The sequence below is a fragment of the Chinchilla lanigera genome, unplaced genomic scaffold (assembly GCF_000276665.1).
Source record: "Chinchilla lanigera isolate Chin_1 unplaced genomic scaffold, ChiLan1.0 scaffold00012, whole genome shotgun sequence".
Classification (NCBI taxonomy): domain Eukaryota; kingdom Metazoa; phylum Chordata; class Mammalia; order Rodentia; family Chinchillidae; genus Chinchilla; species Chinchilla lanigera.
This window is the reverse complement of record NW_004955413.1, coordinates 1,795,909-1,861,698: the sequence shown is the minus strand read 5'-3', so window position 1 is coordinate 1,861,698 and position 65,790 is coordinate 1,795,909. Positions and strand designations below refer to the sequence as shown.

The 65,790-nt window shown below is 46.2% G+C and overlaps 1 long non-coding RNA gene across 1 annotated transcript; it reads right to left on the bottom strand.

Annotated features, from left to right (window-relative positions):
* Positions 1–6,375: 6,375 nt before the first annotated feature.
* Positions 6,376–23,536, bottom strand: LOC102028285. The gene is made up of 3 exons (XR_260048.2): positions 22,892–23,536; positions 7,539–7,610; positions 6,376–6,413 (listed from the first exon to the last, which is right to left on the bottom strand). It is a non-coding gene; the product is annotated as an uncharacterized LOC102028285 (long non-coding RNA).
* Positions 23,537–65,790: the final 42,254 nt, after the last annotated feature.

The following is a 65,790-nucleotide window of genomic DNA, read 5'->3' as shown; positions in this document are numbered from 1 at the left end:
CTGTGGAGAAATAGGAACCCTTCTCCACTGTTGGCGGGAATGCAGACTGGTGAAACCACTGTGGAAATCAGTTTGGAGATTCCTCAGAAAACTAGGACTAGAGGTTCCATTCAACCCAGCTATTCCCCTTCTGGGTATTTTCCCAGAAGATCTAAAAACATCATGTCACAGTGACATATGTGCACCTATGTTCATAGCAGCACAATTTGTAATTGCTAAATTGTGAAATCAACCCAAATGTCCATCCACCGAGGATTGGATAAGAAAATTGTGGTACTTTTATATAATGGCATATTACTCAGCTATAAAGAAAGATAAACTCAAGGGCTTTATAGGTAAATGGTCAGAACTAGAGACCATCCTCATAAGTGAACTAAATCAGACCTGCATGTGCAAGCACCGCATTGTTTCACTAGTGTAAAACCTGAAGGAGTTAATTTAAACTAGGAGATATGATAGACATTGTGAAATGATAGGAAAACACTCAAGGGTAAAGGGCAACTGGGCTGTGGGAAAAGAGAAGGGAAAGAAGGGTCAATTTTGTATGTAGGTATATGCAGAATAGTTAACATAGCTGTTCTACTGTCTTCTATTTCTTTGCTGAAAGAAACTGTCAATGAATCCCTGATTGATCAACATTGTATGTCTCTATTTGTTTTCATGAGAAACCACCTTGAAGATATCAGTATGTAATACAACAAGCGTTGTTAATTTCCTACCACTTTGTTTGTAACTCTGTATCATCTGTACCGTTCTTTTGCTATTTTGTAAAAGGTTGTCTGCGTGTTAATGTTTTCTTCCTTTTATTTTTAAAATAAAAAAATAAGAAATAAATGGCTTGTGGTTAGGGAACACATGCAGGTGGCTTCTTCTTGTCAGAAACATTGGGCTGTGAGCAGAAAGAGATAAAGAAAGGCAATCATGACAAGGTACTTAGCGTTGTCCAGGGTAAAGGCTTTGAGCATTCAGAAGCACCATTCTCCTGGTAGAATGTACCACACACTCAAGTTGGGGTTATTTCCATAGCTTCCTTCCTGGTGTATCTGGGTGATTTCTACAGTGTTCACTGCACCACTACCTCCCTCCTCCCTAGTATAGCCTTGGCTTTCATGTACTGTCCAATGAACTTGAACTACTCCCTCACGCATCTCTCTCCCTCATAGGCTTAGGATAAGCATGATGCAGGAAGTAGTTCTAGAAGTTATCTCCTTTCTGCCCTGCCTCCATGCAGTTGCCACAAACAATCAATGAAAAGACCAGTCCTTCTGTCTTTCCTTTCCACCCCTTGGTGGGAAACCTCTGGTGGCTAGTGAAGAGCTGATACCCCACCCTGTTTCCTTCTTTGATATGAAACATTGGCCACCACCCTCGATTCCTGGTCTTTTATTTGTATTTTCTGAGGCAGTGGATAACTATGCTCATACCAGCCCTGTTCCATTCTTTTCTCTGGCCTCCCTCTTTGAGTCAAATCTCTCCAAGTTATTTCCCAGGCTCTTCATCTGTGGGCCCTCAAAGGAGGATCGATAACAGAGTTCAAGAAAGCCGAAAGCCAGGAGCATTCCCCATGCCAGGCTGAGGAAAGCTTGAAGCACACCAGGCACAAACCCTTCAGCTCCTTGTCAGCAGCCTTTGATCTGTGTGGCAGCTAACACGAAAGTAGAATTTGGCCCTCCAACTGTACAGGACGAGACTTGACAAGGAAATCAGTTTCTCTGACAATTTCAAAAGCCCCGACACTTTCGTCACTTGGCACTTGGCCACAGGGAATGGTGCTGTGGACACATATACACCCCCAGAGAAACCATTTTCCCAGGAAGGCCTGACAGCTCAAGTGCAGACAAGTCTACCAGGAATGAAGGACAAGCTTTTCCCTGCCCTTCCTTAAGGACAGGTGTTTCAGGAACCAGGACTTTGACTAGGTAGCTGGAGGAGCTTCCTACCTGTCTTGAAAGGCACTAGGCAGGCTGGCTGGGGGATCCAAAGAAAGATTCCTGAAGTCTAAAGAATAGGCACGCCTGCTACTGATTGGAAGATTTAAGCCAAAGATGCTATAGTTGTCCTTTGCAGGATCTCGTTCTTCTTGCACAGCTTCCTGTGATTTGCCTGGTTCAGCTTACCTAGCTTGTTCTTAAATAAACAGACCAAAATAAATTATGTTTGCCCTTTTATTACAGTTCCATCTTACCATGAAGCTTCCTGAGTGCTCTTGTGTGTTGATTTAACCTCTATAAGCTGCCTTTCACTGGCTTTGGGATCATAAAGGTACCAAAGGTGCTGGGCATTGGTGGATTCAAGACTGCTACTTAGCAACAACATGGGGTGGCATCTGAAGTACTGCTCATTAAAAAGTGTGACCATCTTTCTGGGATGCCCACAGAGATTCTTGCTAGTCTGAAAAGCTGCACTAAATGACCCCAGAACCTTACTGAGAGCCAAGTCTACAACATTCTTCTTTGGTGAGTGATTCAGAAAATCATTATGTTCAAAAGTGTTCTAGAAGTCTGACCAGACAGGCAGCACTATCACCCTGATAATGTCTAAGTCTAAAGTACGCTAGGAAGAGGAGAAAATGTGACATATTTCTCTCCCCCTGCAAAATCTCAGTGGGAAGTGGGTTGAGAGACAGTTAAGAGATGCAGGCAGCACACATATATCTACCAAGACATGAAATGAATTCTAAAGGAGGTGTGGGGCTCTGGACATTATGTCACAGTGGCCACACACTGAACAAAGAGTAAGAATGGATGTGAGAGGGGACCAAGGGTGAAACTTAGTGACAGAATGTTTGCCTAGCATGTGGGAGCCCTGGGTTCCATACCTAGCACTGCAAAAAAGAAAAAGACAAGAAAAAAGTAGAACCTGAGGACCTTCTGGCCAGTAGATCTATGGTGAGAATGCTGGAGTCCAACACAGAAGCACCCTGGATTATTCAAAGGGAGACTAACTGTGGTAGTCAGGTTTCACAGGAAGCGGACTATGAGAAGAAGATGAGGGTAAAGGAGCTCTGCTGGAAAGTGCTCTTGCCATCCACACCTCTGGGATGGGGAAGACAGCAGGAATAACCTAGGGGTAAGCCAGGCTGCACTGGAGGCTGGGCCAATCCCACTCATCTCAGCTATTGTCCCCTATCTCCTTCTCATCTCCTTGGATCAGTACAGGCAGCCTCAGGCAGGGAAGGGGCATGTCCATAGATGAAAATCTCTGTGTTCTAGAGAGGGCTGACAGCCAAGAGCTGTCATTGGCCAAGGGGAACACATTATCCAGTCCCAAATGTTGATCTGGAGAGCATGACATGACACCTACGAGCCCCGCTGCCTGGCCTGCTGCTTAGTTGGGGTGCAGGTGGGGGTCTAGTCTCCAGGGCAGCCTCAGGAAAACTAGGACAGCTTACGTTTTCGAGCATGTCCCTCACATCTTATCCATTTCTGGCACTCTTTCTATGCCATTCTCCCTGCTAGGACCCTAGAGCTGCAACATCTCAGTTTTGCATCCATACTGAGGGTTCAGAATTCGTTGTGCTGTGGCAGACAATGAGCTCTCGTAGACTGGAAGGGCCATCTGAAAGGTGGTCCTCCTAGGAGTGACATGCCTAATTGAAAAGAAAAGTCCATTAATGGTGCAACTTCAACTGGTGTTGGAAGGAGTCTCCACCCAGGTCTAAGAAAAACCAGATTAAAGAAAAACCAAAACCAGAATCCTGGCATTTGGAGGCAGGATGTAGCTCCATGATCAAGCACATGCTTTACATGTACAGAGTACTGGATTCTATCCCCAGCACCCCCCCAAAAAACAAAATAAAACAGAATCCTTCCCCTCAAAGGTATGTTGTTTGGGGGGTTTTCTTTCCCCAGAAGACATGTTCCCTGAACTCTGAGCGGGATCCAAATCTGGTGAAAGTTTCCCCTCCCGGGTAAATTTCCAAAGAGAGTAATGACAGACTTGATGGTTGGCAGACGTGGAGTTTGGGCCGCCCAAGGGTGTAGATTGGTGCTTCTGAACTCCCTTGAACACCACATACATAATCATCCTTCTTAGCAGCCGCAGCAGCAATGTTCCCTCCATTACCACTACCACCACAGCACTAGCCAAAGGAGGTCTCCCGTAATTAGAGCACCTATCTTTCCCTTTCATCAGTGCAATTAGAATTTAATGAACCCAGGCTATTTCTTTTAAGGCTTTGAAATTATAGCCAGTTTCAACATTCACGTGCTGGGAAGGTCAGAAAAAGACAACATCCATTCTGAAAGACAGAGAGATGGTGGAACTATACAGGAATGAAAGAAATGAGGTTGTTCCAGAAGGTACGGTGGCCACTGGAGAGTGATCAGATGAAAAAGTGAGCTCTCTATGTTCAGAAGCCTAAGAGAATACGCAAACTTCTCCCCTCACCAGTATAGGGATGGGAGCCACATTAATTAATTAGTAAATTAACAAGCATTTTACTTATGCATGCATCCTTGCAGAAAGTCCTGGGTTAGATCTATGGAGGACTTGACAGAGGGGAGACAGAGCTCCTGATCAAGGAGTGCACAGTCTACTTCACACTACACTCAAGTGCGCATGCTGGAAAGGACCTCCCATTGGGCAAGAAAGCTGATATTCTACAAAGGAAATCACCAAGTGCCCAAAAGCCACCTTGGTTTGCAGGATGCAAAATCCAAGGAAGGTGAGGGCCTTCCAAGAGAGAAAAATGGCAGAGTGTAGGCAAGAAAAGAACCTGACCTGTTCTGGCATACATGAAGAATAATAATAAGTAGGTAACTGGGCCAGCGCTGTGTGAGAAATTTAAGCCATTAGATGCTTATGACAACCTTACAAAGTGGTTCAATTTACTATCCTCCCTAGTGCACACTAGGGAAATTGAGGCACATGAGAATGAATGGGCACAGCCAAGGTTACACCCAGAATACACAGCAGAGCTGGGCTTCAGACCTAGGTGAGTTGACTCCTGGTCAGTGCTGTCCAATAGAAACACAATCAGGAGTGTAAATGCTAGGAATAATATTTTAAGTAGGCACATTAAGAATGAAAAGTACAAAGGAGGTGAAATGAAGTGTTAGAGTTTTATTCAACTCAGTATTTCCAAGATCTGATCATTTCAACAGTTCATCAATAAAAAGTAATTAATGTGTTATTTTATTTTTTAATACAAAGAATTCTCTTCTTTGAAATCTGGTGTACTTCATACTTATGGTACATAACTATATTTCCAGTGCTCAAGAAGCCCAAGGGCTGCTGGCTACTCCATTGGACAGCATGGCGCTATGCTGAACAGCACGGGGTAGGCGACACAGCTTTCACTGTAGGTGGCCTGACCACACATGGCCAGAGAGTGGCAGGACTGGGAAGGAAAGCTGGCAACAATGGGGGAAAAGATTTTAAGGTTACATGAAGGAACACATGCCTCCTTTTCGACCTGGTATACTAAATGCAGTGCCTTATATATGAAGGTTCAAGCCTACACACCTTTTGTGTGATCACTTACTGGCACAAGCCTGCACACCTTTTGTGTGATCACTTACTGGCAAAAAAATAAAATACTGTGGTTTGTAGCTTTAAGGGAAGAAAACATGGCGTAACAGAATAACCTTAATGCTGGAGTCTTAGGGACCAGGGGATATTGGCCCCACCTGCACCATATACCAACTGTGTAACTGGAGCAAGTTATTTAATCTTGTTAAGCCTTGGATTCTGCATTTACTGCGATAGTATGGGAATCATACTGATGTCACAGTGCGACCGTGGGGATTAGAACAGATAATGAACATAAAGCTTTCAATCCTGTGCCCAATTCATTGTAAATGCTCCAGTAATGTTGGTGCTCAGCAGCACCAGCATTATCATCGTCATCAGGAGCCCCAAGTTTTGTGGGTTTGTTTAGTCTTTCTGAGACAGGGTCTCACTATACAGTTCAGGCTGGCCTTGAGCTCACTTTGTAGCCCAAGCTGGTCTTGAACTTGCAACAATTCTCCTGCCTCAGATTCATGAGGCAGCACACCTGGCTAGGAGTCCCAAGTTGTACAATTACCAAATTCTAAATGAGTTTAGTGAGCCAGGCCATGAAACACCACCCAAGGCCCTGCCCATGGCATTTCCAGTTCTGGTTCTTTCCATGGTACCCAGTGGAGGCCAAGTCATAATGGGGGGTAAACTGGTGTAATCCCCACAGTGGAGGAGAGGGTGGTGGAGGACTGTGAGGATCCATTCAAGATGCCAGCCCTGGGGAAAAATCATCCAAAAGATGAACTGGAATGGATGCCTGAATATGGATTTTCATCTAGCCAAGAATAGCTACTCAAGTTGCTTGACCAGCTGGATGTGATGATGCATATCTGTGGTCGCAGCACTCTGAGAGGCTGAAGCAGGAGAATCACAAGTTCAAGCTTGGCCTGAGTTACTCAGTGAGACCATGTCTGAAAATGAAATGAAATGTAAGGGAAAAAGAAAAAAATATGCAAAATAGTTAAGGTAGTTATACAGCTAGCTTCTCTCAGTTCATTGAAAAGAAAGGTTTGTGCTGATATTGTTTGGACAAGATACCATGCCTATATCTTGTACTCTGAATAATTACTATGAAGACAACAATATGCAAAGTATTAATTATTGTAACTCTCCTACTAACCTGTTTTAAAACTGTTTTATTGTTATTTTTATTTTTTCTCTTTAAATTAAAAAAGAAATGAAATGAAATAAAGTAAAATAAAATAAAATGAGCTGGGAATATAGCTTAGTGGAGAGGTTCTGGGTTCAACCACCAGTACCACATGCACACACAAAAGACCCTTGACCAATACAACTGGGAGGAGACTTAGAGATCACATAGCGTAGATCAACTCTCCTCATTTTACAAATGTAGAGGCTGAAATTCAGTGAGGAGGGGTAGTTGCCAGGGTCAGATAGCTACTAGTACTTAGGGGAGAGCCAATATTAGAAGCTAGGAATCTCAATTCCTTGTCTAGTGGTCCACACTTAATGAATCTTGCTTGAAACTATCTTGTTCTTACAACAACCCTGCTATATGTCAGAATTATCAAGAAAGCTTTTAAAATCTGCAAATGTTGTATTCTTCCATAGAGGATTGTTATGGACTTGTCACTTTCCATTAACCACTTCAGGGGCTCTCTCTCTCTGTTCCCAAACTCCATTTCACTCCCTTCAAAAGTGGGTTCTCTCATATCTCTTCTCTGAGACTTTCTCAGATAACAGCAACAGAAGCAGCAATGTTAATAATAGCAATAGCGATATTATAAGGGCATCTCGGTACTGAGAACTTTACATCAATCATCTCGTTTAACCTCACAAGAGTTATACCATCTTTTAAAGCTCTATTTATTATACGTGACAGGGCTAGGAAACCCAGATTTAGTGGTAGGGATTTTACCTGAACTCAAATTGTTATAAGTGGTAGAGTTGGAATTTGAAGTTCCCATCATGTCCAACTCCACAGCCCAAACTATTGACCATGATTCTATGTAAAAACATTAATTTGAACTCACCAGGGTTTGCTTCACATATCTTTCTCTCACATATCTACCTACCCCATTTCAACTACATTGAAGGCTTGCCCTCTGTAGTGACAATTTCTTCTTCCTTCGGTCTCTGCTCTTTATCTAAAGAATGAGACAAAAAGTGACTAAGAAATAGGGTTATGTAGCCACACTGGGGATAGCTGGGGAAACCCAATTTTTATCCACTGAACACTTTGAAACACAGAAGATAAATAGAAAGTTTTTATAATAATAGATTTAGGATGGACAATGGAAGTCTAGCTCTGCCCCTACTTTATAGATGGGGAAACTGGGGTCTTTGAATATTATTTGACCTCTTGAAAGTCACACAGACTACAAGATAAGACAAGACTCTGTGAAATAAACATAAAATTATCATTAGCATGTATTATCTTCTAAAATGTACTATAGTTGTTAAACAAAGTACCTTTAGTCCATGTAATGATTGGTTAGGAAATTGAGGCACTGACAGTTAACTCAACCTGGCTCAGACAGCTAGGGAGTAACAGAGCCACACTTGAACCTACACATATCTCAACACCAGATCTCCTGTCTCTTGTCACATAATATTTCTAGAATTCATTGGGAACTGACTGCATGGTAGTATTTGACATGGATTTCAACAACCACCATGGCAGTTCTCTATGGTAAATAGCTTATCCACATTTTTTAAACAAAGGAATTTAGAGAATGTGTTACTTTCCTCAGGCTTGTTTAGCTGTTAATGGTGGGTCTGAAATTCAAACGTAGGTCTGATTGACTTTAGGTCTGAAACTCAGCTACCGGGACACACTGTGGTGCATGTCCTTGACTCTAAGTTGACGAGGCTTAGGGTCACTGATAGATCCCACAAACATACCACACTTACTTAGGTTTCTGATCACAATGCAAGAAGACTTTGCGAAGCCCTTCCTCACAGCCGGCAGCCTTTTCTACCATCACATCCCAGGGTGGACTGTAGCACCACTGAGAGAGATGAATAAACACTTCCTCACATCTCGTGCAAGTCTGACAATAGGTGAAGCAGGATGACACACTTTTCGAGGACAAACTTCTTGGCACAGCAGCCAGCTACAGACAGTTTAGACCCAATTAGGTCTACTTATTAGTTTGTTTTTTGTGATGCTGGGGATGGAACGCAGGGCCTTGTTGCTGATAGTCAGATGGTCGACCTCTAAGCCACATGCCCAGCCTTCCAGGTAGGTCATTGTAACTTAAGTTACAAGCCTATAAACAAGCAGTCAGCAATGTTTGGGAAGCAGTCTTCTCACAGTGCCCTAGGGGCCATTCCCATCAGTGCTGTCTGCACCCCTAGGTCCTTTACCCTGTGGAGCAGTAAACTCTTCTCCTGTATGACCTCACCGACTGTCCCAACAACTCCTTGATGTTCCAAGGACAGAAAAGGCAACTGAGCAGAAGGAAATGGTTCTCAGGGTCAGAGTGGAAAGTTGGCAAGGATGGTTAGATCTGCCCTGAATGAGGTGCACACGTCTCTGAGCGGTGAGCAGCCCTTCTCTTCCATCACTGAAGACTCTCTTTTCACTAGGAAAAATATGCATGCATACATTGAAAGAAGCATTAATAAAGACCAGAGAAAGAAAACAAAGACATTCTATATCTGTTTTTTTTCTTTCTTAAAACTCCTGCCCTTTTTTATCCCATTTATTGTTTTGGAATAGTTTTCTTTTTCTGCATTTTTCCTCTCATGCTCTTTTTTGTCATCTGTTTCTCAATACAGATCATTTGAGCCATCTCTCCTTTTTCTCTCTATCCACTGAACTCCATCTCCCATCTCTTCAGGATCCCTTTGTCTGCTCTGTGTGGGAGCCTCACCACACGTCTCCTCTCTCTCACTGGAGTGGTTTCTTCAAGCTGTGCGAAAGCTCACCCCTTGCTTTGCTCCCCTCTCCCTCTCAGCTGCTCTCCTGAATTGCCGCTACTGCTCTGATTCTGCTTCCCAGCCACAATTGGTGCAGCTGGGATGGTAAAGGAGCAACTGAAAAGGAAATGCTAATCAGACCTTTTACAGAGTGTAGTAAAGCACATGCACGCACATGAGGAAGGACTCTGCAGGACAGTTTCCTTTCTCAGTGCCCCACATAAGGATGGCTGAGCTCCTCCAGCAAACCCCACAGGGCTGGGAAGGAGTCACAGTGTGCTGTCTGCCCTAGGTCTCCTCCCACATGGTACAGTTTCAGACCTAGTCAAACACCAGCAGGGAAAGCGCACAGGGCCTTGAAGGCACATTTGTGTGTGTGTGTGTGTGTGTGTGTGTGTGTGTGTGTGTGTCTGGGAGGTCATCCCTGGAAGAAGAAGAGGTTGTGTAGAAAGCCCCTGAGTGTGGCCTGGGGCTGCAGAGCTCTGCTGTTCAGGGTAGACAAACTTTCCAGAGAGAGCTCAGGCACACCTTCATCCTGGATCACAGTTTTCTTTCTTTCTTTCTTTCTTTCTTTCTTTCTTTCTTTCTTTCTTTCTTTCTTTCTTTCTTTCTTTCTTTCTTTCTTTCTTTTTCTTTCTTTCTTTCTTTCTTTCTTTTTTTCTTTCTTTCTTTCTTTCTTTCTTTCTTTCTTTCTTTCTTCTTTCTTTCTTTCTTTCTTTCTTTCTTTCTTTCTTTCTTTCTTTTTGTTTTTATCTTTTTGAGACAGGGTCTAGCTATGCAGTTCAGGCTGGCCTTCAACTCACTTTGTAGACAAGACTGGTCTTGAACTCAAAGCAATCCTCCTGCATCAGCCTTTCAAGTGCTAGGATTAGAGGTGTGCACCACCACACCCAGCTTCTGGACCACATTTTCTGTAGGGTTGGTTATTGTATTTTCTACCACAGGGACAAAAAGAGCAAGCCATGACTGATGCTCAATAGTCCTCTGTGGCCTCAGATCAAAGGTATTTTATTGGATTTCCTTCAAGGATCTTATCCAAGCCTAGCTGAGGAACCTATCAGGGGAGGGAGTAAGGCCAGCAGAAGACTCATGGAAAACTAAACAAGAAAAGTGGGCAATGGGCTGTGGTGATGCACACCTGTAATCCCAGCACTCTGGGAGGCTATGGCAAGAGCATCACAAGTTTGAAGCTAACCTGGGCAACTTAGTGAGCCCATCTGAACATAAAAATGAAAAGGGCTAAGGGCGTGCCCATGGTAAAGTGTCCCTAGACTTGATCTCCTGTAGTACAAAAACATACATATATTGTACGTATATAGTATATATTGTATATATTTGTATATAATATATACGTACATATATTTATTATGCCAGACAATTTGGCACATACCTACAATCCCAGCACTCAGGAGCCTGAGGCAGGGGGATTAGGAGTTTGACACCAGCCTGGGCTGTACTGGGAGACTCTGTTTCAAAAACACAACAAAAAAGAGGAAACCTAAGAAAGCTGGCTAGACAGGAAAGAACCCTGGAGCCGCAGTCAGGATGATAGCTTTCTCCTAAGACGGGAAACGCATCATTTACCCTCTAGCAAGTAGCATCCTCTACAGTGGAAAAGGTTTTCAACTGATTAACAGCAAAGTGAGTTTGCAGCTCTAAGTTGTTGAACAGTAGAAATCAAATCCTTTCCTCTTTGTTTATTTTGTTATTGAGTAATACAAAATGATCATAAAGTGGAATTTATTTTGGCCACTCTCTTCACCAATCCCCCCGACCAAATTGTCTTTGTAATCTGAGCTACTCATGAGGCTGAGGCAGGCAGATCACAAGTTCAAGTTCAGTCTGGGCAATTTAGCCAGGCTATGTCTCAAAATAAAAGTGTGAAATGAAGGCCTGGGGTGTATCTCAGTGGTAGAGGTCTTGCCCAGTGTATATAAGGTCCTCAGCATAAATATAAATAAATAAATAAATAACTCATTCACTCAACATCAAAATAAGTCCTCATCACTGTCCACACAGTCCTGCACAGGGCTCTTTAAGGCTGAGTGTTTGTGCAAGGCCCAGGCGAATTCACAGGAGGCTGCTCTCTCTACCTCTGGCCAGGCCAGGGGTGGGGGTGGGGCAGGGCAGGGGGAGAGGAGATGGGGATTTTCTAATGATCTTCCTTGGTGAATAGGCACAAGTTGTTAGCCTGATCTGCGAAGACCTCTTTCCCTGAGTGCCAATTCCACCCCCTCCTTTTTGTAATGGGTTTAGTTCCCACAGCTAATGCACTGCGTAATGAGGCCCGAGGGAAGTGGAATGCTCCGGAGTAATGATAGCAAGCCCCCTGGCCTGACAAAGGACAGAGAGAGCCCGGCTGGATGGGCTCAATGACGGGGCCCAGGCTCCTTTCAGCCCCGCTGAGTTGAAGCCTCCTGCCAGGGCCCGTGCTAAGCACAGCACTGCAGTCCAGGTCCTGGCATGAAACCTGAAGGAGTCCAGGGCAAGACAAACCCCTCCAGGCCAAGTTTGTTTCTTTTTCTAATCCCTGATCCAACCTCCCCCCACACACACCCCCGTTCCTTCTGGTTATCCAGCCGTCGGTGCACAGGCCTCTGACTTTCAGGATGGGGTACGCTTTCCTGGACAGCCCATTCCCACAATGTCAAAAAGCAGCCCCCCACACACTCTGCATGGACTGGACCTTGGACTGGGCCAGAAGTGCACCTGTGTGGATAGGCATACATCTGGTGGACAAACAGCCACTTTGGAAAGTGATCCTCGGCCTTTTGGTCATTTCTGAGTGCTGTACCTCACATCCCACAGAGCTTCATACAGGTACTGGTAGAATGTCACCTAGCTCACCCTACACAGTGTCACCATCATGTGTGCATCCTCCATTTTTTGACCTGTGTTCTTTGTCCTCCTGTCACTCTCTGCCATCCTGAGTTATAACGCCCAGCAAAGCCTGGAAACTCCACTCCATGTACTAAGTTTAAATGATTGGAATGTTGGAGAAATGGGGTTCCAAAGTCAGAGAAAGATTAGTAAACACTAAGATATCAGAATCAAAATGAAAAATATTAGTCTTTGGACAAATCCAACATTCAGTTGTCCATAGAGAACGAGAGCAGAACTTAACAGTCACAAAAGCTCAGCAAGAGGCAATGCGAGGAGTCAGGAGGAAGCTGGTATGAGAGTCCTCAGGATGATGAGGACACCACTAATGTGCACTTTACACTTAAGAAATTCACCTTCTTCCCCTCATGACAGAGCCTTGGGCAATGCAGGAATGTCACCTGCCACGCTCAAGTGAGTGGCCTGGCTCCTGCCGGACACATTACAAATTAGCAAAAGGAGTAAATGTCAGAAACCATGACCCAGCCTGCAATTCTTACCTTACCGTAGGTCTGCAGGAATTCAGCAGACATGGCTGCAAAGAGGGACCAGACAAGTTTAGAAAGCCAGAAAACCAGAGAGATGAAAAGGGACTCATTTGTTGCTTCCACAAACCTATCACCTATAGGGCAGCTCTGGAAGCTTGAATGAGATGAAATGTCAAACAAAAGACAGGACTTTTATGAGGTAGACAGTGGATTTGTGCTGATTGGATAGCAAACCCTCTTCAGGGCCTATGGTGTCTTGGTTCTATGCTGAGTACTTATTTCCCAAAGGAGATTTATGAATGAGACATAGTCACTGCCTCATGGGTCTACTTATAGACAGCACTGTTGGGAAATACAAATATCCTTAAAGGTAATCAGAAAATGTATATCTGAGGATCTCAAGTGAGTTAGTGAGGAAGAGTGGGAGTGGAGGATAGTTCCTGAGCCTGCAGCTAACCCTGGTGTCACAACTGGGCACCTGGAGATGACAGAGTCCTGGACTGATCCAAAGTCATGTGGCTTGGGTCCAACTCAGGTGCCATCTCTTGCACCTCCTTGTGCCAGACCACTAGTTGTCTTTAAGGTCTCTTCCAGTTTTTGGTGCCCTCAGTCTACGTCTTCATTGTTCACTTTGTCCTGAGAAGGAGGTCTCGGGCCTGGTGTGAAGCTTTCTAAGAAAGAACCTCTTCACATCCAGTTTTCATTTTTCTGCATTCAGGAGGAAATGGAACCCATCCTCTCCAGCAAACATCACATTCCAGACACAGGATCTCCCACTCCACCTGAGTGCTCCTTACAGCCACCTCCCTCCCCACCTCAAGTTGTCACATAGCCATCTCGTCTTCCACTCAGGTCTCTACACAAGGGCCCCTCCTCTTAGAGCCATTTCTCTTATCGAAAACAGCTGTCCTTCCAATCTCTCTGTTCCTTTGCTCTGTATTTTTTGCGTCTTATCACTATCCACAATATCTATTTCCTTGTTTGTTTATTGCCTCCACTAGAAGGTAATTTCCACTGAAGGAAATAATCTTGTTTTTATTGATCCTTATATTTCCACTTCCTAAGAAAGTGGCCCTCACATGGCAGACCCTTCACTGTGCTTTGTCCAATGAATGAATAAAGACCTCAGGCAGTACCCACCCTTCAGATCATTTGCTGTGAAAACCAAACGCAGCCAAAGGGCAGGTTCCAGAAGGTCTTTTCCTTTTATCTTCCCTCTTTTCATGCACTGTCTCTAGAGATATAGGGTTAACACTTTAATATGATGGTTGCTATTACAACCACCATTATTATTTATTTATTAGTATAACAGTTCATATTTTTACAATTATTCATAAGGATAATATGATCTTAGCAATTAGCCGATTGCCTATAATGTAATATAAGTGAGTCTGGCACACAGCAATCACCTGCTTAATATTTATTCATTCACTCTCATAACACTATAGTCTCTGTGAGCCAAGTTCATGCTAATCATGACGGAAGGGATACGACTAACCATCAGCACTGGCTACGCACTGTGCCAACTTTAGGGCTGGAAGCTCTCTTGTTTTCAGGAGCCCCACAAGATAGATATTCTTTTTGTGTGTGTGTGGTCCTGGGGTTTGAATCCAGGAACCTTGCATGGAGCTACATTCCCAGTCTTATTTTTTAAGAAGTGTTAAGACAGGGTCTCACTAAGTCACTAAGTTGTCCAGGCTGACTGCAGACTTCTGATATTCCTGCCTCAGCCTCCCAGGGTGCTAGGATTACAGATCTGTGACTGGGTCAAGGTAGGTATTCTTGACCTCCAGGGTCACAGCCAGTAACTTGAGCCTGATGCTGACTTGAGTCTCTTTGACTTCAGTCACTACATTTTCTTCCCAGACCACATTTGCTGCACTGGAACAAGTATAACCTCAATCACTCCTAGGTCAAGCGCTGGCTCACTCACTTGTGACATGACCAACCAGCCTGAGAGAACTGCAAAGTACTTTGTAGATCTGTGTTACAATTCTCCTCCTCCTTCACATGAGCGATTTATCCCCAGGTTCACATGGTGAACTATGCCACCTGCCGTTACTTCTACAAGTTCAAATTTCTTTAAAAATGTACAGATAACAATACCCTGACTCCTCCGTCTATGCCCCTTGCCACTGGCAGTACACTTCTTTTCTGAGCAGGACACAGGTCAGCCCTGTCTTCTGACAAGAAGGCTCCCCAGGCCTGCTCCTCTGACATGCACCCCCTCGTCAGAAACCAGTGACGCTGTTTGGTGCTTGGTCCTGTCATGTTCTTCCTGGTTTCGCCCAGAGCTGCTGCCAGGGCCAGAGCTGCTGCCAAGACGTCCCACCTTGCCTGGCTGGCAAACATAATGCTTTTATGTTGGGGCTTGGTTATCGAGATGGAATGGGACACTATTCCGCTGACACCATGGGACAGCATTCCACTGACATCCGTCAGTCAGGGCCAGGAAGCTGGGCAGCTTCTTTATCAGTTATCTGAGAAAGGACTCAACCAATCTCCTGAATGCACCAGAAATCCCTAGTAATGCTTCCACTGGGTTTGGAGAAGAGGTTCTGGTATTCTAAGTTGCAAGCACTGAATCACTTTGGGGACGCACTGGTTAGAACAGAGGGGGTTTACAATCCACTTAAAATATTTGTGTAAGGAACACAGGGATCCGCCACCTGTTTCCCCTTCCACTGAGGGTTATGACAGCTGAGGAATCTTAACCCTTCACCAGAGCCTTGGCTCTGTGCCCAAACTTTCTAGTCTTTTCTTCCCATTGAGAGAAACATTTTCATAGAAAAGTATAAATCCTGCCTTGTCATGAGAAAAAGAGTTCTCCAATTCCGGTCAGGGTGAGGAGCATTTTTTGACGGGTCTGGACAGCTCAGTCCAATCTCTGGCATATCACACAAGGTGGAGCTGTGCTGACTGTGCTGGACCCCTCCAGGGCAAGACTGGGGTGGGAGGTGGTGTGGTACACAGTGGGCCTTCCTCAGGACACTGCTTCACACTCCTCAAGTGCCAGTTCTTCTCTCAGAAAGAGGTTGGATGGGATGAATCTACCCACTTGTACATGCATGCACTTTGGTCCCCACCCCACTTCCCTTGCTTTAAAGACCAGATCCTGCTGGGTACTCTATAGAGACACTACAGGCAAGGGTTCCCTCTCCTAGGAAGCTGATGGGAAGGATCACTCCAGAAGTAGTAAACTATAAAGCTAGAGGTGCCCTTCAAGGCTATCCGGTCCAAAGGTCCTCACTGTATAAACATGGAAACTGGGGCCACAAGGCTACATGGTGGTAGGCAAGGACTACAGCACATCTTCTAGCATCCAGTCTCATGTGCCTTTCATTATGTCACCAGAATATGTCATTAGAATGAGATGTCACGCACAACACGTTCAACACAGTGCAGGTTGCTTGCCCAAAGCCTAGGTGAGAAGGAGGGACTGACTATAGTAATGCAGACAGCACTACTGAGAAAGAACACTGCAGCATCTGCACACATTGAGCCAAGGCAGAAACTACACAAACCATGCCCTCCCTTCCCAGGGAGGTTCTCGGTGGTGGGACAAAGAGATGAAGAGTTCTGTGAATCATGACAGAAACTGGAAGCTGGGTGAGTGTGGTTTGCCGGGGGTGGGGGTTTCTGAGAGAAACTGGATTGGACAACAGTCTTAGCATACACTCCAAGATCAGGCATTCACTCTAAAGGATGTATGTGAAAAGCACATAAAACAAAGCCGGGTATGGTGGCGCACTCCTGTAATCCCAGCACTCAGGAGGCTGAGGCAGGAGGATCGTTGCAAGTTTGAGACCAGCCTGGGCTACAAAGTGAGCTCAAGGCCAGACTGAACTGCAGAGCAAGACACTGTCTCACAAGAAAAAAAAAAATACATAAAACATTGGGCAAGAAGCCTTGGGTGACCTAGGATGACTGCCAGCCATGCGAGGAATATCCTGAGGTGAGTTCATTTATCCTTGAAATAAGGCTGACCCCATTCATACCTGTAAGCCTTCAAAAACACTCATCTATACTTCCTTACAATCTGGAGAGAACTCTGCTCCCTTCCAGGTGATACTTTCCAATGCTGCCCAAATTCTCAGAGTTAGGAGTTTAACCTCATCTTCCTCCATATAGCTGCTTCCATTTTGCTGGGAAGTCCTGGAAGCAGAAATGCAGCTACTTCATGTGGCTCCTAGAAAAGCCCTCTGCTGAGCTGGACCACCCTACTCCTATTCATCTTACAGATTATGAAACACTGAGGCCTGGGGTGTAGCTCAGTGGTAGAGCACTTACCTATCATGTGCAAGGCCCTGGGTTCAATCCCGAGAACCATAAGGAAAAAGAATCTTTTTAGAGTCCTGTAGCTTTCCGAATTTCATGGTCCTCCCTACAGCCCTCCTGCTACCTTCACATTCTAACGAGCCCAGAAGCTTGTACTCTACTCTTGCGACACACTTGGGTCCATGGCTTTTTCAATGGTCTCCTGGTGAGTGCAGTGAATTGGCCAACCTATCCACTCCTTTTGAGATTAAGCCACTACTGTAATCAAGTCACCCACTCATTTCATAGAATGTCTGTTTCTCCGGGGTCCCCTGTACTATGTAGGGGTTATACTACTGCTATATTACACTGGAAGCCAGACTGATTGTGTCCATAAAATTTTAGCCGAAATTTCTGCTCCTATCCTTCTGTTATCTTAGCTGCATCCCCTGTGTTTGGTTCACTGACACCCACTGAAGCACCAGTGAGCTTCTCCCTCTAGATCTATGGTCAACTCTCAAAGACCACCATGTAGAATCACTAGGTTTTGGGTTTTTATTTGCTGGTGGTTGTTGTGTGGCATGACCTTGCAGAGAACAGGTCATTCTGTACCAACTATGATGAGGAAAGCTGACTTTTATACAATGAAAAGCTCCATCTAGAAACCTAGAGTAGCCCAGCTCTGCACAGTGCTAACCCCAGAGGCCAGGTGATGTGTGGAAGCTCACTTGGTCTTCCAAGACAGCTTGGTTTTGGAGCTGCCCCCACCCCTGCTCAGCAGGACACTGCAAAGCTTGCTGATGGACAAGCATCATCAGCTAATCCATCTGCAGGCTCTAAACACCCACCAGAGATTTGAATTCCACACCACTGAAGCAGCAGCAGAGGCAGCAGCTGTCGGTCCACACCTGCCATGGGGAAATTGGCTTGATTTCCTAGGGGTTCCTCTGAGGCTGAAGATGGCAGGGAGCAGGGATTCCAAGAGGATCAGGGTGTGACAGCTGGGGTGGCAGGAGAAGGTGCAGAGAGGAGCTCTAGGGGAAAAGAACAAGAAAGCATCTGTAGAAGGTAAGCCATCATCAAGGCAGAAAGGAAGGAAGAGGACCACTGGGAACCAGGTAACGCCAAGCTATGCCAGAGATCACTAAGGGGAGTTCTGACAGGAAGTCTCAGCATGCCTTTCTCAAAGACACCTTCCTGCTGCAATTTTGGCCACCAGAGGGCTCCTGTATTCCAAAAATATTATGGAAAAGTGACAAATGTCTCCAATATTTTCCACTGTAAGCCTACACATATGAAATTAGCAATTTTTATTTATGTGCACCAGTAATTGTCCCTGAGACGTGCCAGTGCAGTCTGATTTGGATACAGTGTCCCTGATCATGGAAACAAACCATCATCCTCTGTGCTGTTTCATCCAGATGCCCGATCTTGTTACCAGACAGCTACAGTCGGGTGGGGGAGAAGGAGAGGGAGCAAAAGGGCTCTAACAAAGAAGACTAAAGACTGCAGAGACAGGTACCATCTCCGCTCAAGATTCACATTTAGTTAAGGATGACAAGGCCTGTATCTTGGTTTCTGGTACTGCCCCTACGTTGGTAACAGCCAAAGAAAAAACAATGCATATGTGCAGGCCAGGTTAATGTGTTAGTTCTGTCATGTCTCTCTGTAACCTTCACCCAAATCCTTATCTGCATGAGTTTTCATTTTCTCCTCTATAAAATGTAAAGTATTCTTAGCTCACTGGTTTGGCACACGGTAAAGTCTCATTGTTCATTCATTCACTGAAATGTGGCATTCCAGTGAGACTGATATTACAAGAGTGCCAACACAGTTGCCAAACTGGCACTGAGGAAAAGAAGACTAAGAATGACATTATAACTATCTCCAAATATTTGAGGAACTATTATATGGAAGAGAGATTACAACTTTTCTCTACTAGTTCAAGAAGTAGATATGGGCACCCAGGAATTAATCACTGGGGAATCAGATCAAGCTTGATAATTATATGAACTGCTTAAGAAATAGAACTTTCCAAAAGTGGGGTGAGGAGATACAAGTTAGCTCCCAACACCTCGAGGTATTCAAGGAGATGTTGGCTAAAGAATGTTAAGAGATGCTCTAAAACAGTTTCCTTCATCAGAGGAGAGGCTGGGCTCAATGACCCACAAGAGCCTTACTGACTCAGAGAACCTTAGGGTTCCTTCTTCTAAGCAAAAGTAAAGTAAGAGAGAATTGTTTTGTCTAGTAGGGGTTCACCTTGATCAAAAGGATGATCCATCAGCCTGACAGCTGCGGATGTGTACACTTCTTCCACATCCCACATCATACCTTCCCCAAAGCCAGCTTGATCTTGTCCCTGGCCAGAGAGTGGCTGATCTTGTTCTGGAGAGTGGTGTTAGTCATAGCAAAGGTGGCCTTTGATCCTTCTTCAAAATTTGTGGAATGACTGATTGGCTTTTTTGACACTAGAATGGATGTCCAAAGACAGGGAAGGATGAAAGGCAATGCTATAAATAAGGAACAAAGAAATAATGGACAAAATGGTATGGGATGGACAAAATGAAGACTATGACTGGCTCTTTAAATATGGAGCTGCTGGGCACTGTCTTTCTTTCTTCCAGTCTTCTATTGAGAATAGCCCTTTCCCTCACAGCCAGGGACATCTGTCAAGAGGCAATCGCCTGACCCAATGTCATTTGGAACTTCTTCTCCTATAAGTCCCAGTGCAAACCTAAATTTCATTTAGATCTTCTTTCTAAAGAAGTACATAGCTCTTCATGATTTTTTGTAAAACTGAACGGAAAGACAAAAGGAAGGTGCTCTGAGTGCTCATGCAAAGCAGCTGCTGAAGGAAATCAGGGGAAATGATATATCTCTGAGGTCAAAGCGTATGATTAAAATGTAAAGAAATGGTTTTGAAATGAATTATTAACTAGATAAGCAACTATGGGCAATAGCCAAGCCTCATTCTCTTTATCCATAAAAGAAAAATAATAATCTCTTTTGGACTTTTCTGCATCTATAAAGTGCCTAGTACAGGGCTTGGCATATAATGGTATTCACATCATGGTAAATATTTCTTTCCATTATGGGTTATGAATCAGCCAGGACTAAAAGAACTGGAAAAACCCCAGCTTAGATAGGAAGGATATGCACATTTATGGTGTCCAAAGAGCGGTGTGGGTATGTTTGCCCTAAGGCATAACCCAGAGGCCGTGCATCTGGTTATGTAAACTGAACTGGGCTCTGTACCATATGCATGGGGTTGGGTGTGGGCAACAGGAGGACAGGAGTGTGTACAGTATAGAATCAAATGTGTACAGCGCCTGGCACCTTAAGAACAAAGCAGACTGGATCATGCTCTATTACAGCCAAGGAGCGAAATCCTCTATTTGACTGGACTCAGGGAAATAAATGGGCCTCTGCAGAATTTTGTTTGTTTGTTTGTTTTTCTCCGGTACCAGGAACTGAACTCATGACCTTGCGCTTGCCAGGCAGGCGCTTTTGCCGCTGAGCTAAATCCCCAGCCCCGCCTCTGCAGAATTTTAAGCTGTCTGGAAAGAAGTAAATGTAGGTTCATAGAGATGGGTTTAAAGTAGGTTTCTCCAAGGCCAACATTAGAGATGTGCTATGATTGCAGCAGAAAGGGACCATGTTATCCCCAAGAGGCTGCCCTATACTCAGTCTATTAAGACTCGGGCATTACCAACCATGGGAAGTTATGAAATAGCTGTCTTCAGGGCTTTAAATATAGGGGTATTACTCATGCATGAGGGATGGCACCTCCCATCTTCACCAAGCCCACGGCTAGATACCAGTCACTGGCTGCACTAATCCAAAATGCTGTAATAATTGCATAATATTTCATTGGAAGAATGGAAAACTACTATGATACTTAACTCACAAGGTCATGGTTTGTGTGGGTCTAGGACAGAGTGGAAAGAACGAAGCTCCAATTATTGGTCCAGAGTCTGCACACTGTTAGGCCAATGAAGCAGGAGACTTCAATAGTCTCCTCCATTCCTCTGTAGAGAAAACACAATCACCTTTCCTCTGTGCAGGAGATCTTGGAAAAGATCAGTAGGCTGATCTCTCAAAAGTTAAGCAATTTCCCTTGAAGAACTTCAAGTGGAAGGGAATGCACCTATCCCATTTGCAGAAACTTCCTGTGCCCTCCTCAGCCCAACCTCCACCACCCAGCCTGAAGATTCTGCAGACCCAGTGGATTTCAGACTTCTTTGACCACGACACATAGAAACAAGTACACTTTATACCACAAGCCAGAAGAGGACATAAACACACACATACACACACACACACACTTCATGAAACAGTGCTGCATGCAGGTATGTTGACATTATTTATTCCACTCTATATTTATCTATTTCATTTCATTTTTATATATCAATCATGACCTGAATTTCATCGTATCACCTGCAGCTGGAAAAACAATGTTCTTCATTACTGATCTCTTCCACCTATTCAAGGGCTTGTGTTTGCTGTTTTCTACAAAATAAAGCCCAAAGTCCTCAACATGACAGATAAGAGCATTTATAACCCTGCTTCCAGCTTCCATTCTGCCTTCCTCACACCTGGTGACCAACCGTTCCTAGGAGCCCCAACCCTGCCATTCTCATGTTTCTCTGCCTCACCCACCACCTTCCCTCAAGCTACACACTCTTCTCACTGCAACAAACACATCTCCCTGCTTGGGAAGTATCCTGGATACTACTTCCTCTGAGAGGCAAATTCTCCATGAGGTTCCCAGTCTTTAGGAATTCTCCTTTTTACATAATGTATTATGACATGCCTGAGCCTTCTTGTGGCTTTGACATCTTTCAGTTTCAAAATTGATAGAAGTATCTTTTTTTTTTTAATCCTTTTTCTAGCTCACACATGTATCCCCAGCACCCAGGAGACTGAGGCAGGAGGATTCCAAGTTAGAGCCCAGCCTGGACAATTTAAAAAGACCCTGTCTCAAAAAGCCTTTTATGACTGGCTTCTGCCCTCTTCTTTGTCTACCTTCAACCTCCTCCTCCTGCACTATCTCTGTAATGTTGAGAGCTCCCAAAAGATTGAGAAGATCTGAGTAGCAGAAAGGCGGATGGTCAAAATTGGTTGTGGGAAAACCAATCTGGTTGTAGTTTCTCTTTCCCCAGACTTGCAGTCCTGTATCCAGAAGCTCTAAGTTTGGCAAAGGCAAAATACAATCCTCTGAGTCACAAGGGGTTGGAAAAGCAGACTGAGGTGGAGAAACCAAGGCAGGCAGTGCCCAGCAAGGGGTGCAAAACCAGGGAGGTAGTCGGCTGAGGCGCTGAATGAATAATCCTGATTCACAAGCCACAATGAAACCCTGTCCCCGAACAAATGCGCTGCAGTCTCACAGGGCCGGCTGTAGATGGCCTGATTTACAACCAGTCACAGAGCTTAACGAACTCCAGGGCCACCTTTATCTATATAAAAACAACAACAAAAAGACCCCCAGCGCTCTGCAGTTTTCAGAGCAATTACTCACACATTACTCCATTTAATCATGGAGTGTCAGAGCCGGAGGGGAGTTGAAGAGGTCAATTAGTTTTTTCTCTCCTCCTGCAGCAGATGACAAGGAGCCAGAGCAGGCAAGTGACTTGCACAAGGTCACACCGAGTCATTGGCAGCCTGCGCTGCTTTTTTCTTTTCGTTTTAAACCAAATCGTGCTGTTCATACACAAACATAGGCAGTGTTCCTGTGTCCCTGACTCCTGCCTGTGAAGATGCCTCTCGGGTCAGCTCTTCAACTTGTTGCCTCAGGGGCTGATCTGGCCGGCTCAGTGTAGCGTCCCTATGACTAGGCCTGCTTAAGCTGTGAACTCACCAGGGGCAGGGGAGTAACTCACCTTCTGCAGATGTCCATTTAAAAACTGCACACACTCCCCTCCAGTCCTTGCTTATTTCCTTAGGCCTCTCAGCCCTTTTGGTCATTGCCCCCCTCCCTACCCTGGGTGCGATCAGCTGGGTATCCTGGGAAGGAAGGAAGCATCTGCACAGCGGGGCTGCCGGCCAGCTCAGGGCCAGGTTACCCCAAGCCCTCTGACCCGGGAGAGGCCACCTGATGTCCCGGCACTCTGCTAGACCAACTCCCTCCTCTCACAGGTGAGGAAACTGAGGTGGGGTGGGGGCGGTCCAGCTAGGACAGCACTTCGAGTGCCCACCCACAATGTCTGCCTTTTACGCTGCCACCGAGGAAACGCAGCTTAGAAAGGTGGCAAGATGACCTGCGAAGCACAAGGCCACTAAACGCCCGCTAGCAGCCGGAGCGCGGGCCCAGGCCTGCGGGAGCGGGTGCTGCCCTCGGCACGAGGGTGCCCGGCCAGAGCCCGATCCGGAGGACAGCCGCGTCCCGACACCCAGGCCAGCCCGGGGCGCCAGGGAGCGGGCCGAGCCTCTTCGGAGGGCCGGGGACAGGTTCCGAGTGCCTCTCCCTATTCAGTAGGATTATCCCTTCTGAATTGTTAAAAAAAAAAAAAAAAAAAAAAAAAAAGGCTCGCCTCGAGCTGCCTGACAACCCCGCAGGAATTTTCCCAGGCACCGCCGAGCTGACTCACAGCGCCCCGCCCTCCGGCCCCGCCCCCAGCCCAAGCGCGCGCCCGCGGGCGCCCATTGGAGCGCGCGCAGCCAATCGCCGCGCCCGCCGCCGGGTTGCTAGGGGTTGGCTATGCGAGTGGGCAGGTGAGGCTCCTAGAGACCCAGTGAGGGGGCGGGGTAGCCGGCAAGAGCTCCGGGTCTGCACCTCTGGGCTGCCACTCTGGACTTAGGGGTCTGGCGTGAGACTCTGCACCCTCCACGTGCTAGGTTCTCCAAATCCCAGACACTGCAGTAGTTCCAGTTTACTCCACCAGCACCCCATACCGTTGTAGAGGGACAAGGGGCACGGATTCCTCCCTCCACAGGGCGGTTATCCTGGTGGTATCCAAATTCTGTGCGATCCTGGTCAACACACTCATACTTCCTTTGTGTTATTGTTTCTCTTCTCTAGTCTTTGGAGGAATTCTTTCGATGGTGCGGTGGACCTGCCATGCAAGCGCTCTCTCAGCCCTCCTCTCACTTTCAGTGCCAGCTGTGGGCCTGATTATCTTAGAATCCTTAGTTTTAGATTGTACTTCTTATCCTGGAGAAGATTCCAGTTTTCAGCCTGAGTGTTCCTAACGTCCGTGTCATCGTGTTGCTCCCTCTTTGAGCGACCGTCCCTCTTCCCATCCAACCTGATTTCTGTTTCCTGGAATGTTTGAAGTTCCTGCTCTTTCCCCAGCCCACCCACTACCACCACCACCTGTGCCTCCTCTTTGGGGAACTCTTACCTCACCCTTGGTTAGCCCTTGGTTAATCCGTAGGTCCCACTGCTGTGTCTCCAGCACACAGGTAACCCAAACTGTAACCCTGTAAGTGTATTTGCTCCATGTCTCTCCCACTGCCTGGAACAGAGGCTACTTTTGTTTTGTACCGTATCCTCAGTGCCTGACATCAAAAGTTAGGTTGAATTTATTTAAAAAATCATTCTCAGACAAGTCAGAAATTACTGTACCTGTTTAGTAGACCAGGCTGTGGAAGCTCAGACAGATTAGGCAACTTACCTATGTTCTAATAGCCAAAAGGTGTTAGAACCTGTCTCTAGTCTTCTGCCTGTTAGGAAATTGTATCATAAATAATAAGCCTCCCAAGAGATCACAAATAAATTCTAGAACAAATGCCTGTAGCGCTTTGGGTGCTCTGGTTTTGCCCCTGGCCTCCAGGACTCTTTCCACATCTGTAAAATCTCCATTCATTTATTCATTCAGCAAATATACGTGGAGAACCTAATATGTGCCAGGTAGCACAAGGGTAACCAGGAGATGTCCCTTCTCCAGCATCCACTGGAGAACAAGAACCTAAAGAATGCAAGCTATACAGCCTGCCCACCACAGGGCAGTGTACCATGTGTCCGTTTCATAAGAAAGTGTTATGCTAACATTTTATCTTGGTGTCTGTTCAGATACATCATAAGCTTAATCTATATTTGTTAGACTAAAAGATGTATTCCCCAGCCTGGCCCCCAAAAATCTATATGTGTATATTTTAAAAAGATGTATGTTGTTGTTTTTGGGGATTAGCAATGAGGAGTGGGAGCCAGCCATGGTTATTTGTAAAGAAGGTTGCTAAACAAAGGAAACTTTCTGAACATGGAAAGAGAGGTTTTTGGATATTATCTGCTTACCTATAATCCAGAAGCCGGCCACCCCCTTGCCCCATCCCTGGTACCACCAGCACTGCCACTATCACCATCACCCGGTGACTGAGTCAAAACTGACAGAGAGGAGGGTAAAGAGGAGGTAACCAAGGGCTGGGGACTTAGCTCAGCGGCACAGCACCTGCCTGGCAAGAGCAAGGTCGTAAGTTCGATTGCTGGTACCAGAGGCCCCACCACCACCAAAAAAAAAAGAGGAGGTAACCACCTTGATGGGTGGACAGGGTGGGGACATGCTCCTGGTGTCACCTGCCTAAATGTTCCTATAGTGAAGAAGCTGGGAAACAAAGAACTGACTTGATGACTCTACTTCATTTACTGAGCAACCACTTAAGAGCCATCTGCCATCCATGCAACACCCTGCCAGCACTGGAGTAGCAACAGCCATGGTCCCGGTCCTCAGAAAACTTACAGCCCAACTTGGGACAGACTGGTGTAACCATTCATCACTGTAGTTAAACAGTCCCTAGTCAATTGCACACATGGACAATCGCCTTGTGCTAGAGGGTGACCCCTCCTCCCGGACCATTTGTGGCAGAGAGTTCTGGCACACCAAAGAGTGCGGAGAAGGGCAGTGCGCGGAGAAGGGCTGTGGGAAGGACAGCCAGGGTCCCTCTGAGCTCTGTGGGACATGTTAAGGACTTCAGCCGTCCTAAGAGCAATGAGGAGCCATCCAGGGGATTGAAGATGGGGACCATATGGTTGGCTTTTTATGTTTAAATGGTTGCGGGTTCAAGTGTGGGCTGTGAAAGCAGTGAGATAACGAAAGGAAAGCAGAGCACAGGGAGGACACAATAGGAGGGGAGCGACGGCAGGGATTTGGGTTGTGGTGATGACAGTGCTGACAGTTGTGCCCTGGAGAGTTCTCCCACCCTAAGGGGTCTCCACAGCCCCTTGGCTCATCTCCGAGACCTACACATTCTCTAGTACAAAGTGCACCCCGGGTCAGGACATACAGGGCTTTCAGTGTCTGCACCACCTAGTAGTGTGACCCATGTTTGCTGTGCTCCTTCCGAGGCTCTGGAACACCTACGGTGGACCCACCAGGTCCTGCACAGAGGTCTGAGGTTCTGGCGCTCTCCCTACTCTTGAGACTCCTGGAGTCTCGAGTCCTGACCTCCTTGGCCACTTTGGGAGGCTGCCTTGGCCTTGCCCTCGGGCTGAGTCTCAGGTAGGGGTGGCTCCTGGGCACTTGGACTCCCTTGTGGTTTCATACTGGAGTTTCAGGGCTGCAGTGCGGATTCTGTGGGCCACGCCAGTGCAGAGAATGAGGCCAGCAGGCCATTTTTTGCTGCCTGTGAGGCCTTTCCTGTACAGCCCGATTTTCAGACATTCTGCCAACTGTGCTGGGAGGCCTGGGCCGATTGTGCTCCCTCTTAGTTCCACAAGAGCCCTAGAAATGTGCCTGGCCTGTTTCACTTTCGGTTTCCCAAGTGGGCGCGCGCGCACACACGCGGCTGCTGTGGGCTATGGTATTTCCACCGAAGAGGAACACGTCCCCTGCTCCGGGGTTCACCCCACCCCACGCAGCATCAGCCTTACATCCTGGGAAAGCACGCACTTGTCGGTACTGTGCAAAGACACCACCTCCGCGCAAGGCCAAGGCTTGTCGCCAGACCCTGCCCCGACCTCTAGGGCGGAGCTTCGGGAGTGAAGCACCTCTGCGCTGTCTGGGGCGGTCAGTTAGCTCCACCCACGGGAAAAGTCCAGCTCCCCCAGCTCTTGGTTCTAGGAAAGCAGAGGAGAGAAGATGTATTTGAACTGTTCCAGATGCCTCCTCCACCCCTTCACTCTTGAGATACATGTCGGCGACGGCAGAGCAGGGGCTTCCCTTTTCCTGTAATAGGCAGCTTTTGCTCAGGGTACTGAGGTCCAGATAGCAGCCACTTTCCAGGCTCCACATAGTCAGCGTGCGTGGAGGAGTGAGGGCAGGGTATCTGAGCGGTGTATCTCTGCACTATCTACCATTTCATAAAGCAATTAACAGGAGGGCAATGAGCATGTGGCCCTTCCCACAGTTTCCATTCATTCTTTCTTTTATTCATTCACCGACGGAGGAGTTGCACAAGGGCAGGGATCAGGGATCAGGTTTTATTCTTCTGTGTATTCCCGGTGCTCAGCACTGGGCCTGGCCCCAGGGACTCCAGTGAATGAACTCATTCACCAAACACCGTACATGACCCTGACGACACAGAGCAAGGGTGGCACAATTCTCCCTGCCTCCCAGGAACCTCCAGTCTAAGTAGGAGATGGAGAGTGGTGCTGCAGCAGTTGATATGTGCTGCCAGGCTGCAGCAGGGAACTGTTGAGACCTGAGAAGTGAACTAAAACCGAGCACCCCACCCCTCCAAAATAAGCTCCTGGGGTTGAATATTTTTTCGATCACCACTCAAAGGCTTGGGGCCTCCTCCTCAGCACTGGCTTGTTGGCTTGGAACTGTGGTCAATCCTTCGCCTCTTCGGGGTCCCTTGTGCCATCTTAGTTCATGGTAGCTCAGACCATCCCTAGGAATGGCAGATAAGGTGACACAGTACTTTTCCTTGCCCCCTCCTGTCTAACCGTGCATGTGTTATTGTGCCATCCACAAAGCCTGCCCTCCACCAGGCCGAATTTGTGCTTATCCAGTCCTCCCAGCAGCCAGTCTATTCTATGTTACAGGTAAAGGAGTGGAGTGCCTTGAAAGAAGGCAATTCATCTGCACTGGTGAGAGTAAGATTGAAATCCGGGGAAGCAGCCCTCAGCGGGGCTCCTTGGCCCCTCTTTTCAAGCCCTTGTGCCCTCCTTTCAAGCCCTTGTTCCTAGGCCACCAGCTCCCAAGCAAGCACCGCACCTCCCTTCTTCCTGACACCGCTGACTCCTCCTCCAGGCCTTGACCTCCAGCCCAAGCCCAGGACCCCCACCCTGCCGCTCACAGAACCGTCCCCAGCTCAGCCTCTTCGGTGCCGATGGGAGCCTCAGGTCAGCGGTCAGCGGTCAGGTCCTCTGACCCCTCCTCTCAGCACTGCCCTGTCTAGTCCTGCCCCTCCTTGTCTTTCAGCCACAGTCGCCCCCGCGGTTCTCTCCTCCCCAGCCCTCTCACTCGGCTTCCTTCCCTCTTTCATCCCTGCCCCCACTGGGCTCCCACATCCTGCCCTGGGGCCCTCGGCTGGCCCCAAGAAGTCTGTCTCCGTATTGTTCTCCACTTCCAGCATTAGCATTCTCAAAACCCACATTTGCATTTTGATGGCTCCTGTCCCAGCTACACAGGGGTACACTTTGATGCACATATATTTTGGAGAGGGGAGCTTTCTCCTGTGCAACATCTGATTTTCCAGTTTCATTCAAGTGTATTCTTTGGTTCTGGCCTGTTTTACTCTGGGCCAACACAGACTTCAGCCAGCACCTTGAGGCTATGCTGAGGCGAAAAGATAACGGGAAGGCTGGAAAGGCTTTGCCTCGTGGGGGTTCCAGGGAACAGACGTCGCACTTCCCACGCCTCCCTTCCTGCTCGGAACATCAAAGCTTCTCACAAGCTCCATCTGCAACCAGGGCGCCCCCCTCCCGGCTCCAGGGCCTTGGTCTCTGGTGTTCCCCAGCACAACTGCAAAGGCCAGAGGTCGGGGTTCCCTATGGTCACCCCTAGTTGGGACACTGACCTAGCTGATGGACAACCTCAAACCCTGATTCCAGGATCGACCACCAGAAGTGGGGCCAGGGGGGAGCAAAAAGGCTCCTGGGAAACCTAGCGCCCCTCTGTGTCCCTTTTTACAATCTGAGGAGCCACATGGATTCCCCTCTGATTTGGGGTGGAGGGACCAGAGGCCAGGTAGCACCCTCACCTAGAATGCGGACTTTGGGACTTTGTTTCTATACCTCTGGGTTGTTGGGGTTCAGCCAGAATCAGAATCCCCTGCCAGGGTTCCAGGGGTTTCAGGCCATTTTTTACAGAGCTTTAGAGCACTGTGATTTGCATGGCATAGCTTCCTGGGGCCTCATACCAACTTCTAAGGGATTTACAATGGCTGTTGCATTGAGAACTATCAGCACTCACTTTCACCTACAGCAGAATTTTCCTGCAGTGACCCTAAACAACATCTACTTGTGGCCTGGGGTGGATGGAGATACTCTCAGGTGGGGAAACAGGCAGATAATAGAAAAGGGTTGGGGTGGAGATGCAGGAGGCTGTGCTTCCATGGAGAAGGGAGACAAGACAGCATTCTGATGCTTCCAGTGTAGTCCACACGTGGCAGCTTGCTTGAAAGACTTCATGTTCCTGCTGCTCTTACAGGATATGATACAGGAGATGGAATATGAAAATATTATGTCTCCCGACCTGCTAGATGCCTGATACGCTAAGTTTGTGTTCTCTAAAAATTGAAGAATGAATTTTAGGAGCAACAAAGGTTAAGAGTAGGAAACATCTATTGAGAGGGAGAGCTATACCTCCTGGCAGGCAGGAGGAGGCCCCAGTGGGTTGCCGAGGACACCACTTTATAGGGAAATTTTACAGAGCAGTTCCCTCATAGGTATGACATGGGTTACAGCTATGATTAACCAATAAGGGTACAAGTACAGTCACTTATAGTAATCTAATGGAGAAACAAGTCCTGTAACAAGGGTGCATGGAAGGAACAGAGGCTTTTTCTAAGAAATAGTGGGTCTGGAGGTCTTGGTCACCCACTGGGTGACTGATGTCTATCTAGGTTTCATTAGGCCTGGTGTTTGTCCTTTGAAGAAGTATAATGGCCTGGTCATTTCATCTTTATCTCAAAGCCTGGTCTCCCACATGTGTCTCCAGTCACAGTTGAGATGTATTTCACCTTTGTCCTGACTCTCTCAAGGGCCTACCCCTGTCTGACTGCTTGTAATATTTCTACCTAGCATAGCTGTCTATAATATTGCCACACTGGGCACTGGGGTTCATGCAGAAATAAACAAGCTGGTGAGCCTGCATCTCAAGGCGTGTGTGTCCTGGTGGGCAGTAAATGCACATCATAATATTAATAATCGCTGCCTAGTAATCGCTCATGTGGGGGAGTTTCTACATGTATTACTCCTGTCATTTTGTGGTACTGAGGACTGAGTTCATGACACACTGAGCTACATCCCTCTCCCTTTTTGTTATTTTGAGACAGGGTCTTACCCACAAGATGCTTTGGGATAAAGGTGAGTTGCCCTGGGGTACAGGATCAGAGGAGATGGGAGGTTTGGTCTGCACCAAAGAAACCTGATTCTACAGATATCAGAAGACCACTCAAGGGCTGGGGATATAGCTCAGTGGCATAAGCGCCTGCCTGGCAAGCACAAGGTCATGAGTTTGATCCCCGGTACTGCCAAAAAAAAAAAAAAAAAAGTAAAAAAAAAAAAAAACAAAAAAAAAAAAAAAAAAAAAGACCACTCAAAATTTCATTTCAAATGGTCATGTGGGAAAAGACACGTTGAAAAGAAACAAGGAGTCCTGGAATGGGAAGAGAATAAAATGACAGGATTCAGGCTACTAAAAAACTTCTTCTTTTGGTCCTGCCCTGATGTTTTTGTTTCTGTTAGTGTTTTATTGCTGGTAACTATCCCTCAAGTAAAAAAAAAAACAAAACAAAAAATGGAGCTTCAAAGTCAAAAGCAGAGACCTTTGCACATTTGAATATCAGTCTTTTCTACTGCTTCAGTTGCTCTGGGCAGAATATCAACCTACAGCTCCATTTAACAGTGGACAAAGACCTGTGGTCAAAGGAGTAGCCCAGTCATGGGGTGGATTCCAGTCAGCTTCAGGGAAGGGGACTATGCCTGTGAGCTGGATTCGCTCACTGTGGAGGGATGGATTTGTGTTCTAGACTCCTCCAAGTCAGTGAGGGATGGTGGCGAGTGTGCAGTAAGGGCAGGCATGGCCCCACGCCTACCCATGTCTTAGGGCAGGACCCAGGCCTTAGTATGGCATTGTTCCACCTTCAGTCTGCATCTGAGGTGCCTTTTTCTCAGCCTTGAGCACATTCCATGGTCCTTACTTCCAGGACCTTTCCCTCAGCAAATCTTGGCGTGTCCTTGCAGAAGCTCACTCATGCACCCTTGGCCTGACTAGCCATCTATTAAAATCTCTCCGCAAATGATGATTATTTTATGATTTTATTTTTTAGTACTGTTTGGGTGAGGGGTAGGAGGGGAGGCGGCAATGTGAAGGGCACAGGAATGTTTGAAAGCCCAGCCTCCTTCCTGTCTCGACTGCGCCAGGCTTTTGATAATGCCAGAGGCTGAGATATCTCCTGAACTATCAGGCCTGCCTCTCCCTGAGCCAGCAACTTGCCTTTCATCTGTTTGTGGCCAAGGACAGGGATCTGGGGGCCAGCTCCCTCTGGCTAATGAGTAATGGGGAGCCTCATCTATGTGTGGTTGCAGCCGGTCAGTGCAGAGGGAAACCTTGAGGTGGCTGGGAGAGGTTTCATCCGTTCTGAAACCTGATATGAGGCCTGGGGCCAAAGCCACAGGTCCATTTTCTTCCTCACCTCTGTCATTACCCCCAGGGAAGCCAGCAACTGGGCCCCCACCCACCTTCACTTAAATGCCCTGCTTTCACTGACTTGTGAAATTGGTGCAAAGGCTTTCTTCTGCCTTGCTTCCAAAGAGGCCCCTGATAGTTCCTGGATCTGGTTTTCCATTATCTCCCAAGCTGTTCTCTTTCTGGTTGCCTCCCTCTTCCCCCAGGCCAAGGTGTCTAGATGTCCCCCTGGAGCAGTGATGAAAACTGCCTTTGGGGGATCAGGAGCACACCTTTGTGAATGGTTACATCTTCTTGATCTTTCTTCCTTAGATCAGATAACTTTCATTGCTTCCCTAAAAGGCCTTGAACGCTTGTCCTATGAGCAATGGGCAAAGTCTGCGCTCTTGGAGAGGCCAGCACCAGGTTTTCCCTGCAGAGGGCTTGGACTCCTTCTCTTCTTGCTACAACACACAGCTCGCATGCTTGCTCTGTGTGAGGATCTGTCCCGGTGTGTTGGCCTTGGTTTGCAGCTGGGGTCTCTCGTGCAGGGACCTTGAAGTCTCCTCTGAGCGCAGGGGCCTCCAACACCACCTTCTGGGGTTCTAAGCAAAATGCTGCAAGTTGAAGGCGACCGAGGCAGAAAGAAGCAGGGGCACCTGTCTCTCTGCTTCCTCTGGTGGGAGCCCCATTCTACCACCAGAGTGAACTCAGCAGCATGAAATACTTAGAAGACTTTCTCCAAATGAATGAACGAATAAATGAATAAATACATTGTTAATGACAGCAAATGTACGTGGGCATATGTCTTCTGAGACTAAATCGTTTAATGATTATGGAATTTTGCAGTGTCCTCTGGCGTCAAACCAGGCACCTGCAAACCATGTTTTGAAACCAGTGGTATTGGGCTTAAAGCTGTGTCAAGGCATTTTTCTTTTATGTTTTGTTACAGTTTGTCCAGAGAGTAATATTTGGAAATAAGCAGTGCTGTTTGGTACAGAGCTTGCCCGGCACATGGGAGGTCCTTGCATTGGAGAAGCAGTGGCCTCCAGGATTGGGGGAGGGGTATTTAGGAGCATCTGTGTTATGTTCATGTTTGAGAAATTTCTATGAAATGAAAAAAAAAAATGACTGAATCATTAGGAAAAATTAACCATCAAGAAAATAATGCTCATTTGAGCTTCTTAGGGTTCAGATACCTTTCAGGGAACACTGAAGCAGCTTTCTGGGTGGTCTTCACTGGTCTCTTACCTTCTCTGTTTCTACCCCCTCCACTTCCACTCTGAGCCACAGGCAACATAATCCTGCCTGTGTCCTCTTACAAGAGTGCCACAACATGACCAGGGACACAGGCCTTCTGGCCAGCTCCAGTGCTAGTCCCCCACGAGCATGATCACACATCGTTCCAGGCCCTTACAGTCAGCGGAGGGAGGGAGGGGAAAAGGAGAGGAGGGAGAAGAAACATGAACTGCCCAAGTCACCCTGGGCAGTGCGGCCCAAGAAAGTGCCTTCATATCCACTTCTGCCACGCTTCATTGCTTCATTACTGCCGTCTCCAGGACAGGGTCCTTTCTCCTCTACTACACAGCTATGCTGTCTCAGTTGGGGAGGTGGGTGCTAGAGACATGAGGAAGAAGTGGGCAAAATATTAGTTGATTAACGTGTGAAGCAGCCCCCACCCCCAACACTTGAAAGCAGAAATCCATTCAGGAAAATCGGACAGGCTGCTGGGGATCCATGGCTTTGGCTGTGGGTGACAGGAGCCTGCGCTGGTTCAGCCTAAGGGTGTCATTCCTCAGTTGGGAACCAGAACTGAGAGCTAGATCCTGCAAAGAGTTACAAAAGACCTGGCTCTGGAGCTCAAAAGAGCCACTCATTCTTCCTGGAGGCTATGACATGTATGACAGCTCAAGTCTCAGTGAGGAAATAAGCGGCCATGGTCCAGGTGTGGCTCTTCTCACCTCTGCCTTGTGCCTTCTTGGGTTACAAAGGAGACCAAGAAAGTGGACTCAAAACTTCCAAATACCTGTTTTGGTGGTAGTGGCACCTGTTGCAATGTCTGGGAGTGGGGTGCACACAGTCTCAGTCATTGTGAGCCCAGTGTCAGTGCTGGAGGGAAGGGAAGTATAGAAATGAAAGCAACTGGAAGATGTTTCCCTGAGTGGGACTCACGCCGATGCTTGTGCTTGCCCAGTTTCTGGTTACTTGTCTTGTCTTGTTTGCAAACTCCATGAAAATACAGCCATCCCTCTATATCTCCAGGGGTCTGTTCTGAGGCCACTGTGGATACCAAAATCTGCAGTTGCCAAGGCTCTCACGTGAATCACTGTGGTGTTTGCATATAATCTGCACACATCTTTCAGTCTTCTCTCAATGTAGTGGATTGACAACTGGTGGTCAACTCGTAACAACACCCAGCTGAACTGAACCTGCAGTGCTGGGTGTGGGAGGCTCACTTGAGGACTGTTCCCAGCAGAAGAGGCAGAACTAGAGAAGGAGAGGCTATTGGGAGCTGGTAGAAGCTGCTGGGTGCTGTTAAAGCTGTAAGGAGCTGTTGGTTCTCTTGGAGGAGCTTGTCATGCTGGCTTTCCTGATGAACTTGGCTGTTCTCATCGTCCCAGGAGCTCGGAACCTTGTTGTTGCTGGAAATGGCTTTGGTTCACTTTGGGGGAGCTCTGGTCCTCACTCTGAGCATCACTTCCTGGATCCAGAGGGGAAGATGGTGTACTGCTCAGTCTCCTGGAGAAGCTTGTCACATTGTCTTTCCTGATGGGAACTCAGCTTTCCTCATCTTTGGAGGAGCTCAGGACCTCACTGTTGCTGAGGATGGCTGTGGTACTTTTGGGGGAGCTCTGGTTCTTACTTTGAGCATTGCTTTCTAACTCCAGGGCAGATACCTCAGCCTGCTAGCACAGATTCTTCATCCGGCTGGCATACACTTTCTAGCTTCCACTACTGACCTTTGGGCCTTCCCAGTGCAGATCCATGAAACAGGCCTGCATGAGACATTGTCATGGGCTCTAGGCCTCCACTGGACTCATGGGAGGCATAGTTATGGGCTTTAGGTCTTCAGCTGAACTCATGCAGGACATTACCGTGGGATCCAGGCCCTCAGCTGGATACTTTGGTCTTTAGTATGTGGACAAATTTCCTGCACTCTTTATGGATGATTGTTTGGGTGACTATTATAAATCTTATAAACTATGTGTCCTGTATTATACTGTTTCTCCTTGAAAAACCCCCAAACCACGAACTCAGTCATGTGTGGACTGCTTATATCTCATACCATGTAAAAATGTGTGAGTAGTTGTTCTATCATACTGGTTAGGGAATAATGACAAGGGACAAAGTCTTTAGCCAGACATGGTGGTGCTCTAATCCCAGCACTCAGGGAGACTGAAGCAGAAAGATCTCAAGTTCAAGCTCACTTTAAGCAATTTAGGGAATTAGCAAAGTCTTTATCTAAAAAAAAAAAAAAAAAAAAAAAAAAAAACAAATTTTAAAAGGCTAGGAATACAGCTCAGTGCAAAGGCCCTGGGTTTAATCCTCAGTACCCCCCCCCCACACACATCTGCCATTGGTGGGCTCTGTGGGTACCCAAATCCCAGATCAGAAAGCTGATTGCACTAGTGTAGATGCAGGTGCCTTCCCCAGATCCTTTTTTTGGGCTTCTAAAAGGCAACCTGGAAAGTGAGTAGACCCACCGGCTCTAGAATTAGAACTTTGCAAATTTTTAAACCTCTGTGAAGGAGGATAACAATAGAAACTACCTCATAGAATAGGGAGGCTTATAGAAATTAACAGTTAGGTTGGGGCTGTAACTCAGTATAGAGCATTTTTATGTGCGGTTCTGGGTTCAATCCCAGCACTTTTTTTTTTTAAGACCTGTGTAAGGGTCTTAGAATAGTGTCTGCCATTGCTTAGTGTTTTATGATGAAAAAATCAAAGTCTGGGGTTCACAAGCCACAGTCTTACCATCCAAAGCAGCTAAGGTGTTGGTTCTCCACAGCCCATGTTGATTTGCTTGTCACTTTTTCTGGCTCTTTAGTGTAGGCAAAATGCACTGGAAATCTACCACTATCACCATTGTTAACCTCTGAACTTTATCTTTAGTGACCCTTGGCTCAGTGAGGGCCAAAACAGATAGATAGGTTCAGAGAAAAGACTGACTGCATTCAGCAAAGATGAGCCTGGAAGCCGGTCAGCCTAGACAAACGCCTGACTTCCGATGAGAAGAGGTGATAGGGTTGCGCAGTCTTGAACAGCTCTCTGTGTGTTGACAACCATCTGTTCTGCTCATTGCCTCAAGCCACCTACCAGCCACCCAAAGCTTCCCAGAAGAGTCCCCACAATTTCTACCTTGGCCAGATTCTAGGAGTCTTGGTGCACAAATAGTCAAGTTCAGTCATGTTCCTGGTGTGTGAAATGCCTTCCTGCATAAGAACAGGTCAAGGCCTGGGGTGGGTGAGTCCCTGCACAGTCAGAGCCACAATCAGAACTCTTGTTAAAAAGTATATTGCTTAGGGCTAAGGACACAGAGCTGTCTATGCCAGGCCCTGAACTCCATCCCCAGCACTACACACACACACACACACACACACACACAGAGTACACTTACAAACGACTTTAAATGGAAACTAGGCCAGAGAGGCACAGTACAAGAAAATTTAGCACTCTGGACATGTGCTTGGCTTTTCTGCATACCCCGCTTCAACTCTGTGAGGTGTGTTTGAGGAAACTGAGGCTTAGACAGGTAGGTGATATGCCTATTATCATCACACATCTTATGAATAAAAGAGTTTTCAGTCCAGATCTCCTGATGTTTGGTCCAGGGCTCAGTCTGCTACTCATATATGTTCATCCCGGAAGGGAGCCTGGTGGTCCCCTTGCCCAGCCTCTGAACCATCAGCTTTGCAGAACATTAACTCAAAGAGATACCCCCTCCCCAGAAAAGGGTTCTGTGGAGCCCACTGGAGATTCATGATGCACATTAAAGGCTCTAAGTTGTCTGCTCCCTTTGTGCTGAGAGTGCTGGGGACTGCACCCAGAGCCGCGTGCATGCCAGGCAAGGCTCTGGCGCCGGTGTACATTCCTAGCCTTTACCTATACATTTAACCCAGTGTTTCTGAAATGTTTTAAATCACAGAGTTCTTTTTTGTAACAGGATTCACTTCCCAATGACCTGTCCTTTAGAAAGCAATGTCTTTATCTTGTGTATTCAATTATTGATGAAGAAACTGAAGCACAAAATCACAAATTGACTTGTTTGAGGGCAGCTAGTGAGTTAGTGGAACTAGATCCAGGGTTCCTGATGTTTGGCCAGAATTATTCTTCTACAGTTTTCTGACAATGTTTATTAACTTTATACAGACCCAATGGGGGCCAACTCAGAGTGAAAAGAAGACATAAATTGTACCTGTGGAGAAGATTGGACACAGGTCTGAAAAACATGTATAGTCAGTATATCAGCAAAGGTATATTTTAAAGGACAACTGGGCTTGGAGTTTCTTTTTTTTTTTTTTTTTTTTTTTTCTCCGGTACCGGGAACCGAACTCACGACCTTGCGCTTGCCAGGCAGGCGCTTTTGCCGCTGAGCTAAATCCCCAGCCCCGGGTTTGGAGTTTCTGAAGTGAGGTCATAGAATAGGCTGGATAGTTCTAGGAAGGGTTTTTGAAGATGTAAGTGTGGAGGCAGAGTAAGGACTCAATCACCTAGAAAGGAAAAATATTTAAATATGTGAGTTAAGGAGGATGATATTAACTGGAGGGCAATATTACAAAATATTTAAGTATGTCAGTTAAGGATGCCATGTTAAAGGAAGGGCCATGAGACAGAATGTCAAAGGGAATACTTACTTCATTCATTTGGGAAGATGATTTTGATCCCCAGCTTGACATCAGAATACTGGACACATAAGGAATAGGGAACTCTCCCGGGGCCTTTATTTTTTTCCCCCAGATATACCCATGAAGCATTTTGTGGACTTCCATGGCCCCCCATGGCTTCACTTGTTCTAATATGAGGCATCAAGAATTCAGGGGCTGCAGCAGTACACTCGGAATAAGAACAATCCATATTCAAGACTTAGCTCTGTGATTTTGGTACTTTGTTTATCTTTCTGGGTCTTTGTTTTATCAACTGGAAAAGAGAAATTAGATGCAAAGGTGGGTCCACTATCATCAGAATTACCTGCCCAAAATAATTCTAGCCACAGAAACAGAATTTCTAGGTACCTATGATCCAACAAGCGCACTCTGCATTTCTGGTGTAGAGTCAGTCTTAGGAACCACTGGATGAGGTTATTTCTGAGACTTTCCACATTCTCAAAATTAAGTTGTTTATGTTTACCGAATGTCCAAATCCTGTCATAGAATGGAGAGATTAGCGTTATGTTCTAGTACATACAAAGATGATATTCTTTCAACATACAGAGGACTTTGTAATCCCCACAATCACCACAAATGCCAAATACTAATATTCTGATAAAGAAACAATTTTGGTGTTTAAAAAATTGATTTTATCAGGAAAATATAAGACGTCTGCACCCTTGTTGCAATTTTTCTACATAATACTATATAAACCCTTAACATTGAGCTACTCCCAAGAACAACTGCAAAATATACAAAGCTTGTACTTTGTAATATTTTTAACCTTTCCAAACTTTTGAACTCCTTTAAGCTTCCCCTACTTTTCTAGGTTACCCAAGGAAAAACTGCTGATGTGGTTTACACAAATGCATTTTCTCAAGTGTGTCCTGTAGAGTATTGACAGGTCTTAGGGGAAGGCTGGAGGTTTCTAGATCAAATACATTTGGGAAATGTTGGGCTCACCAGATATTATTAAGAGTTCTTACAGCTTTGCTTTGTTTTGGTTTTGTACTGGGGACTGAAAGCTGGGTCTTTTCACTGAGCTACATTAGCAGCCATTTTTTAAAAATTTTTGAGATGGGGCCTCGCTAAGTCACTAACTTGCCCAGGATAGACTCAAACTTGTGGTTCTCCTGCCTCAGCCCCCCAGAGTGCTGGGATTATAGTTGTATATTACCATGCCTTTCTGTATAAGAGTATTTTACTACTGCTAATGTGAACTATAGATCTGCAAAAAGGCTAAAAGTGCAATTAACATTACTAGCATATTTGACCAGAGAACCCTTCTACTGAAAGCCATCTCAGACCTAGGGGAGGTTTACATCAAGGTTCCAGTCACTTTGCCGCATGTTCCTTGTAGGTGTCCATCCTTTTCATTTTAGGACAGTAGGATAGGGTCAAGTTAAATCAAAGATTGTCAGCTCTGGCTGTGCATTACCTGGGAAGCTTTTAACAAATACGAATCCCTGGATTCCACCCCAGGGCTACTGACTCAGTGTGTTTGATGCAACCAGCCGAGATCATCTTTGGACCTGTGACTGGGAACCTTCCAAGGGGTGAATCACTTCAGACATCTAAGTGGGAGGAAGTCTCTTGACCTATGGTGTAGGCAGGAAGGAAGGGTAGTCTTCCATCATTCCTTAAATTGTTCTAGGATCAAGGAATAAACTATCTCTTTTGAGGCTAGACCTATCCCAAAGAGGAGGGGTTTCTGTTTTGTTTTTGAGACAGGGTCTCACTATGCAGTTCAGGCTGGCCTTGAGCTCACTTTGTAGCCAGGCTGGCCTCGAACTTGCAATGATCCTCCTGCCTCAGCCTCCCAAGTGCTGGGATTACAGGCGTGCACCAACATGCCTGGCGAGGAGGGGTTTCTAAACTCCCTTAACCACACCTGCTCAGTGGGATTCTGTGGGCTTTGGAATCTGGCAGTATGGACAGTGTTTTGCTGTGGTAACCTGAGCTTCACTTTTCTACTTACAAATTGGTAGTGCTTCTGTAGGCCTTGGGCTCCATATGGAAACATGGCAAAAACCAATGGCGCAACAGACAGGGCTACATTTCTGGCTTTTGCAAAGGTAATGATGATGGTTGTTTGGGATTTTCTTTTACAAACCAGCCTTTGAGTAAGGGCTACTGTCATTCTCTTTCCTTCAAAGAGAGGCCTTTAAGCTCCCTGTGCAGTCAGGAATAATGAATCAACAATAAGAAAATGAAAAGCAGAATTGGTGCAGCAACCAGATTGCTTAGGGCAAGATGGGGCACAGCCCCAAGACAACTGTCCAGATCAATCAGACCAGGCATGACTTGATTTGGGGCAGGAATTATCTGGAAAATTGTCTCAGCTGTTCACTTCATGTGCAGAGCTTTCTCAGTAAGCCTTTGTTATAAACACTTTTTAAAACCTCCCAGCCTGTCACCAAGATTGGGGGTTTTGATGCTACACACACTCGGAAGTGTTGTGAGAATTCCATATTTTTAAAAAATGCATGAAGTGCACTGGATTAAATTAATTGGAGGAAGACAATGCCTCTCTCAAAGAAAGTGAAACTGGTTATGAAACCAACATTGTCCCAAATACCCATCATGTGCCAGGCATCAAACCAGTGCTCGCTCTCTCTTTTTTTTTTTTTTTTTTGGTACTGGGGATGAAATCCAAGGTTACATCCCTAACACTTTTTCAATTTTTATTTTGAGATAGGTCTTGCAAGGTCACCAGTTGCCCAGGCTGGCCTCAAACTCTGGATCCTCTTGCCTCAGCCTCTTGGGGTTGGGGGTTACAGGCAAGGACCACCACACCAGGCACCACAGCTCCTGTTGCATTATTTCATTCAATCCTTAGAATCACTTTACAAGATCAGCTTGACTACTTTAAAGTACTTCGGGAATGAGCTAAGACCTGGAGATGTTAAAAACAAAACAAACAAACCGAAAAAACCTTACCCCAGAATCCCAGTTAGAAAATAGAAGAACTAGGATTTGAAGGCCAGAGTCTTTCCACTGCATGTTGCATTTTTAGCTCTTGTTTCCTTACCAAAGGTTACTGTTTTAAACATAGAAATCTCAAGGAGGAATAGGATATAATCAGCATTTCCTTTTATGTAGTGACAATATAAGACACTGAAAGTTTTTTTTAACTTTTGACAGTGCTGGTGTTGAACCCAGGGTCTTATACATACTAGACAAGTGCTCTACCACAGACTATGCCTCAGCCTTTTGTTTATTTACTTATTTTTAAATAAGTTATGGCTAAGTTGCCTAGGCTGGCATTGAGTTTTTGATCCTTCTGACTCAGCCTCCTGAACAGGTGGGATTATAGGCATGCACCACTGTACCTAGAAAAGTCTTTTCCTAACTGTAAGAAGAGCAGACCCCATGTGTCCTAATGGTCACCATTAAGGGTCTTTCTGATAGACCTTATTTTCCTTAAATCAAAAGACAGATTCATTCACACTGTGAGAAACTGCAGCCCTATCTTTTCTATTAAAGGACATGAACAGGAGAGGCTCCATCCGAGACTCTAGAATACCCTCTGAACTCCTCCCGAACACACTGACATTAGAGGAAGTGTGTGCTCAGTTCAAATTCTGGAGACATCTGACAGACCGAGGTAGCTTAGGACCTTCTGTCCTCTCCACTTCTGCTCCTCCTTCCTCTCAGCAATCCTTCTCCATAAACTCCCCAACTGCAATGGAGCTGGAGCAGTGGAATGTGAGCTTTTGGATTCGACCAGTGAGTTCAAGGGATAGCTGCTTCCTCTGGGTGAGGGATTAACCCCTATTTCCCCTACAGCTTGAGTGCTGCTACCTCGCATCTGGGAGCATCATACCCTTCTGCAGAAGCAAAGTTTAAACTTGGCCTGGCCAAGTTCTTGTGCTCTCTGTCTGAGTGCATCCATTCTGGCACCGACAATTTGAGTCTGAGGACTCTTTTTTTTTTTTTTTTTTTTTGGTACCAGGAATCAAACTCAGGTTCAAACCCAGGCAGGCGCTCATGCCACTGAGCTATATCCCCTGCCCTTTGAGGGCTCATTTCTAACACTACTGCACTGCAGAGAAGACAGTTTGTCTGGGGCACCCTGCCAAGGTCTTACCTGGAGGAGTCAGGTGTCCCAGCAATCTTGCTTCTCTGTGACTAACTTTGCCTGTCTGGAAAGAAGTTCCCACTGTCATTTTCTGACCAGGAACTCTTCTCTGAGGCAGGCTGGGGATGTTCACAGGATGCCTTGTCCCTAGCCCTTATTTGAGGAACTCAGTCTTTTGTGGTTCTCTACCATACCCTCTTCAGCTCTCCTCCCTCCTGAGCTACTGGCTACTTATCCTGGTCCCAGGGCCTCTCCCTCCCAGGGCTTGGGTGGAAGACAGAGCCCAGTTAAAGCGCAGTGGGGAAGGGTGAACATGAACCTGTTCTCAGAGGATTCTTCAGAATAGTAAGGGAGGGGGAAAGCTGTCTGTATTCTGGTGCATGTGAAGAGTGTTCCCCAAAACCCATCTCTCTCCAGACCACTGCTGTGTGGAGAAAGAGGACCCTTTGTGTGCTTCCATGGAGACTGTATGGATGGAGCCAGGGCACTGCAGCCCACAGTGGGAGTGACGCTGCTTTGGAGAGGTGGGTGGGGAGGACTTGGGTGGGGATGAGAAAAGAATGAAGGTTTAGAAGTGAAGATCTCATTTTTAAAGGACAACACTTTTATCAAGAAGGAGAAGAGGAAAACGAAGAAGGCTACAGTGTTGCTCAGTGTAGAGAATTTGCCTAATATCCATGAGTTCTGGGTTCCATCCCAAGCACCAAAAAGAGAAGAAACAGAAAGAGAAGGAGAAGAGAAGGGAAGAGGATGAAGAGGACCCTCTTGACTAAGAAGATGTCTAAAGTCCTTCAGGGTGAACTCTGACCGAGCACCCGTCAGATCTACATAACCTACACAAGGCTATGCAGACAGAACAGGAGATAGTGTTCCTTCTAGTCCTTAGCAGCTTCATCTGTAAAAGGGGAAAAAGAAAAATCTATTTGGCAGGTGTGATGGTGCATCCCTGTAGTCCCAGCGTGCTGGGAGGCTGAGGCAGGAAGCTGTAAGTTCCAGCCCAGTATGGGTAACTTAGTGGGACCCTACTTCAAAGAAAAAAAACAGGTTAGACAGTTCTGGGGTTGTAGCTCATTTTGAAGACACTGGATTCAGTCCCCAGCATCTCCCCCCATGCACTTGTCTGAAGACAAATTTCCAATCTCATTCTGGAAGGGCTTACTCTCACTGAGCTCCCACAGCTGCCTTCAAGCAGGAGCCACCTGCTTCTCCAAAAAGCCTCCTCAGACAAAATGTGCTGCCTCTTCCAGGCCCACTTGACTCCCAGTGGTGCTGACAGTGCCCTACTCTCTTGGCACATGCCTGCCTCCCAGGACCCACACTGGCATGAGTACCAGGAGCTTCAAGTCTGTGAGATGTTCAGAGGAGCCAGCACCAGGCTACTCGCCAGCCTAAATACTTGTCCTGCAGCTCAGCAGACACCAAGCCAGCTGAAGGCAGGCAGGCACATGCCCAGGTGGGCAGTGGGTGCTGCAAGGCTGGGCCATATGCAGGAGATAACCCCACCCAGGCAGAGTGTGGTACCTGCCAGGTGTGGAAGCCATACTGGGGTATAAGGTTGGGCCCCAGAGCAGGGTGGTGCCCAGGAGGCCTCTGCAGTCCACATGCACCCCAAACTCATCGCTCTGGGCAAGTCCACCCTCCCTGGGCTGCTTTGGCTGGGACTCCACACCACTTCCAACCCTGGTGACGAGGGGCTATATTTGCTCTGTGTCCTGGGAAAGTCACCCAGCCAGCCACACCTGGATAGACAATTAATTACTCAGGGTAGAAATTGGAGCCAACTCTGATAGGTGTGGAACACAATCCTCAACTTTAGAATTTACAGACTAAACTAACAGTGATGCATATCAGCCTTCCTTTGTGGACAGCAGGATTTCATGGATGTTTGTGGAGAAGTGCTAGGAAGGATTGTTAAAGGGAAGAAGCAAACCCCTTTTTCTACGTCATTGTTTCTGTTGTGAGCTGCTGGCATGAAGGCTCAAGCAGCGGTCTTGAACGATGACAGCGGGATGATCAGTTCTGAGACTAGTCGTCCGGATGGGAGCAAGCTGGTCTCTGATGAGCTAGGAACTCCCTGGTACTCCTAAAGAAGAGATAATGATGAAGGGAAAGGAGTGCTTGGGTGGAATTGTTCGTAAGAGGAAGCCACACAGCTTCCTGCATTACAGACATGCGTTCATTGGCTGTGTTTACCAAGCAGCTATTGTGCTCAAGGCAGAGAGGATGCAAGGATGATCAGACATAAACTCTGAGCTCATGCAGTTTATAACAATTAGTGGGGAAAGAAAGAGGTGGGCTTGGCTGGGCACATGACAGAGAGTGAGGGTTCCTGGAGGGAGGCTGGCTGGGCATTGTGGGTCTGAGAGGACCCTGCAGGTGTGTTCAGGGAAGCTGTGTCTGTGGTCCTGCAGGAAGAGAAGATTTGGACATGACTCTTGCAGGTTCCCACTTTCTCTTTGAAGCTTAATGGCTAACCACTCTTCCCACTGATGTGGGCGTTAGTGTGTGCTCTACAGCGTTCAAGTGGCTTAGAGATGTTTGGTGGCCTGAATTGAAAGGATGGAGACAAGATAGTAGTCTGGGTCTCAGGAAGACAGACAGGTGTGAGTCGCAATGCTACCACATGTTAGCTCAGTTCCCTGAGGGCCTCAGTGTTGGAGTCCTTCACAGCCACCTCCTCCTCCATCACTCTGTTCCATAGCCCTCTGAGGATGTCACGATACAGAGGTGGCTCTAAGCACAGGGACATGGGAAATACACAGGCAGACGGGTATACCTGTAGTGGAGTTTGTTTGGTGATCAGATCAAATGGAAGCCTGGGGATGGCAGGAAACTGAGGTCAGGCAGTTGAGGTGTACAAGACCCAAACCCCAAGGAGGCCCTGCTGCTCTAGGCCTTCTGGTGAGTAGATGTATTGACTGGTAGGGGTATGGTTCCCATCATTCCACTTTTTCTCCATCTCTTTCCCTTTGAGGTTAACACAATGTATATCCACCATGATTTACTATCACCGTGACCAGAGCATACCCTTAAATATTTAGACTGCATACGCAGCCACAAACATGCTTGAGCTTTTTCATTGTCGTTAGTTTGTGAATACACTGGAGGCAGAGGGATGGGATGGAGAGGTGATCAGTAAGGAAAACAGACATGCTCTGGCCTCCCTTTGCAAGCATAAGGAGAAGATGAACAAAGACTACAATTTGTGAGGCCTTTGCCGGCTGGAGAAGAATATGTCTGGAGAGGAAGGAGCATTTTACTGTTCTTCTTTAAGACCTTGGCCTGGAAACAGGAAGTTCGTTTGGGCCACGTTACCTGTCCAGGCCACTTGCTATCTACCTTGTGGCGCAATCTGCTGTTTGTCGTAGCACAGCCAGTTGCCATGGAGATGGTGATGTGAACACATCAGCCTCTGGCTGCAGAAAAAGAACACTGTGCTGAGATAGGGCCCCAGGAACAAATCCACACATTCCAGAGCAACAGGTGAGCTCCAGAGAAGCCAGGTCTTTGGTGTCTACTGAAATACTTTACCATTAAACAAACACTGGAGTATACATAAACATCCGTCGAAAAGCGCAATGTGGAGCTCAGGCTTCCAGGGCTGGCCGTGGTCCCTGCATCTGATGCCCTGTGTGGGTGGGGACACTGGCTTCTCTCTGTGTCCTAGGTGAGCTGGCTCAGCTCCTGGCTCTTGCTCTCAAACTGGCGTCGTAGTGGGATTAAGGAGAGGGGCACAATTGGAAAGCAGAAGGAAGTGTCTCATTGCACTGTGGCACCAAACAGAGGTGGGCAGGACACATGTTTACCCTACCAGGCCTCACAGAAATCACCTCAAACCACCTCATCTCCCATCATCTCGTCACGCAGATGCAGGAGAAGTCTAGGTGACATTTCAGCTCTTGGACTGTGTCTTCTTTTATTTTTTGTTGTTTTTTGTTTTCTTGAGACAGGGTCTTGCTATGTAATGCACGCTGCCTTGAACTCATTTATGTAGCACAGGCTGGCCTCAAACTTATGACGATCCTCCTGCCTTAGCCTCCCGAGTGCTGGGCCCTCCGAGTGCTGGGCCCCCGGAGTGCTGGGATTACAGGAGTGAGCCAGTTTAGGCTGTGTCTTAAGGGCAAATCCAGCCATTCTGGGGAAATTTGGCAGGTGAAGTAGTTGGTGGAGCCTTTTCATTTGATTACACTGTGTTTCCTTGTGCCATTAGATATTTGCTCCGGCAGATGCATTGCAGGACACACTCTGTATGCTTCCTAACAGCTTGCATTAATGTGGGGATTAAGCATCTCCTACAAGCCCAGATCTCTGATAACCCATTCTAAATGTCCAGCTCTCTTCCTGGAACACACAGCATGGATGTACCAACACAAACATTTTGGTTTATAGATAATGGGTGTTCCATTGCTACTTAATGAATTAATTGGTGTTGACATTAATGAGCTGGTTACAATGTTGTGTGCTCATGCACATTAGCGCAGATGGATATTTAATCCTAACACTTGGGAGCTGGAAGGGATCAATTCATTAACTCGAGCACCTTATTCTACACACAGTGAACTTGAGGCTCTGGGAGAAGAAACTTGTTCCAAGCTACAGGTGATGAGGCTCTAAGACATGGGTTTCTAGTCAGATGCTGTCCTTTGCATTTTTTTCTGTACCCCACTTCCCTCCATGCTCCGGTGGAGGGAGGCCAAGTCACTCTTAAAATCATGGGGCACGCTGTTGATACATCTCTCCCCTTCTGTGCCACTCACTGCCCTTCCCTGGGGACTGGAGCCAACACAGCATCCAAAGAGGGTCAGGAGGTCCAGGGAGGCAGCCTGGCCTTTCCTCTCAACATTTCTTACCCTAGAAGGAAAACAGGGACTACCTGCAGCCAGAAGCCTGACTGTTAGTTTCTGCCCAGAGATGTACTAGAGGCAAAACCTTTGGCCGCATCACTTCTATTCCTTGGGCCTCTGTTTTTCCACTTATAAAAGAGGAATAATAGTTCCAGCTGTGATGCATCCCAGGGTGGTGGGGATTGAAAGAGATAATGTGGGTGTGAAACCTTCTTACCTAGGAAATGGGACCCAACAAGGCGCAACCATATAATGATCATTAATATTTTCAGAATTTTTCACCTGGGAGGAATAATACAGTACAAATTTGACTTCAGGTTTCTAAAACCTCTTTAAGGCAGGGCTTTGACCCAGCCAGCACGGCCATGCTGACTGCATGCATCTGCACCTGGCTTCCCTTTTGCGGGCTGCACCTTGCCTTCTGGCTCTTCCTGGTCACCCTGAAGCCGGTGCCTCTGGAAGCGATCCTGCAGGCTCCCAGTGTTGACTGCAGTGAAGGTAGTCTGTATTCAGTACCAGGGAGAGGGGAGTCTTTTTTATCCTTGAGGGTAGCAGGCAGCTTGTTTTGTAGCCTCTATCCCTTTAAGTTTCTTCCAGGCTTAGCCTACATAGGGTTGTAATTATTTGCAGTGTTAGAGTAAAATGAGCCCTAACCACGAAACAGCCTCCTCTGCATCTCAGAGAGGCAAGACTGATGACTTCCTCCTCCTCTGTTCTTCCTTCAGCTCTGAGATAGGGCGAGCTTACAGCTAGAGCTCATCTCTCAGCCCAGCAACCTCGGAGTGACTGATGGGGGCTGCGGGATCCACCATCCCTGGGCCTGTTCCAGTCCTTCAGACTGAACTTTCTGCCTTTTCCTCTCAACATTTCTTGGTGAAGTGGGGGAACCTTGTTCATTTCCACAAGTACCTGGTCTTCATCCACAGAAGTAGAGCGTCTGGACCGGGATCACTGGCTGTGGAACCAGTGCATTGTATGAGTGGTGGGTGACAGCATTTCCTCTTCCACCAGTGTCCACGCATTGGTTTCATCACAAACCCACTGGGTACCCCCACAGTGCCTGACACAGAAGCAGCATATGTTAGTTATTTTTTCAATACTGCAATCTCCTTTTTCTTCCTGATGCCTCCTTCATGCTCTCATCAATACTCTGAACCACAGTCTGCCTTGCCCTCCCTGATCTCACTGTGCACATATCTGACTTTCTGGAGTTAGCTTTGTCTTATGGGTCCAGCTTTCTGGCACTTTCTCTTGTTAATTTGTTGACCCTAGGCCCACAGAAGTGCTCAGTGTCAGATTTAGAAGTGGCCAAGCACTGGGCGTGGTAGTACACGCCTTTAATCCCAGCGCTCGGGAGGCTGAGGCAGGAGGATCATTGCGAGTTTGAGACCAGCCTAGGCCACAAAGTGAGCTCAAGGCCAGCCTGAACTGCACAGCAAGACCCTGTCTCAAAAAGACAAAAAAAAAAAAAAAAAGAAGTGGCCAACTAGCTAATCCGATTCTCTTCTTTATTATATGAAATCAGTGAAGTCCAGGAAAACTCAGGGGTGAAGGTTGCCCCCAAAGCCCCTGAAACACTAGTTTATTCTCCCTAGTAGAAAAAGGTTTTGAAGCAAGGGGTACAGGACAGACAGCTTCATCAGGTGCTGAGACAGTGAAGGGTAGGGGGTGGCAGTACACCCTGTGGAATCAAGGCAGGTTAATTATCACTGGACAGTTTACCCTCACCGAGAGCGCAGCACTTGACAGCTACTTCTTTGTACCCGTGCACATCCGAGCAGAGGCCCACAGTCACTGGCCCAGTTCTTGTCTTTGGCTGCTCCCCCACCTGGAAAGATCCCAGGTCTCAGCGAGGCTGCCCCTCATCCCTATGATTAGGTATGGTGCCTGCCAGGAGATAAAGAGAGGTCAGAGGCCCGGAGATAGAAAGGGAAAGAGGCGGTATCTTCTTTTCCCAGAAAACAATCCCTACCATCTCTGAGTGTTATTAAGACAGTTTTAACATGTAGAATTCAAGTTCCTTCCAGTACACAGTGGGTTTGCCACATTGGCAAAGGGGGCTCTGGAGTCAAGGACTCTGACCTCTGCTGTCCGTCATGGAAATCTAGGAACTGATCCAAGGCGGGCAGTCATCCTGTTCTGATAGGATCAACAGGAGACAACCTGGAAGAGAAGGAATAGAAATGTATGTGTGTTTGTGTGTGCATGTGCATGGGTGTTTGTGTTATGTGTGTGCTTTTATTAGTTGATAGTAAGGTAACCTTTTTAAAATCATGCACACCTTTGTTAATTGGTAAAGGCATCACTGCCCTCTACTGGCAATGGCTTCACCATTTGCAGTGTCAGAAACCTAGAGGTTTCATTGCTTCAGGTAAATCCCTTGAATACTTGGTGCAGAAAGCAAAGTGCATTTTCTAGGTTCAGAGTGCTTGTTCCCTCATCCATTCACGGAGGGCTGACTGAAATGAGCAAACTGTGGATCCTTTGCTCTCAGGGAAGGCCCTGCTGTGCAGCCGTGCATTTAAAGAGTGGGAAGGAAACTCCACAAGCATCATCAGTGTCCCCACATCCAAGTTTAATACCAAGTCCCAAAACCCTGACCCCCAGGCACAGCTTCCAATCTGCCACTGTACCCCTCGCCCAGAGTGCCCAGATACAGCCTTGGGGCTCCTTCTCCCTCCCAGGGAACACGTGGAAGCAAATCATTTCAGAGTCTTAAAGGTCAGTTGAAATTTGCACACGTTAGAGAATGAGATTTGAGGGCAGATGAGAAACCCATTCCTATGGCTTTCGCAGGGTCATGAAGTCCTTCATTCTGGAAGCTGTGTCTCCCACCTCCGGCCTCGGACTCACGTCCTGGCTGTGGGGGACTTGGCAGAGGCTCTGAAACCTCCCCTTCACCCAGGCTCTGCATGTTATTTTCAAGCTTTGTTCACCCTGGAGTTATTCCAGGCAATTTAAATAAGCATGATTCCATCCAAAGCTTCTGACCCTGGTGTTTCTTCTTCAGCTATTCCGTAATCAAATTAGGCAAAGTATGTATACCTCCTCTCTCCCCCTACCCCCCCGGCAACATTTTTTTGGACTGGGTAATGTAATTCACATGGTTCAAAAATCGAAACAATAAGAAAACTTCAAGTGAATTTCAACCCACCATTTAATCTATCTACCCTCTTCACCTTGTGCCTCTTTGCTCCGAAGAGAATAATCACTGCCATCATTTCCTGCATAGTCTTTCAGGAGGTATGCAAATACAAGCCCATGTAAACATGCGTCATTGTTGGCCTTTTCTTTAGGCAAAAGGAAGCATATTTTATATACCATTTTGAATCTGCACCCTCTACACATCATAGTATACTTGGAGGACTTTCCATAACAATTGACTTTTTAAACTTTCTTATTTGTTTTTATAGCTATTAATATTCCACTGTGTGATAGTATTGAGGGTTTATTTAACCAATGTCTTATTGATGGAGACTAGGTTTGTTTAGAATAAGTCCTCTGGAGAAATATTAGGGAAATATTCCTACCCTTTCTTCTTCCCAACTTTAGCCCTATTTAATACCTAGTACCATATAAGATAGTGTATCTGGGCAGAAGTGCAGCTCAGTGGTAGAGCATGTGCTTAGCATGCATGAGGAGATGTTCCATCCCCAGCACTGAAAACGCAAAGTGGTCCTGAACCGTTGAAGGTTTGCTTACTAGACACATGCCACAGCTACTCTTGGTAACTCGCTTACTAGAGGATCTCATACACACTGAAGATCTCTGTGAGTGTCCCTTGGGGCAGTAGAATGCAGGAAAGAACTCTCAAGGCCATAGGCAGAGGGCTGGGCCTTAGGATAGCCTTTGTTCAGAACACTGGGCCTTTCTGTTCAGCTTGAGAGCTGATCTGGTCAGGACAATTTCTGCTCTACAACTTCTCTGAAGGCAATGACAGGACTTCCTGGGATGATGAATCAAGACAGTGACCTTGATGTGGAGCTGGAAGCCATCTGCAAGTGACTGGAGCTGTGTGCCGTTTGATGAGTACATGAGCCCCAGTAGTGAAGGACCACCAGAAATGAGGGTGGAGGCTTACTTTCTATTCCAGAGAATAAAGGAATCCATGATTGGTCATGAGATTAAATGAAGTGTAATAGACAGCCTTGTGACTTTCTGAAGCTGTAGAATAGCACCTAGCCCTGTGCTTGCCCTCTCTATACAATGTCACTCTCCATTCAAGGTCCCTGGCGGTTACACCAGTGGTTTGCAGCCTGTGAGGCAAATGGCCAGGGAAGAGATTGACTTTTTGAATAACCATGGTGATAACCATGGTGTACTTGTCTCTGCATTTTTATTGTACTGCAGGATGGCCTAAGCCTGTTTGCCTCTGCAAATGCTAAACCAGATGATCAGAGAAGTGATGGTGTCCACTGGTTTGAGCCTACATTTTTCATAAAAGAAGACTGAGTTTTGATGGACCTGTTGCTCTGTAATAATCTACCCCAAACTTAGTGGCTTAAAGCAGCAATAATTTATGATTTTTTACAATTCTGTGGGGGCCAAGAACTTGGGAAGAACTCAGCTAGACACCTTTTATGACTGTTTTTATCTAGGCTCATTTGTTTGCCTATATTCTGCTAGTAACTCAACCAACCTGAGACATTCCAGAAGGTTTTAAGAATGTGGCTGATGCCTTGGTGCTCAACCTTCCATGGTGCCTCGCCAGGTGGCTACCTGGGGCTTCCTGGTGGCACTGAGGGCTTAGGCTAGCTGGGGTTCCTACACTCCAGCTGGCTTCCAAAGAGGGAAGTGGTTGTAGCTCAGTTTTAGAGCACTTACCTAGCATGCATGAAGTCCTGGGTTCAGTCTCCATCCAGCACTGGGTGAGAGAAGGAGAGAAGTAGAAAAAGAGAAGGAGAGGGAGAGGGAGAGGGAGAGAGAGAAACAAGACCCACTTTATTCTGAACTTGGCCTGCAAATCCCAGAATGTTACATCTGTCAAATTCTAGGGTCAAATGTAGTGACAGGCCAGCCAAAAATCATGGCAAGGGAACTCAGCTCTGCCTCTTTTTGATCCAAGGAATGTATGCAAGTCCTGGGAGGCAAAGAATTGTTGGGGCCGACACTGGAGGCTCACTACCACACACAGTGACCTGAGAACTGTGGTCAGTAGATGCCTATGGAATTGGAGACATTTTGAACAAGCCCCATGGGTTGTTGATGTGTCTGCAATTGAGGTTTTATTTATGCATCAGTGATTGAGTGTTTAAAAAGCTTTTTCTCTCCACCGGAAAACCACTCCTCTCAATGACCATGCAAAGGCGGGGGAAACCCTGAGCATGTTTGCTGCAGGCTGTAGCAGGAGAGAAGGGCACCTCTTGTGGGGGAGGAGGGGCTTGCTTGGAAATGTAGGGGAGGTGGCTGTGTGCCTTCAGGGATGCCTTGAGCCACCTGCTGCTATACCAGGCTCAGAAGGGGAAGTTTATTGTCAACTTTTTCCTTTTCTTCCTCCACAGCAAAGCTCAGTTAGTCCAAACATCCTTTCCTAGGGAACCCAGACTTAGAATTCTCCTTGGCACAGAAGTGAGGTGGACAGTGCAAATGGATCTGAAGGATACATGAAATGAAACACATTTGCTAACACAGGCAATCAAGGCAGAAAGACCGATGACTTTTCCAAGCAAATAAAGAGGAGGTAATCACTCACCCTCCTGTTTCATAACCAGTGTAGTGAGACAGGAAAGAAGGAAAACTCAACAAACACGGTGCTTGTGTAATAGTCTAGGACGTAGAATTAGAGCCAAAGATTCCCACAGGTGGTCAAGATGGCTTGGAGTTTTTGTTTTTGTGACTACAATTTGCCTTTGACGGACAAGACTCAGAGGGAGGTCAACAGAATTCAGGTGCCCAGGGACCCAGGTGCCCATCATATGGTCTTCTATCTTTGACACCAGCAGTAACCAAAGACTGGTGCTGCTCCCCTATCTGTTATCCTGTGGGCCTGGGTATCCACCAAGGTCCATGTCCATCCCTTGATCTCTCTCCGGTCATTGCCTCTCTCCTTGTTGGACTTAAGCCTTATGCTAGTGCCTTTGCCAGCAAGGCTTAGCCGCTGTCAAATCTTGGCTACAACAAACCCTGAACCTCTGCTCCCCCACCCTGGGGGTCTGGTTAGGGTTCTGCAAGGAGTTTTAAAATCCTCAAAGATATTAATCAGAACTTCCAAATCCCTGAAAAAGTGGAAAACACAAGTTGATTTGGTCTCTTGAGCAAATCCAGATGGAGCGGAATCCTACTGGATGACCAGATTGTGTAAGGGGGAGAGGGACAAGGGGACAAAGAAAGAAAAAAGCCGAGAGAGATATCAAGAGGGGGCTGTAGGGAGCCCAGAGACTTGAAAGACAGGCTTCTTGCTGCTCCCCAGTCCTGGCCACTGCTGAGAGGCCAAGGGTACGGGAGCCCTATGAATAGGGCTGGGCGGCCTCTGCTTTCCCTGAGAAAACTCCCAGGGCTCAGTGGGGTGGGGAAGACAACAGGGCCGAGCTGTGGGGGAGCCTCTGAGGGCTGTGACACTGACGCTGTCTCCAAGGCCTGCTGGGGCCGGGACAGGCATCCGACACGGTCTCCTCAGCAGGGCCTCCGCAGCCCAGCCCCGGAGCAGCCCGGGCCCCAGCCCCAGCCATGTAGCCCTGCTCCGAATTTCACACCATGTCTAATCCAATCACCAGCAGATTGCAGACTCTCTGCCTACCTCCCAGATCGAGAATTCTTGGCTAGCTCGGGTGATAGGCCCCTTCCCAGCCCAGCCGGCTGTCCTCCTGTTCATCCATGTAAGCCATTCTGCAAGCGCCCCCTCTACCCCACCTCCCCTTCTGGGCCCATGGAGTTAATCCTGTTTGCCCAGTCTGTCAATTTAAACAGCTTTAAATATGCCTCACCAGGTCTGGGTGGCAGAACCCTGATGGTCAAAAACAGAGGGTTTGTATCAAAGGAGGTTGGAGTAATGGGGGCCACAAGGGTGTCATTCAAAGGCACAAAAACAACCCCTTGTTAGAAAACAAAAACAGCAATCCAAGTGAATCATGCACACTTGGAGATAAATCATTGCCACCCAACAAAATGGAGTTCCCTGTCTCAAGTCCAAAGGCAGCTTGCAGGTGGAGCTATGTGGGGCAGTGCTAAGTGCACAGGAAGGGCTCCTCCAGTGGGGGCCACGTTGAGTGAGTGAATATTAGGGCCCAACACTTCCACCGCCCTCAAGGTCGTGGCTGGCTGGGATAACTACGTGGCTGAGCCCTGATGGGCTCTGGGATGTGTGTGTTGTTTGGGGACAGACTCATCCAGCTCGCTACATGGTCCTACTCTGGTCTGAACTCCTGCCCTGGAGCTTACAGTGAGGAATGGAACATAAACCTAGCCCAGTGCACATCAAACTTGAATGTGCAAATGCATCACCTGGCCATCTTGGTAAAACCGCAGGATCTGCTGCCCTGGGACTGGGGTAGGACCAGGAATTCTGCATTTCTGTTGAGTCCCCAGGAGACACTAATGCTTCTGGTCCATGGACCACACTCTGAGCAGAAGGGTTTCAAACAGAGCTAAGGGCTTAGCCTTGGAAGCAGTTGTCTTGGAGCTGATTTCCATTCCACCTGGTCTTCCTTCAGCTCCTTGCCTTTCCTGTTCCCTTCTACCTATGGAATGAGACAAGAGACAGTGGTCTTGTGTTAAAGCATAATAATATTCAGAGCAGATCTCAGAAAGGTGCGCTCTCAGTTGTTCCACTCCTGGCACTGCCAGTCACTAGAGTAGTGTGAGTGAGTAGAGTCTCTACAGAGCAAAAAGTGAAAACTCACCCAGAGGCGGAGAATAGATGAAATGACCCTAAGGGGACCCTCCCAGCTACAGACTTTGTTATCCCAAGTCATGACCTTGGCGTTGATAAGGGAAAGGCATCTGTCCTCCCTCTGTCTGGGTAGTGGAGTGACCCAGGTTGCAGACTGGGGATTAGTATCTGCAGAGACCTTTGGTTACAAGTGAAGCTGTGGGCCTTGGGAAGTACAGGACAGAAAGGCCTGCACTGGTTTTCTAAGTTTTGTTTTGACTTCTAGAAAGAGGGGCAGTCCCCTTGCCCCATAATTGCTAGAAAACAGAGGCCGCTAGCCACAGAGGTTTGCCTTTTAACATACCGCCTCCCTTTACATCTTTTCCAAGTCTGCCCAGTCCCCCACCTCATCATCTCTTCCCAAGGACAAGGCCAATCCAGTCCCAACTGATTGAAAATTCTCTAAAGTTGGAGTCCTTGCTGTAGAAGGTGAAAGGCAAGGTTTTGACATGAATGACAGTGTGCAATACCGTGGAAGAAGCAGGACAGTTTCTAGGACAGACCAGGTGGCTGACACTCCAGGAAGTGACCTTCGGCAGGATAGCATGTGGAGGAGGTGACAATACCACTACTCAGTTCAAGGAAGCACTATATGGGCGAATCTGAACCATAGCAGCTGAGTGGAAGTGGATCGCTGGAGGAGAGGCTGGGGAGGAGGAGGCAGGGAGGTTAGTCCAACCAGGCCACAAGAAGGAAAAGGAGGCAGGTGAGAAGTGGGTGGGACTCAGAGCACCAGGCCAGATCTTCACTTCTTCACCTGGAGTTTCATCTCAGCCACACACAACCCTCCTTTCAAAGCAAGCCAAGTGCAGAATTCAAGGAATGCTCGCTCCTGGGCTTCTGCATGGAGCCCTCACGCGTCTCACCCTCTGAGTCCTGGGAGGTCATCCAAGAGGAGAAGAAAAACAGCTGTCAACCCAGAAGGAAGCAGAGGGCTTGCATGCTCTCCACACTCTCACTCTTTCTCTGCTTCTCCAGACATTGACCGAATCCCTGCTGATGACCAGGCCTTGAGCTGGAGTTGATAAAACAACTGTAAGTTATGCTCCCCATCCCTGTGAGCTCTCTGCCTGCTAGGATAAAAACAGCTACCTCAAAGATGGCCTTAAAAACCAAGATGCTAAGCCAGGTGGTAGTTCACTGGCACCCTTTAAACTTTTTGGTCTCAAGTACCTTATAATAAAAATAAAAATAAAATGTAACAGCTTAGGAGTTCACAGGGAAATCTGGAGAGAGCAAGCAGAAGTTTCTATGAGAAAAGGAGCAAGCAGCCTGCATCCATGAGTCAGGAGCGGCCTGGCATCACTGAAAGGGCTGAGTGAGCAGGGTCACTCCATCTGAAGGAAATGAGAGGCTACACGTGCTTGCTCTTTGCTATCATTTTCTCTTAAAGTTCCTGCTTTTTTGTGTCATATTTAAGAATTTTTTGCTAGACACAAGATACTCATGTTTTCCAGAAGTTTTATAGGTTTAGTGTTTATGTTTTAAGTTAATTTTTGTATTTGATGTGAAGTGTATTTGTCAAGGTTCTTTTCTTTTGTTTCATATAGCTAACTAAAATCTCCAGAGGAGCCATTCACTAAAAATTTACTTTCTCGATTAAATTGGCTTGGTATTGTCAATAATCGACTGATCATCCATGAATGAGTCAACTTTTGCATTTCTAGTTGAAGTCTATGTTTGCAGAGAATATACTTAGTATGATCTGAATCCTTTTACATTTACCAAGACTTATTTTATGGGCTTAGGTTAACTCATTGGTTACATGTTTGAGGCCTTGCTTGGGTTTGGTTCTCAGTCATACACACACACATATGCTCTCACATAAGCATGCATGCACACAGGCTTATTTTGTTAGCACAGAATATAATCTCTCCAGAACATGTTGTAAGCATACTTGAAAATGTATGGTCTTTTAAAAATATTTTTAAATTTTTTGTTTTTTTTCCAGTACCAGGAATCAAACTCATGACCTTGCACTTGCCAGGCAGGTGCTGTGCTGCTGAGCTAAATCCCCAGCCCTGAAAATGTATGTTTTACTGTTGTAGGGAATAGTGTTCTACAAATTTCAAGTATGTTGAGTTATTTGATAGGATTTTCAAGTCTTCTATATCCTTTTTGTCTCTGTTCTGCCAACCACCGACAGAGGAGTATTGACACTCTAGTCTATAATTGCATAAAGAAAGCTGGAGCAGCTATATTATTACCAAAGCAAGCAGACTTGTGAGCAAAGAATATTACCAGGACATTTAATAATGACAAAGATATTAATTCTGCAAGAGGACATAGCAATCCTGGACATTTATACACCTACTAACAAAACCTCAAAATACATGAAGCAAAGATCAAGTGAACAACCAAGCAAGTGGAAAAATCCACCAGTGCAATGCATTCAAAACATGTACTAAGACAGACTGTGTTTTGTGTCATGAAATAATATCCAGCAGTCAACACTGTTAAATTCATAGTCAAATAAAAATTATCAGCCACTAAAACACCCATAAGAGAAGAAAGATGAATCAATAGAGGTCCTGAAATAACAAAGATGACAGAATTAGCATGAGGACTACTACTATTGCAGTCACATTTTTTTTTCTTTTGCAGAGAGCTGGGGATGGAACCCAGAATCTCACACATGTTGAGCATGTGGCCTGCCACTGAGCTACCCCCAACCCCTACTTCTCAGTTTTCTGAGTACTGTACCATTGGCCCATGGACTAGGAACTTTTTGCTCTTGTGGGAATGGGACTATGGAATATCAGCAGCCCTGTGGGCACAGGGGCTTCCCTTGCTCCTTTCCAGTAGCACTGGGCAGGGTTACTGAGCACACACACCCTCCTCAGAATCCAGCAGAGGATGCTCAGGAGTCCTGAAGATGACTGCTGCTCACTCTGTCTGTGCAGCTTTCTTCTCTAATACTGTACTTGTACCCTCCCAGGCCCAGATCCCTTCCCTCAGCTCAGCAAGACTACAGGTGCCGCTTACATATCTCTCCTGGCACTACCCCTTGAAACTCTTTCTAGGCTGGAAGTTGCAGAAACCATAACACACAGTTATTTCCCTTCTCTTCTTGATCTGGTGGGTCACTGCCCTGTGTTATCTGATGTCAAATTATTTGACACATTTTTGTTCTCTTTCTCCCTCCCTTCCTTCTTTCCTTCCTTCCTTCTTTCCTTCCTTCCATCCTCCCTCCCTCCACCCCACCCTCTCTCTCTCCTCTTTTGTTTTTCTTTTTCTTTCTTTCTTTCTTTCTTTCTTTCTTTCTTTCTTTCTTTCTTTCTTTCTTTCTTTCTCTTTCTCTCTCTCTGTCTGTCTCTCTCTCTGTCTGTCTGTCTCTCTCTTTCTTCTTTTGGGTCCAATTTAAATATGGTCCCTGCTTCCATATTTTGGCCAGATGTTAAAATTCTAAATTACTTTTCTAGTTTTTGGTGTTCTTATCTGTAATATGAGATTGTTTTATGGCATTTCTATTATTCCATGTCATCACTGGAAAGCTGTTAGCTTTCCCATAATTTCTTCTTGAATGAATTGCTAATTAGTAGGCTCTCAGAACATGCTTTGTTCTATATTGAACTAAAACTTTTACCTTTCTCCACTCAGAGGGGGATTTCTCAGTATTTTTTGGCAGTCATCCTCTGGATTCCCATTCTAGACCTTTGTACATGGTCGCTAGGTAGAAATGAGCATGCCCAAATAAGATGTGTCTACCTGTGATCAAAAGGCTGATGCATCCAAAGGTATTTTCGCTTGCTCTTTCCCCCTTCCTCTCTCCTTCCCTCTCCCACTCCCTCCTGTCTTTCTCTTTTTTCCTCCCTTCTTCCTCCCTCCTTCCATTATCCTTCTTCTTCCCTCCTTCTTCTTCTTTCTCTTCCTTCCTTCCTTCCTTCCTTCCTTCCTTCCTTCCTTCCTTCCTTCCTTCTTTCCTTCCTTCCTTCCTTCTTTCTTTCCACAATAGACTAAATGACCACTGTGTTCCTGCCACTGTGCTGCATTCAGTGATAAGATCTCCCCGCTCCCTGAGAAACAGCCTCATGATAGCTAATGCACAACACCACGGAGTGATCTATAGACCGTTCTCTGTGATCCTTGGTGGACTCTAACCTATGAATAATGAACAGAAATTTTTCTTCTTTGCATTGCTTTGCTGAGCCCTAACCTCCATAGACTAGTCCAGCTACAAAGGGAAAGGGATTAGAACTGAGAAAAAAAAATTACAGGGAAGGTCTAATTTCAACTTTTTTTGTTCTTAAAAATAAGTTTTCCTATTTTGTCCTCTGGGAACTTATGCATGTTTTTTTTCTTTTTATGGTACTAGTGATGGGACAGAGGGCCTTGTGCATGTGAGACAGTGTTCTACCAATAAGCTGTACTCCCAGTCCAAACAGATGTTTTTGTTTGTTTTTCTTTAGGGAAAAAGCATGTTTATATCATTAGAACTGTATCTTGCTAATTTTAAAATGCCATCTTCTTTTGTGACCTGGAAATGTGATGTGATTCTTCCCAAACTGTTTCTGAACCCCTCTGCAACAGTGAGGTCTGAGACTGATGTTCTTACCTTTCTCAACTAGACAGGGAAAGAATTCATCTTTCTAGCCAGTGATTGAGTATTGTTTTGGACATTTGTGGGCTTGAGTGCCTGTGTGTGTGTGTGTGTGTGTGTGTGCGTGTGTGTCTTACTACATTTCCTTTTTGTATGAGCATCCTAGTGGGGGCATTGTGAGCCATATTGATGGGACCATTCATTTTCTTCCCCTGGCTAAGTGGTGGATACATGAACTAGACAAAGCCAACCAGATTCTTTATCCTGATACTAAGATCTTGAGCAGAAACAGGAAGGATCAACAACAGTGACAGAAAATAGAGTGCATTTACTTGAAGGGCAGTGGAAAGAAGTGATGCAGAAGCTGTCTGACCCATCTTCTGTGCCCATGCCTACTTCTGCAGCTTCCCATCCATCTGTGATCTCTCTCTTATCCCACCAATCACTTAAGGGAGCCAGAACTGGTTTTCGTGACAAAGAACTAAACAGCCACCTCCAGCATGTCGTGCACAGGATGAAACTCTCCCCTCCTCCAAACTAACAGAAAAGCCCACTGTGGTAGATGCTGTGATATACTACCCAGAACCCACCAGCTGCTGGAAGTGTTGGTGGCAGATGGCTCCCACCTGAGGATAGCAGTAGGAATTGTGCTCTGCTGAAGGTTGGCACGTGGCTGAAGGCCATACTCTGCACAGGGAGCGCCTCACATCCAGTGAGGTAGATGAGGTTGGAATCACTTTCCTCAGCACAAAACAATGCTCAAAAGCCATCTGGATTCCAAGCTTTCCTTGGGATAATGTGAGGCCATTGTGACTGTGTTGTCATATGACTTTTCTTCAGCCCTGTAACACTTCATCTTCCTTCATAAATACTGTCCTTGTAATTATTCCCCAATCAATTTTCTGCAAATAAGTATCTGTCTCCTGAAGAACAGCCTGAAGATACCCACCTTGGGCCCTGAGCTTCAGGAAGGAGCAGTCTCAGTTGGCACCTGTCTCTCTTCTCTATAACGGGTTTTGGCAAGCCTCAGGCACATTCGAAGAGATGCTTTCCCAGGTATTACACCATGCATTTATTAAGCAAGTTTATTTACTACTCTCTACTGGGAAGTGTTCTGAATACTTGGGTTATATCATAGAGAGAAATGAAAAAGGAGCCAGGCTTGGTGGTGCATGCCTGTAATCCCAGCACTTGGAAGGCTGAGGCAGGAGTATCGTTGTGAGTTTGAGACCAGCCTGGGCTAAAAGTGAGCTCACGGCCAGCCAGAACTGCACAGTGAGACCCTGTCTCAAAAAGACAAGAAAAAAAAGGAAATGAAAAGGGAACCCTGCCCCCATGGAGCTTATAAAATTAGGAATTACAAAAAAAAATTTTGTATTAGTCAATGCTTACTAGAGTTAGACATAGAAGAGTGCAGAACTTCTGTCTGTGTGCTGGAAACACAAAGGCTCCAGTTGAGGCCTGGAGCCCACAGTAATGTTCTGTGCAAATCTGTATCAGAAGGCTGAAGGATATGTAGTGGGAGAACCAAAGGAGCAACCCCAAATATCCAAGGCCTGGTGCTGGAAGCTGAAGTGTCTGTATCAAAAGGCTGAAGGATCTGTGCCAGAAGGCTGAGGGATCTGTACTGGAAGACAGAAAACAACATCCAAGATGAAGATGAGGATTGACGCTCCCCCAAAGAATGAAAATAGCCAAAGCTTTCAGAGAAAAACTGCTGAAACTCCTCCAAAGAAATGCAGTAGCAACAAATCTCCTCCAAGGAAGATCAGTATGAAATGATCCTCTCCATTCTCTTTTTATACCATTCCAACAAAAGTCCTCCTTAAGTGGGCCTGGAAGGTGACAATTGAGTCAGAACCACACTGACTCAATTCATCTGGGAGCTCCCACTCTAGCTGACAATTGATTAAGCACCACAGTTTTTAAGGGTAGGAGATATAGCCTTCTCAAAGATGACAGTCCCAACATTGATCCTCCTATCTTCACTTTTTAGCTGTTTATTTCTGGGACCATGTACTTAAGAAAAACAACTCAGAGAAGAAAATGTTCATTTTGGCTCATGGTTTCAGAGGTTTCAGTCCATGGTTAGTGGGCTCCATTGTTAAACCTGTAGTGAGGCAGAAACATGGCAGAAGGGCATGACAGAGGAAATATGCTCACTTCTTGGCAGTCAGGAAACAGAAAGATGGCAAGAGCCAGAGAGAAAGGGACAGGGGACGAGATATAGACCCCTAAATCATGCTGCCATAGTTACATCCTTCACACAGGTCCTACTTCCTCTTTCTGTCACCTCCTAGTAATGTCATAGAATTATAATCTCATCAGTGGATGAATCCATCATAAGCTAGAGTCCTTGTGTTCTAATCACCTTTTAAAAGCCCATCCTCTGAACACACGAGCAGGACATTTTAATTTAAGCTTAGCTAAACCATAACATAACCCACCTTCTTGGTGACTCTTCATCAGTATGCAAGGAGCCCAAGTCCGTATGTAAAGATGAATGTGGGATGAGCTCAATATCCACATCAGTTCTGAATGAAGTGCATTGGTACCTGCTCAATAAAGCTTGGTTTTGTTCAGTTGTTGTGACTTTTACAGCTGCTCTGCTTCCCTTGGGTAGGATTTATTCTCCAAAGCTACACATTTAACCAATATCCCAATCTGCATCACATCACCTCAGGCCTTACTGATCTTCTAGCACCAAGTGCTCCCTTGTTCCTACCTGGCTACTGTACCATCAGTGAATACAGAAAGCTACCAAGGACAAGATGATAGTCAAAGCTTCCATGTCATCATGAGCCTTCAGGAAAGGGAGCATGACATGTTTAGCTTGACCACGACAGATGTTTAGTAGAAGGTAGAAAGGTCAAACTGAAACCAACCCTCTTGGTTTCTCATGAGTTTCTTTCACAGAAGCAGAAAAAAAAAAACAAAAAACAAAAAAAAAAAACCTTTCAGAATGCCTGTAAATTGATTTAGTCATTTTACCCATTTCTCCTCCTCCACATGTCCCTGCCAAGAGACCCTCAAGAGGTGACCATATACAGTAGCAGAGATGACAAAGGCACATTGCTAGTTTGCAACTTAAATGTCATGGTCTCTGGAGGAAATCTAAAGTTCAACCAGCCTGATCACCCTGCTTCCTCTCTTTCAGATGAGAAATCTAAGGTCAGAGAGGTAAGTGGCTTGCTGAAGGTCACACAATGGATGGTGAAGGGTCTGAACTCCCAAACTAGACTTCACTGTGTTCTTTGTCACTCTTTGACATTGAGTATACCCAGAAGGTTGACAGTTCCTGAGCAAACCCTACAGAAGCTGAGGAATTCTTTCAAGTGATCTTTGAGAACTTAGGGATCATTGCCTGTAAGGTCTACGACCTCATGTTTTTCCCATAAGTAAAGATAACTTTAAATGGTGGCCATATAGTTTGAGGTCTACTTTCCAATGAATTTTCTATAAAACAGAATTCTTTATTAAATTTATAATATGTAAATTGCTAATTTTTACCTGTTTAAAATTAGGTCAAAGTTCAAAGAACATGACACATGCAAAAGCATTAAGCATCTTAGTATTGACTTCAAAGTTATCAAACAGTTCTGAATGAACTTTTAAGCTCCTACAGGAGTCCACTTTCATATTTTGGTTGTTGTTTGAGACAGGGTCTTGCTATGTGGTTCAGGCTGGCCTTGAACTCATGTCAGTCTTCCTGCCTTGGCCTCCTAGGTTCTGTGGTTACAGGAGTGGACAAGCATGCCTAGCTTCTGCCTTCAATTTTAATAGCCATTCTCTAGCCTGTCTATCCAGTGGTGGTTATTTATTAGACCTAAAGTGCAGCGTTTTAAAATTTCTCTCCTTAATTCTTTGAACCCTCTGCTCTGCAGATTGCTGCCACAAAGAAATCTCCACATTCAACAGGAAATCACATCCCACTTCTCTTGCTGGGCCAGCTCTCAGTTAGCCTCTGTGTGATTCTGCATTGTGGAAAGTGCAGTGATGTAGTATGTTCATGATGATTTTTTTCCTGGAGAGGCTTCCTCTTCATTTTACAACTAGTTGAGTTTCCTCTAACAGATTGCTAAAGACTGACTTAAAACAAGCAAATCAATTTCATGAGAAGAGTGCAGTAATGTTAGCCAGCATTGCTAGTCACAAAATGATCATGCAACTGCACAAGGAACTTTAAAGAAGTGCAAAATTTATGATGTTTCTTATAACACTGATGGCTAACACTTCCTATGTGGTGGACTCTGGTCAAGGTGTTTTACATTTTTTAAGTAATTAATCTTTAGAAAAATTCTACGAAGTCAATTCTTTTATATGCCAATTTATAGACCATGACACTGAGGCAAAGTGAAATTAAGTACTTTGCCTAAGGTCATACTCTTGTTACTGGTGGGGATCCAGTTTGATCACCACTAACACATTATCACCTCCATTATCTACTTCTCCAACCCATACCTAATTTGATCTCACCTCAGAATCTTCTTAGGGGAGGCTGCATCTGTTAATGTTCCAAAATACTAAAAACACCACATAAACATAACAGAGTGGCAGCTAAATTACCCATTTGATGTAAACAGTGGTGTGATGGCTTGTATCTAGATGTCCCACAAGGCCTCATCCTCATAAGTGGGGCTTCCTGGAGCTGGCTGGATCATGGATGTGTGATACTGAAGTTAAAGTTGTTCGGTACTAAATTAGCCCAATAATTGGAATTAGCATAGTTCTGGGTGTGGCTGAATGGATTTACTGAAGACAGAAGCCCTACTCTGGACATGGGTGGCACCACCCAAAATGTTTGTAGGCTGTTTAGGATAAAAAGGGAAAGGTAGCCTGCTTCTGCTTCTTTTCCTGCTGCTCACTGCCTCCTGCCTGCCCTTTCATGGACGTTTCTCTTCTGCCAGGCACCTCTGCATGCCACCCTGTCTTGCAGCCAGCCAACAATGGACTGAAGTCTCTACACGCTCTGAGCTAAAGTAAACCTTTCCTCCTTTAATTTATGGGTGTCAGGTATTTTGCTCCAGAAATAAAAAACATAACTTAGACAAATGGTATACACAAGAATGCACAATATCTTAGCCTGTTTTTTGTCATTGTTTCAAAATACCCAAGACTAGGTAAGTTATAAGGAAAAAAGGTTATTTTGACTCACATCTCTGGAGCACCGAGAACCTCTTGCATCTGCTTGATTTCTGGTGAGGGCTTCATGGAAGCAGGGAAAAGGAAGGAGTGCAGAAGGGAGGAGTTAGACAAAGGGGACCAGGCAGTTTCTAACAACCTTCTCATGAGAACAAATCCATTCCTGTGAAGACGGATCCAGTCTCAGGAGAAAGACAGTATTTCCTCTTAATTCAACTCCACCTTGTAATACTGCTTTATTAGGAACCAAATCTCAACATGAGTTTTGATGGGGACAAACCACATCCAAACAGGAAGTTTTTGTTTGTTTGTTTGTTTGTTTGTTTGTTTTTCTGGTACCAGGAACCTAACTCACGACCTTGCACTTGCCAGGCAGGCGCTGTGCCGCTGAGCTAAATCCCCACCCCGCAAACAGAAAGTTTTGAACATGGACTTTTCCTTAACTTTGGAAATGACCTTATATTATCACCTTTTGTACAAAAGCTGCTGCAGACACAGTTCTAGTCCAGGGATTAGCAAGTGTTTTCTGTCAGTGACCAGATGGTAAATATTTTGGGTTTTGCAGGCCGTATGATTTTTCTTGTTTGCAGCTACTCAGCCAAAAGCAACCATGGATAATGAACAACTGAGCTCGATGAGCTTTCAATACAACTTCATTTATTGACATTTAAATTTGAATTTCATATAATTTTCACAGTCACAATACATAATTCCTTTTTTGCTGGAAAAAAAATAAATAAAATGGTGAAAACCACTTTTAGTTTGTGGATCATGCTAAAATAGGCAGGGGGCTGGATTTGGGCAGTGGGCCAGAGTCTGTCTACCTCTCCTTTAGTGAGCTGGTGCTTCCCCTCCCTGGGGGTCCCCAAGAGCTGGGACCCTATCACACTCAGCCTGGCACATACAGGGCATTCAGCAGATATTCACTGGATTATGTGAAGTAAACTCAGAAAGCAGGAGGAGGAAAGGACATGTTCAGAAACCCCACTCTGCCTCATGCTCAGACAGGAGCTCACCTCAAACAAGTGTGGGACATTCTTGGTTGTCTGTGTACCTCACTTGCTTGTGGTAATAGTTTCACCTCCTTATCATTGCACCAGCACTTAGCTTATCAGAGTTCCCTGAGTGCTGTTGTTCCCACTGCTTTTGCAGGGAAGGTTTCAGATTGCAATTTGTAGATAAAAATCTTGAAGGACAGAAGAGGCCAACAGTCTCCTCTGCTGGGCTGTGTGCTGAGCTGTCCCCCTGGCATGGCAAGGGATTGGGACCTTTTGCGGGGGGATTTACTGGTTCCTTGTTTGGTTGTGAAGAAAAGCAGAATGCTCCCTGATTTCTGCTCCTGATAGCCTGGTACATAGATGAAGAAATGCTGCAAATAGCACTGAAAACTTCTACCTTCAGCTGCACCATTGCTGTTTGGAAAGTGTGTGGGAGTGAGACAGACTGCTAGAGGGGACTAGGGTACATTTTTCAGTTTTGGTTTCACTGGATATTGAATGGGGGCTCTACCATTAAGCTACATCCCTGTCTCCTTTCTTTCTTCCTTCCTTTCTTTCTTTTTTTCTTCAGTTTTTTTTGGGGGGGCGGGTACCAGGAATCAAACTCATGACCTCACACTTCCCAGGCAGGCACTGTGCCCCTGAATTATACTCCCTGGCCTCTTTTCTTTTCTTTCCTTTCCTTTCCTTTCCTTTCCTTTCCTTTCCTTTCCTTTCCTTTCCTTTCC